This window comes from Clinocottus analis, unplaced genomic scaffold (assembly GCF_023055335.1).
Source record: "Clinocottus analis isolate CAN_PGR_092001 unplaced genomic scaffold, fCliAna1.0.p SCAF_10, whole genome shotgun sequence".
In the NCBI taxonomy this organism is placed as follows: Eukaryota; Metazoa; Chordata; class Actinopteri; order Perciformes; family Cottidae; genus Clinocottus; species Clinocottus analis.
The window spans coordinates 17,324,024-17,395,706 of NW_027175821.1; the positions used below are offsets into that span (position 1 = coordinate 17,324,024).

The window sequence follows — 71,683 nt, forward strand, 5'->3', positions numbered from 1 at the left end:
CTCTGTGGCCTGGCGGCGGGCCAGCAGCAGAGATCTGGGAGCTTCATCGTTGGACGACAGTGAGTTGTCGGGAGAAGAGGAAAAACAGAATGATGTACTTCACCGTGGCAGTATAACAAGGCAAATATGATTCACCGCACACTCATTTAGATTTCCCCTTGTCCTACCGCAACCTTGGGACTCATTTGACGCAATGCTGGAAGATATATCGAGCGAGGCACAAATGTAACAAAACCAGACATAACAACTGCGGTCATCAGAGACGCCATCTTTTGTCGGGCCAAGCACAACAAGTGCAAAAACATTTTTCTCAGCGGCGCGAGGAGACGTTTACGCAGAATTTGATGAGAAACATCTTGAGATCGCGTTCACGTTTCAGCCATTTATGTGTCGCTGTCATCCAAACCAAATTTAAATGAGAGAAGAGAGATAGATTTCACATTTATGCAGCTGTAATCCGCCTAAAATACTCTTGTTAGTAGAAGTGCCAGTAGTAGTAGTAAAATAGAAGGTCTGAGCCTGACCTAAAAAGGTGTTTCCCTTCATTTAATAGCCAATTTGCCACCGTTAGTGCATTTGAACTACCATTCCCTGTCTGCACCGCTGTGAATATATCCCCATTTAACCAGTGCTGTAGCTGAATGTTACTAGAACAGTAGTAACAGCAGTCGAGGACATTCTTCATTGACAGCACCACTAAGCATGCCCCTCTTACGGCACGCTATTACTGTATAGACAAGTGTAGATTGTTCCATATCAGAACAACAACCAGTCATTTTGTACCAATTATGTTCTTACAACCGCACACACACACACACACACGTACGCATACAAAAACCTTCACAAACATTCCCAGGAATCACCCGAGCCCCCATGTGGAGGTGGAAAAGCGGGGAGCGGCAAACGGAGCAGGTTTGGGAGGTAGCTAAAGCCCCCAGTACTTTCCTCATGCTTGTGAACTTCTTCTCTGGGATTAGGGGGGTAAACACACAGGGTCTGAGAGATATATCTCCCTCTACCTTCAGCCCACAACCACATGAAAGGACTGTGTTGGCACCGTGGCACAGCGGATAGGGCAGGGTCCAAGTCTGTTGTGGATGAGTTCTGTAAAGTCCAAACAAAGTCAAACGTTCTCGTATTGTACGTTTTCAAAGAAAAGTATGTTGGATCTTCAATTTATGAAACTCAGGATCAAAGACACATCTACACAGGCACCCAATCCGATTCTGCAAGCCTGCTGTTTGTCGATGAGCGTATGAAGTTGAACCGGCATGTTAAATGTTACACTGTACATTGTCCGGGTTATGGATGCTGTTCTTGGACGGGCTCAGTCACGACTCAAAGGAGCTAAAATAAGTCAAACTGCACTCTCTATCGCAGTGGATGACTCTTTCCCACGCATGCTAGTACTGTCCTCTGTGACCAATGAGGGAGACGCCAAACAAAGGAGTGCCATGATAGCACCTTACAGATAATCTCTCAATAACTACTTTACTGCTGCTGTCAGACAAAACACAACAAAAGCTTAGAGCTGTCACGCATACACACCACCTTATGTGTGTCTGTGTGTGTGTGAGTGTGTGAGTGTGTGTGTGTCTCTTCTGTAATAGCCACATGTGGTCGGTTTAATCCTGTTCTTTGTTGTCTATTTCTGTTGCAACTTAACTGTAAAACACTGACACAATATGATTGACAGGTTGCAAAATAAGAAAACACATGGTGTTGCGTGGCTCGATGAGAACAGCATGATGCAGTTATTGTCAGGGTGTTGTGTTACGATAAGGCCTCTGAAGTGCGGGACCATACCAGATTGTATTAGGTGTGGCAACAAAATGTTTCATTCTCAAGTAAGATTTTGAAAAAATCCACTAAATGTATTTGAAACAGGATTAGTTTCAGGGTTCAACATTTGTTCACTTGCTCAGTTGGGCAAGTGGGTTGGAAATCTAGTTGCTCAAAGTCAATTTAAATTTGCTCCCATATATTTATTAGAAGTTTATTTGAATTGCAGTGATGAACATGTTATTTATGTAAATTAATATGGAGTTTCACCTACATCTTCTCATGCTCTCTTGTGCTTAAGCTCATAAACTTTGTCTCTACCCGCTGCCATTTACGAGTAGTGTGTTTAATTCATTATTTTTTTCACCAAAAAGATTTGTAAGATTAACAAACCCCGCGTGGCATTTTACACCCGGCAAGCCGGCAAATCCTTGTTGCTGAGCCCTGACCTGTTCATCATTGTAAAGGTTTTCAGGCTCGAAAACCATTTAATGTCCTTTAGGATGTAAAAATGCGATGATGTCAAGTGTATAACATTTAAAATGTCTAAAAATGTTCATATGTTGGGGATAAAACAGGCTTTCACTTGATAACAATAGCCCGCTTAGTCAGATGTGTTCCTGCACTTAAACAGCAGAAAAACTCGTCGCCTCTCCACATTACTGAGCCCTGTGCTGTGCTGTCCTCTGGTGAAGCCGGGAAGACTCCACTGACACAAAAGCTCAAGCTAACCGTGTCAGAGAAAGACTCGGGGATGTCACAGGCGATGCCTGGCATTAGCCGTATAATGGCCAGGATTTGCTGATAAAGCAGGGGCCTCACATTGGTAGTCTTTAGTGACTTAAGTGGGCCGTTCTTCCATAGCCGCTGGGGCTATACAGTAGATCCATCCCTCTATCTCTATGTCGAACTGACTGAGTCTTTCAGACATGCTTTCCCCTCTAGCTTATTTCTCAGAGATGCAGAAGTTTGACCGATTAATGTGATTTAAGCAGCCGTTTAGAGGTGAACAAGCAATGTTATTTAACACATTTACCAAATTCAAGCCGTCATGGACGTAAACTGGAAGATGAATAAATATAATTTACCGTGTCACGACCAAAATGTTCAAGCATCTATTTATACCATCGGCTTTGTGCACAAGAGACAATGTGACTCGTCATCGTAGATAAATGTTACAAATTGAATGTCGCACTAAACCACGACAGTGTTAAAGTGTGACGAAGGGCCAGCATGCATCATACCAGCACCCCAAATCAAATGGGAATCAGTCATTATTCATTTTGTTACTTACGCCAGTACTCTTCCAAGTGTGATGTCTTTCTTGTGCAGAGACAGTTTTTTTTTTTCTGTATGTACTTCTAATAAATAATACAAGACACAAAAAAACACAACTAAGCTGATACCAAATAGTATTATTTGTAGTTTCTGGTGGATATGGTGGATGTATTTGCCATGACATGAATTAGTTGAATCAGAGCGACACTATTTCCCATTTACAATGTGTGTAAATGGATTTGGTTGTATTATATTTTGTATTGTTTTTAACAAGAAGACTCCATCTTTGTTCAAATAGGTTGTTCCCACCCACCTTTGTGTATGTCCTCGTCATATTTAATGTGCCATCTGTCACACAGGAATAAAGCTTAGTAAATAAGAGGAAATCTCTTGGAGGCGAGGCGGCACCTTTTGACATTTCTTTCCCCAGACATGCCTTTATTTGTGTGATGGCATTTATCTCATCTGGCATTTCTGCCGTTTGTCAATGATCTCCATGAAGACTCGTGCCTGAAAGAGTTGATGCATGTAATGTGATGCCGGTGAAGGAAAAGCAAATGAACAAAGAAATAGCAATGTAAATATGTTTTATCATTTGCACATTAGCTGTCTCCATTTGTTATGCAACTCCATGCCATTGTTTCTGTTCCACAGAGTATGTGAAACACGACAAGAGGGACATTTAAGACTAGAATATGTGGACGATGCTGTGGTTGTAATTCAGAGAGCCTGCCCTCGCTGTATTAGTTGCACAAAGCTGTGACAATTCCAGAGGTTGTGGAGTTCAGACACAGAGAGGAAGAAAGGTTGGAGACTTATGGCCGTCGCTTTGAATAGTCTTCCCATCTCAGAGGCAGACATTCAGACACATGTCCCTAAGAAAGCTGTATAAATCTGCGAGCATGGCCTACAGATGAGGCTACCCAGTCACAAAACCACCTGTCAGAACTTGTCTTCCTCTGTCTTTTGATCTTCCTCTCTTATCTCCCTCCGCTGCCCCGTCCTCTGCATTATTCTGCTTTCTAATTCTTGAAAACTGTCTTTACTTTGAGATTCTTCGGGAGGAGGACGGTGGGGATGTGTGTGTGTGTGTGTGTGTGTGTGTGTGTGTGTGTGTCTAAGCTGTGTAATCTGTGATTGATGGCCAACAGGCATAGGAGACCAACATAAGAGGACAAGCACCAATTTATTTTCCATTTAAAATAAAGATGGAAAAGCAGAGGGAACTGCCAAAGGTTTTCATTTGATCCGAACGTAACTTCAATAAAACAAATTCCTTCGACAGCTATTTCAGTTCTTCACCGAGAGGCATTCCCCAAACAACCTTTTGTCTTCTGCCTGACAGCCCACGACTGTTATTCTAGCCCCTCTCCCCATTAAATCAATATATAATATTACCAAGGACGAAATTTGGTAAGCCTGACCACATGAAGCAGATACTTCTCCGTGGCTGACGACAGATTCAGTCATTTGTTTCCTGTGTCTTTTACCCCATCTTCTATACAAGGGTATGTAATTCCAACTATCACCTCACATTGATATCTGGAGCAGAATCCCTGAATAGCTGCCAAATGTGACAGTTGTAGAGATAAATTGTCTCTGCGTTACTGCAGATGCTGTATAGATCTATGATTTGCATTCATCATTATTTTTTACAAAGGTTCACTGACATTGCTGTGGCGTTTCTCCCCTTTTAATCAAAAATATGAATATACAAAACACAAGATTTAATAATTTAATCTGAATAAAAACAGAAAATCCTTTGCAGATAGAAAAGCAATGGCTTTGTAAAGTTACTGTTCATGGATTCAAACACAGGAGCTTTTACGTGATATGAGTCTGCCCTCTAGTGGCCAAAGGGCTCTTCTGGTGTAAAGTCAAGTAAGGAAAACATTTCATGTGACCATATCTTTTAAGAAAAATAGCTTAGACAAGTTCCCACAATGTATGCAATGTTAATTTCTTCATTTTTTATGATAGCCGGTGCAGGTGTAGCCTCCTCTCACCACAGACTGATTACAGTACGGACGCTGAAAGGAAAGAAGACATATTGTTAGGATAACTTCCACCAGACATATTGAGTCATTCATTTGAGTCAGAAAAAAACAACAACAATCTTTACAGCTTCTCCAATGTGAATATTTGCATCTTTCGGTTTTAGGTAAAACAATTTGAAGACGTCCCTTTGGACTGTGATGGACACGTCACAGAGTCTAAAGTGACGTCCACAGTCCACATTTGAATGGATAAGCGATCATAAAATAAATAAAGCAATCTGATTAATCAATAGTTAAAATAGTAGTTGCAGCTGACAGAGACAATACATCATCAAGACTAATTGCACAATGTATTTCCACTTGGTAGAATTATTGATATTTTGCAAAGAATTATTCAAGTTATTCCAAGATGTTCCTGTTTGGAAAACAACAATAAATGTCCTTTTTTTTTTTCTAGATACTAAATTACGTATGGGAATACCATTGAATTGTTTCAGCCTTGGGTAGAGTAGTGTTTTGACGGTGTTTTACACACACAGTTTAGTTTTGTCTTCCCGAACACAGCCATAACCAACACATGCTTAACCCCTCACCCTCAACCTTGAGCCGTAGAGCGAGTCTCAGCCGTAAAAATCAATTGGCTACCTAATATTTGTGCGGCCTTATATTATAAATCACGTCTTGCCTTTTCCCGCTCTCCATATACTCAAAGGCCATGTTGATTTGGTCCAGCGGCAGCTTGTGGGTGATGAACTCTTCCAGCTTCAGCGTCTTGTTCATGTAGTCGTCCACCAGTTTCGGCACACCTTCCACACTCTTCCAATCTTTAGGAGAGGAGAAGAAAGCTGAGTCCTCATAGAACACAATAAAGCAGACGTTAATGAGCCTTTTACGAAAGGCAGCTTTTCTCGTCATTTGGTTTTTTTAGCCTGATGCTTGTACACTCTATCGATGTCAGATATGTTAGATGTTCGGTGCACATCAGAAGTTAGTTTGTGATGTGTTTATGTGCAAGTGCATTGAGTGACTTCCTGTGTTTCCTATTTGACGATCGAAATAACGGGGCAGACTTGTGACCTTTGATCAGAAGTGAGCGTTCGGTTTACATCCTGTACCGTGCAAAGTGTGATCTGACAGACGTGAATATTATAACCGAGGCGTCTTGCTTTACTTAAAACGCAACATGTTGTGTGGTTGCATTGCATCCTGTGAGCTCGACAATGCATGCCTGTTGATTAGTGACTCAAGGAAGAAGCATTCACTCTTTGACTGTGAGACTTTCATCAAAACTCCAGCTGAAACCATGAAGATGACCCATTTATTCTTGAGTCATTCAGCAAAAGTGCACAACATTAACCGGCCCACACTGTTTTCTGGTCACCTGACGCTCTGAAAACGTCATTGATTGGCATTTTTTACTCTCCTTTAACCATCAATATTCATATCAATGATGAGCACACATGACTTGAAAATGCAACAGCTGACATTACGGCGTTTTAAATTGAAGCATTATGCAAGGCCTTTAACAAACAAACTTGTTGTTTAACTTCACCTCCAAAATGAGTCCCCTTCAAGGTGCGTCCCATCAGGATCTTTTCCACTATGACGCTCATTGTTTCCGTCTCCGTCCACCCAGCAATGACACAGGTGCCCCAGCCGTCAGTTGTAGACTCCAGCGCAGCCGTCTAAGACAACACAAGGCACCGGTCGTCTTGATCCACACTCCTGTGACAATGTATTCACTAATTGGCTAAATCCAATCAAACTACGAGTGTAAAAAAATGTGTAATTGTGCCATATTTTGCTTGACTTCTTATCACACCTATGTGCTCCTACTGCTCTACAGATCTGCTCTAGTGACACTGCACAGACGACTAGAGGATTCCTACTGGACCGACTCGAGCACCCACCATAACAGCCGGACTTCCGACACACTCCAGAGCGTAGTCCACCCCGCCGCCTGTCATCTCCATCAGGACCTGCTGGATGGGCTTCTCATGAGCGTTGGGGTCGACACAGTCAGTGGCTCCGAAGATTTGGGCTTTCTCAAACCTGTCGGGGTTGACATCGACCGCGATGATCCTTTTGGCCCCGGCAAACTGGCAGCCCATGACGGCGGCCAGCCCGACGACTCCGAGCCCGAACACGGCGCACGAGGAACCTTTTTCAACCTGGACGCACAGGATGGAGTCAGACGACCAAAAGCTGTTCCACGTCTGATGAGATCACTTCATCACGTTCAATGATAACTTTGGTATCGTATATTTCACCTTCATTGAACTCAACAAGATTTTTATCCACCATCTTTGTTTCTTTTTCACCTGCAGTGGAGCGGTTTATGTTGACGTAATCAGATTGTTAAGCATTATTGGCTTTATTGGCTTTCATTGCTATTGAGCAATATTCCTAAAAGCTTCACTCCTTTTCCAGATGTTCTACTTAAGGGCATGTCCTACACATCGTTAGTGTTTCTACACACAGTAAGTCTCTTCCACAAAAGTTTTAGTTGTCTTTTATATGTATCTAAATTAATATGTAATATATAAGAAAATATATGCATGTATAAAAAACTTCATGGGTAGAATATGGAATTATTTTTTTAACTCATTAAATATACTGACAATGGCAAATTACAACCAATATGTTTTCCTTTAGATAGTAAAACAGTTTAGTTATAATATGTTCAGCTGTTTTCTAAAGGGCTGTAATAACAATCGTTGTTAACGTGTTGCGTTTCAAGGAACAGCAGCGTCCACATCAGAGTTCATGAGAATTCACGTATGATTTTGAGTAGCAGGGATCTTACAGATCTTCATCCTCTTACCTTGCATGCATTAACCGCAGCACCGTAACCGGTGGAGACACCACAGCCGAGTAGACACACTCTGTCGAGCGGCGCGTCGCTTCTTATTTTTGCAAGCGAGATATCGGAAACCACAGTGTACTGGGAGAAAGAACCAATGCCGAGGCACTGGTACAGCTGCCGGCCCTTGAAGGAGATCCTGCTTGTGCTGTCAGCCATTACACCCATTTGTGTAGTCTCCCTGAAAGCCACAGATTGGGATGGAATTGGAAACACTGAGTGGTGAAACAAGCATAAAACACAATAGCGATTAGCGTGTGTGAACGGAGTAATGATCACCAGTTCTTCCTGCACTGGTTTGTTTTCGTGCTCAGACATCGCTTGCATTCGCCACACTGTGGCAGGAAAAGAGGAATGACTTTGTCACCTGTGGAAACAACAAGCAGACAAACTACTTGCGTCAGAGTTACATGTCATGTGATGGCAGCTGGTTTTGTCGTGAGCTGTACAATTCACCCGGTGAGAATTTGGTGACTTTGGGGCCGACGCTCTCCACTATCCCTGCTGCTTCATGGCCGAGAACTAACGGGAATGGTCTCAACTTCATGAATTTCCCGGCCTGATACAGGTATTCCCAGTCTGTGTGGCACACGCCTGTGGCAACAACCTGCACAAACAGGTCGACACTTCATTTAGTCAGCGACGAAAGCCAACAAAGGAAGTAAGACAAATTAGACTATTTCCTGTCAAAGTGTGTTGCCCGTGTGATCAAAGTAAAAACTGGAAGTAACATTCATGTGAGTGTCACAAGTATTAATATTGAATGTTGCTAAACTTGTCTCAGTGGACACTTTGTTCCTATTAGTTCTTTTCATTCGGTTACAGTTTAACACCATCAACTTCAAAAATAAATGACTGTAACCCCTGGAAGGTTTGCTGTGTAGGTGCCCACATTAACAGCCAATAATGTACTGCTACAGTCTTGTGATAAGATGATCCTCAGGATGATCAGCTGACCTTGATGCGGACCTCATGGGCCTTCGGTGGGGCCACTTCCACATCCTCAATGGACAGAGGCTTCTTCGGCTCCCATGCAACAGCTGCCTTGCATTTGATCACCTGAGGGAGACAATAAACCCATCATGTGTGTTTCTTGGTTGTGGGTATGTTGTAGGTGACACCCTGCCTAGAAAAGTCTAGGCAGGGTGTGGCCACTGCTTTTATGATGATAAGCAAATGTCCCTGTTTGAGTCACGATTTAGAGGCACACAATGGGTTGAACATCATACCAGTTATCAGAATACACAACAATCCAAACAACAACCTCAGTTTATTTTACCGCTAAAACAAAAAGTTTATGTGTTGCAAATGCAGTGTATGTTCTTACCTGACCACTCGTTGACATCGTTGAGTGATGTGCACTATTCGATTTCCCTTCAATTGAACAAAAAAAAGTAACTTATCGGAAAGTTTATGCATAAATTACGGTGTCTCACAAAAATAACATCGTGACTTATTGTATCAACACTGGAGTCTGGAAAGTCATACTGACGAAGTCTCCTGTCTCCGTCTTTAAGAGTCGATCGGCTGAGCGTCTGTTCCTTTAAATATGACGCGAGAGGCCGTAGAGGTTTTTTTACGACACTTCCCGGTACTGGTGACCGCCTTTACGGCAGCGCTTGTACACACGTGTTGTCATCGCATGGAAGTCCTTCCTCGGAGATAGCTGCAGCTAGCCGGTCGACTTTGTGAGTAATCTACTTTAGTTGTGTGTACATGAAGTTATAGACGCTTACATTTTGAAGGGAATATATATATCGGGTTAGTAGTGAGCGGAAATGCGGCTGAATTGTACATTAAAATTAAGCTAGAACTTTTGCAGTGCTGTTGGATTGCTAAGCTACGTGTAGCCCATTGCTCCGTTAAAACAACCACGAGTTCACGTGTTTGTTTGTTTTGTTTAAAATGCCGTCTTTGACTTTTTCCTTTTCTGTTTTTCGCACACAGGTTTCCGCAGAAGTATGTCTTTCAGAGGGGGAGGTGGACGAGGAGGCAGAGGAGGTGGTGGAGGATTTAGCCGAGGTGGAGGAGGCGGGTATGGCGGCGGCAGAGGAGGTGGTGGTGGATACGGAGGAGGCCGGGGCGGTGGATTCCGCGGAGGCGGCAGAGGAGGAGGCGGTTTCAGACAGCAAGACTACGGTCCTCCAGAATATGTCGTCGGTAAGATCGTAAAAACTGCTCGGAAGATGTCCATGTGTTGGGGCCCAGCTTCACGATCAACGCGGAGCTATGCGCACTGAGCCATGCCAGACTTTAAATAACGTCCCCTGTGATGATACTTATTGGCAATAGAAGTACCCTTTTTAAAAAAAATCGTTTTAAACTTACAAAAAAAAACCTAATTTCAGCATTAAGTAGTACTCGTGACTAGTACACAAGTATTAATGAACAAGCTTGACTCATCAAATGTTAGGCTGATCAAAATGGTAGTGCCTGAAAGTATCTCCCCTGCAGTCTTGGGTTTTCTGCACGTTATTTTGAAGTCAGTAATGCCATCAAATTGCAAACAAGTGTTTATTTGAAACTTGACAAGAGAATTTGTTTTTGGCCAATCCCTTTTAAAGTTTTGTTCACATACGCGTTTTTGTTATTTAGTTGCATCTCTGTTTTAATTTCCCAACAGCATGAATTGTGTATTATGTGCCGAATTGCAAGTGCATTAGCCGTGATGCAAGAACACTGCATACCCAACTAACTGTCCTCCGTTGTTACCACTCAGGACTGGGAGAGTTTGTGCATCCGTGTGAAGATGACATTGTGTGCAAGTGTACGACGGAGGAAAACAAGGTCCCCTACTTCAACGCCCCCGTGTACTTGGAAAACAAGGAGCAGATTGGGAAGGTGGACGAAATATTCGGTCAGCTCCGGGAATTTGTATCTTTTCTGTGATTATTTCAGTCTCTGGAACAACCTGTGGTGTACAAAGTAAACGACAACCTCTGTGGAACGAATGTCGTTGTTGCAGCTCAAAGTCCTGTTAATTCCTTAACCCGTCTTTGCAGTATTTTTCAGTCAAACTTTCTGATAACATGAAGGCGTCTTCATTCAAGAAAATGCAGAAGGTATCTTTTTTTTTTTTTTTTACATTTTAAAGAAGTGTTTTCATACTTTGAACCATCTCAGTGCCCTTGTGTATTGCAGTCCATGTGATTTGCAAAATCTCTTTTAAGTTTTATATAGATCCAATGAAGCTCCTCCCGCTGCAGAGATTCCTCCCAAGGCCGCCAGGAGAGAAGGGTCCACCAAGAGGAGGCCGAGGGGGAAGAGGCGGTGGCCGCGGAGGTGAGTGAACCAGACCGTTTCTCAATTCTCCTACTGTTGATACTTATGCTGAAATCGTCAGTCAGTTTTAGTTATTGTGAATTGAAAGTGCGGTTTCTTTGTGCCCATCTAGAGGACCCCTTGCAAGAGTGGTTTGATTAATTCTACCTTTCCTTATCTTTTGTTTTTGTTTCAGGCGGTTTCCGGGGTGGTGGTGGAGGATTCGGAGGTGGGCGTGGTGGACGAGGTGGAGGATTTAGAGGCGGCAGCCGAGGTGGAGGATTTGGCGGTGGGCGAGGTGGAGGAGGCTTCAGAGGAAGAGGAGATGGAGGAGGACGTGGTTTCAGAGGTTTGTCCTTTTTCAGTGCTCTGTAAATATACTTGTTGTCCTAATTGTAAAGGTAACTTTTTGTTGTTCCTCTTTACTTGTAGGTGGCAGATAATGTGATAGTTGGTGGTCTGTGACGGTCTCATCCTCATTGTGTGCTACACACGCACAACGACAGCGCTCTGTGACGGTGCCTGGCCTGTTGGACTCAGAATATAGACATTGCCTCGATTGAAGAACTTGAATGGATTTTCCCTCGTTTTTATTTTTGTACCGGTTTTGAATATGTGATGGGTGATTCTTATTTAAAAGGTTCATACATATGCTTCTGTGTAACATAACGAGGACCTTTATGCCTGATGGGGAGAGTCATTGGGTCCCTTTTGAACAGGCGTATCAATATCCTGATTTTATTCAGATGTTTGGCCTTGACACACGTTTGTACTTTGACCAAGATTTCAAAAGATACATTCACAAACTTCCATGTATTCATTTCCTCTGATGTGGGAAATATTTGTCTAATGTGACATTTTAATACCCTAGTTTGTAAAGTCCTCAGCAAAATGTTGTCACATTCTTTGTTAAAAGCCTCGATTAAAAGGTGCTTTGTAAATGTGTCTTTGATTTAAATGCTATGATCTTGTTGATAGACGGGCATCCCAGGGTCGGGGATAGGGAGAGAAAAACATGTAAATATTTCTAGAATTTTCTAAACTTCCTGTCCACTCAAAGACAGGTTTTGTGTGTTGGTTCATTTGAAGTTAGTCTATTCTGTAAACAAGTGTTTCTCAACTTTTTTTTTTTAGTGCTGTACCTCCTGTAAAATTGTTTTTCAGCCAAGTACCCTGTAACCAGAGCAAAGCATTTTTGGCTCAGTTTAAGAACTTACACTTATATTATTCCATATTTATTAAAACATACTAATAATGCCTTTAATTTAAATAGTGGTAAGTAACTTTTTTGAAATGTATTCCAATTTCTTTTATATTTTTTAAATCTTAACTACCGTCAAAGGTACTAATACCTATGTTTGAGAACTACTGCTGTAAACTATAACACTGACACCTAAAGGTTTCACATCCAAGACTAGTCAATCATAGTCAACATGCAAAGGTATGTGTGTGCATACATATATGTAGGTTTTTCTAAAAAATATAGGGCATTTTGTGCTTAGTATAACTACTGAGATAAAATATTTGTATGTGCATATATTTAATGAATGCATTTGAGGGAGGAGTTCATTTTAGGATTGTTTTGTTAACTAGGTTATAGGGTGGACTATTATTCATATTTTTAAATCGTTTCTAAGACTTGCTCTCTGCGCGTGCGTGGTGCCTACGCCGCACGTCCTCGTTTCTCATTGGTCCGGACGTGAACTCCTTTACGGCAGCGCTCCGCCCCTCCCTCCCTCTCGCGTTGAATAAAGAAACATGGAGACAGCTGGAAAAGTAAGTACATTTCCCACTAAATGCGCAATGCACATTTTAAATGCATCGTTTCGTTATGTGTATGTCGTTATGGTTGTTGACATTTCACACAAAGCATTATTACAAAAGCAGCGTTCTCTCAACCAGCGCGCGCGGAATGAACAAGTACAAAGACTACTTCCATTACCAAACAGAGATACTTAACCAGTCGCAATTGCTGTGCTGCAAGTTGCTGCAATGCCTGTCCCGAGAGCTTTGTTAGAATCTGACGAGTTAAGAAATCATGAAAACTATTTCACGTGGACTACGAACCCTGGCCACCTCTCACTCATAGTAAAGCAAACAAAATCTGAATGAACACAAACGGCTCTATTGGGTTAATGGCGTTAAAGCAGAACGTTACTCCACCTGTGACCTGAAACTCTGGCTCGGCTTTGCATAAGCCTGGTTATAGTTCAGAGGCAAAGTGCATTGTGCACTTGACACACACACACTCACACACACACACACACACACTATGTCTCAAGGCTGAAGTTTCTCAATCATTTTTGAATCATTGTTTTTTTAAAACCCAAAAACAACATACTGTTTTTTTGCATTCAGGTCATTAAGTGCAAGGCAGCTGTTGCCTGGGAAGCTGGGAAGCCTCTTTCCATTGAGGAGGTGGAGGTCGCTCCACCCAAAGCCCATGAAGTTCGCATCAAGGTAAACCAAACCGTTGCATGCCTGGCATGAATGCTATTGAGATTGTGTCCTGCTTTTGTGTTTTTATTTTTATTTTTTCACACAATTGTAAAAGGCAGGAAAACTGTTCTGGACGAATCACACATGGCCCCGCCTAAGTTATATATATGAGGAATGACTTTGCAGGGACATACATTCATTTAAATGATACTTATTTCTGGTCTGACATATTTAAATTGACACCTTTCCCCTCAGCTCTTCGCCACGGGCGTGTGTCACACTGATGCCTACACCCTGAGTGGCAGTGACCCCGAGGGACTTTTCCCTGCCATCTTAGGCCACGAGGGCGCTGGAACCGTTGAGAGCGTTGGTGATGGCGTGACCAAATTCAAACCAGGTATGGAGCTGCCAAGCATGATACTTACATTTGTTGTAAATCAGTATGTTCTTTTATCTATTTATTTTCTGCTATGATTTCTAATTGGTCCCTATTCTCTTTGACCAAGGTGATACCGTCGTCCCGTTGTATGTGCCACAGTGTGGTGAATGCAAATTCTGCAAGAATCCCAAGACCAACCTCTGCCAGAAAATTAGGTAACGCTGTCCGTCTCGGTAATGCTATCTGGAGCTGGTAAAGACTGGCTTGCTATAAAGAGGAAACTGAACGGTAAGGGGGGTGGAGGGGGGGGACTATAAATATCTATATTTCTTTGTGGCAGAACTTTCAGCCTCAATAGTTGAACTCGCAGCCCCAGGTGCCCCGCTCCAGGGCAACCAAATCAAAGCTCCCTCATCATTAGTTTGAGCCTCCACCTACCCTGCATTGAAGTACAGAGCCATTGGGTTTCATAATACATACAAGCTCTTTTTCCCTGCGTTCCTCACCCCGCAGAGTAACCCAGGGCCGGGGCCTGCTCCCCGACAACACCTCACGCTTCACTTGCAAGGGAAAGCAAGTGTTTCACTTCATGGGAACCAGCACTTTCTCGGAGTACACCGTGGTGGCCGACATCTCTCTGGCCAAGGTGAACGAGAAGGCTCCGCTGGATAAAGTGTGCCTGCTCGGATGTGGCATTTCTACAGGCTACGGTGCTGCTCTGAACACTGCCAAGGTGAGTGCCACAGGCTGCAGGCCAGAGCTGTTCAACTACGAATTCAGACCAGGAGCTGTAGATGGGCCAGACATTGTCAGCGTCATATTTTTTTTTATTTTGGGGCTTTTGGTAATCACACGATATATATATATATATATATATATATATATATATATATATATATATATATATATATATATATATATATATATATATATATATATATATATATATATATATATATATTGTGTGTGTATATGTACATATATATGTATTTGTTTTTATTTTTTTACAAATTCAGTCAAAAAACACTTAATTTATCTCAGTTTAAAAAAAATAGAAATGTATATTTATTTTTACACAACACAAAGTGCAGAAGTGGAATAAAAAACAATGCCATCAATGCAGAGAACAGTAACCAATAACACACTTTGGGCTGTGACCCTCCATCTTAAGAGGAGTGTGTTTCTAAAGTGAGATGGTTTAAAGCTCGTTAAGCAGAATAAGTTCATTGCAAAGTGTTGCCCAAAGGATACAACAAAAAGAGATGCATATTTTGTCATTGTTTGTCAGCTTCACTCTAAAATGGGTCACCCTTATTAATCATGCAGATCTGATGTGAAGAGGAATTGTTGCCAAGGGTGTCTGTTTCTTTTCCCGGTGACATTAGTTTCACCCCTAAAATGGCATTTAAAAATGTTTTCCACAGTTAATTAGAAATGAAACAAAAACATGTATTTACATATGTGATATGATAGGATTCTTGCATCAGATAAAAAGGGAGAGAGTCCAATGTCGTGCAACATAAAATGCATCTCTGGCATCTGTATAATTAAATGTGACAACACCACACCGCCTGAAACAACTTTAAAGTTCCCGCATACAGAACATTTGTGAGATGCAAAATTATGCAGCAGTACTTGCTATTCTCGCTCATGCACTCGCAGGTGGAGCCCGGTTCCACATGCGCCGTATTTGGCCTCGGAGCTGTCGGCTTGGCCGTTGTCATGGGCTGCAAGGTTGCCGGGGCAACCAGGATCATCGGTGTGGACATCAATGCCGAAAAGTTTGAGAAAGCGAAGGAGTTTGGAGCCACAGAGTTTGTGAACCCAAAAGACCACAGCAAGCCCGTCCAGGAGGTTCTGGTGGAGATGACCGACGGCGGCGTGGACTATTCTTTTGAGTGCATTGGAAATGTGCAAATCATGGTGAGACACTTTATACATACAGATATAAAAAAAAAAAACTGTTTTATGAATCCACTTTTTAAACCTGTCGCCTCATTTGTCAGGTGGACAGTCGCAGTGCAGATATTCATAGCGTGCAGCATATAAAACAGTTTTTGTAACTCGAAATTATGGAAATCACCATTTTCTTCATTTCAGAGAGCTGCTCTAGAGGCTTGCCATAAAGGATGGGGCGAAAGCATCATCATCGGCGTAGCCGGAGCCGGACAGGAGATCTCCACCAGACCTTTCCAGCTGGTGACAGGCCGAGTGTGGAAGGGCACAGCCTTCGGAGGTGACTGACTGCGTTAGATAATGACTCCTTATGAATGGCTTAATGTCGTCTGGCTGCAGTTCCAGCTTTCTGTTGCAAATTTCAACTCTGGGTAATTCGTTCTTCAGCATATACTTTTTTAGGAGAAAGTTTCTAAGCAGAGTTTAAGCTAGAGCTTAATATACTAAATTTGATAATTGGACCGAAAGATAGAAAATTGCTTTCTTATGAAAATGTTTGTAGTGGTATTTAATTAGCCCTGAGGGGGTCATGGAACAGCTGCAAAAGGCATGTATTGTTTTTACAATAATGGATGTTATCATTTCTGGTATATTTTTTTTTGCTTGTTCTGCTAAATGAAGTTCAAGCGGCTGTTTTTATATCCCTTTAAGTTGGGGAATAAGTGCCTTGCCCAAGGCCTTTTGGCAAAATCTGAGTTCAGTTTAGTTCCGTCTATATAAAAATGTGAGCCATGTAACCGGTTTTGATATTCACCTCAGGGTGGAAGAGTGTGGAGAGTGTTCCTAAACTGGTGGAGGACTACATGAACAAGAAGCTGAAGGTGGATGAGTTTGTGAGCCACACGCTGCCCTTTGACCAGATCAATGAGGGATTTGACCTCATGCATGCTGGAAAGAGGTGAGAACAGTTCATTTCTGCTGTCAGTAAATTTTAATACTAATACTAGTTTCCTTTGTTTGTAAATTGTTGTTTTTGTCTCATTGCAGTATCCGCACCGTGCTGACCTTCTAAAGTGCCCAAAACCTTGATCTTCACATCCGGCCTTTTAACAATCTCCTTCCAGAATTGAAGCACTTGATACATTTCTCTGCACTTGTTTTGATGACATCACTTTCAATATTAGAACATCATTTCTATCAACAGCAGAATGCATGTTTGAAACTTAAAGTGTCACTAAATCTTTTTGGAATTGAACTGCTTTTCCTTTTGTGGCTCATTAGCTGACTGATGGGGTGTTTTATAAGATAATTTAACATGTATACGTAAAGGCATGTGGCTGCTGCTCTTAGGAAGAACGGTCAACAATGAGCCTCTTTCAGCCCACTTTACTCACTCCTCCAGAGTTCATAGCTTGAAAGGCACATTTAATTGCATAACAGTTACAGTATACAGTACCACATTCATGCCTTATACTCTTTGTCAAACAGTTTAGCCAAAGCACACTTGCAAGACACCAAATATCACAGTAAAATATACACAATGTGATTAATTAGAATGAATATGTTTTACAAAATGCAATATAAAAGAATACCAAATGTTCCAGTTAAACTATTTAGAATAATTCCCTTAAATTAGGAATATATTGTACTTGAGTTTTGGTTAGGTCATCACACTCTGAGAAAGCATACCTCGGCCTGATGGGATCACAAGCTTCATCCTGAATAAAAGCTCGTTGTAATCACACAATCGGGGTATAAGCCTATAACATACTTCAGCAGGGGTGGTATACAGACTTATAATGGCTCTTATTCATTTTATGTTTTTTGCACTAGAACCCCAAAATGCAGCACAGTAATCATCCTGCTCTCTTTTACAAAAATTGTTCTGCTGCCTGCACTCCTCGCTGGCCTCGAACGTACACACCAGAGTATAATCTGCAATTTGAGACAAGCAGTTACACAAATACTAATACTTTTTGCCCAAATATATCACTTTTCATAATGTAATTTTTGTGCCTAGTAGTTTTACCATATAGAATAGACTCTCTGTTTGAGGGAATGTTTGTGTCTACTGAGCAGATCTTTCAGACTTTTCTATGATGGTCACTCACAACTCATTGATATTCAGCAATGTCACCATCAGCAATGTGGCTAAAGGACTGGGATGATTTAGGTAAACTGTGGAAAGACCACATTTCTGGTTGGATGACAACCTTATCATTTACTATGCCACAAAAGAAAGTTCAGGATTATGCATCACACGTACACTTAACTATAATATTTTCACAAAAAAAAATATGTATTGATTTCATCCATAACTTCAAGGATAATCACTAAGTGGTACATGTATGGTTATTTAAAATCTACCCAGGCATATTATTAATAATCAATAATTGTGTCCCACAGACTAGATAAACATGTACTTGTGTTCCTTCTTCTTGCGCATGCGTCATGCAGAGCACCAGATGGTCCAATCAGGTATTTTAACACACGGCAAAAAAAGCTGAATGGGACTTCCAGAAGATGGCGACCGCTCTGGTGGTGAGTGCGCCACACACTTATAGCTCAGGTTAATGCATTCAGTCCTGGCTTCAATTTAAGAAACTGTGATTTGTGGTCACTGCTAAACCCCCGGTGATAAAACGGGGGGCCTGAGACTGTCACGCGGTAACGTTAGTTCTTGAAACTTCCGGTTATCTTTGACAGGTAACGCTAACAACTCGCAAGCTTAACAACAATAAACTAGCAACACTCTAGTTGAAATGACGTCAATTGCTTGATTCCCGAAGTGTAACGTTGACAGCGGGTTGGTTTAACGTCGACGCAGGGGAACGGCGTCCGGTTAAAACACCGGGTCGACCGGCGTGCGCAACTCGGCCGGTACCCTGGCACGAGCTCGGATGAATGAATGAGGGGACGTCACGCACGCGCTGCGACCGTTAACGTCACACGGCCAACAGTTCGATAGGAACGTCAACAACCAGCCACGTGGCTCGAGGAGCAAAGTATCACGTTTTGCATTGTTACAGCTATACATTGGGTCGTTGGGCAGATTGACCGGAATTGAAATACAATTTGAAACTGAACTTGCAAGTTTTGTTGTTTTCGTCATTGAACCTAGATATTCTGAACCAAGGACTCAGCATGGCTGGTGGTTGTAATGTATTTGATGTACCCATTATATTTGGTGGGCGTGGGTAACATTTGTAAATACAATAATGTAATAAGTTTAATAAGCTGCCAACTTATCAATACATGAGGCAAAAATGTTTAATATTTCTCTTATGTACAAGGATTAAAAGGGTTATTTAATATCTAAATGATTGTGTCTGAAGTGCCAATGGAAAATAAACAGCAGCAGTGCAGAAATACAAGAAAAACCAATGAGCTATGAAAAAGTGGAAAAAAAGATTGCATAACTGTCACAGTGTGCTGTGTCCTGTATGTTCTTCCTCCCTGTCTGCTACCTTCTCCTTCCTTACCCATTGCCCTTCTCGTACTATAAATAAAGATATCCTCAGTCTACAATCCACTCACACACATCCCTTGTACACTCTCAATGTATCACCGCTATGACCATAGCAATACTTCATTTTCAATATAGGACTATAAAACTACAGATAAGTTGGATAATTACAAACAACGTTTACGTTTCTTTGGAAGTTTTATTTGATTCTGTATGTTTTGTATTATTTTTGTTTCCTAGTTGTCGACATCTGTTCCTGCTAATCCTGAAAAGGAACACTGTGAAAAAATCATTCAAAAGGTTATGAGTCTTGAATCGGAGATGAAGCATCCCCTACAAAACAAGTAAGGCCACACCTCCTCCCCTTTTTAAACAGACTTTAGCAAGTATATATCTCATCGAAGGCAAGCGTTTAATCTGGAAATTTGGAAAATTTCTCCCAGTGAAACAAGTCGTGAATGAGCAACACGACTATTGAGGGAAAACCATTCAGCTTGTTTGTACCAAGTTGTCTTTGATTTGCAGGTGGGCTCTTTGGTTTTTCAAGAATGACAAGAGCAAAACATGGCAAGCGAACCTCCGCCTAATCTCAAAGTTTGACACTGTGGAAGACTTCTGGGCGTAAGTAAATTATTGCTATATATATGTGTGACATCACTAAAGCTGTCGGGCCTATTCATAATAAAATTGCTTTCACTATTTTGGGGGAAATTGGGTTTGGGGAAAATTGTAATGTGACGGCATCACGTTTTGGATGGAGGCATAATGTGTGAGCTATTTCTCTTTATTGCAATATCTCATGAATTCCTTGAGGGAATTTATTCAGATGTGGCAGAAATATCCAATTGGAGTTTGAATAAATGACCTGATTCAGATTTTGGAGGTCAATTTTGGAAAGACATGAATGTAAACTTAACAGGATACAGATGACCGAATGATTAGTTGTTGACATTTCAATTCATATTTCACCAGATTTCTTTCTGTTGAATATAAAATGTCCCTCTCTAGATTATACAATCACATCCAGCTATCAAGTAACTTAATGTCTGGCTGCGACTATTCGCTGTTTAAGGTAAGCAAGCGTTCATCACCGTGTTTTGATATTTTACATTGCATCCATTTAAAACAGTTAGTCTTCACGTCCACCAGTAATGAATAACCATGTTTACTTCTGTAGTTCAGCTGCTCTAGTTCAGGAGTAGAAATGCACCGACTGATCGTCAGCTGATGGAAACCGGCTGGTTTCCAGCCTATCGGTCGTTTTACATCTGCACACGGCTGCACTTGTCGTTGATGTGGAGGTTTTTCTGCGTGACAAGACATAACATAGCTTGTAATTTGTCCCAAATAAGGCATTGAGGAACAACCTCAAAACATTTGAACCAACTAACTTAATCAGACACTTATTATGTTGTTATTCCTTCCCATGCGCTCCTCTGAGTAATCGGTGGCTGGCTGGCTGCCGGCAGCACATGGTCTCTCTATAACACAGTCCTGCTAACGACGCAGCTCACATTAACAGAGGTTGCATTGTGATGCGTTTAAGCTCTACTTAGAGTATGCGTGAAGGTAAATTATAACGCCATCGTGATGTTCTAAAAATATTACCTTGTACCGTTGTCTAAAGAACATGTTTTCATACAAAAAAGATATTGATGAAGTCTTATTTTATCTCCAGCTCTGAGCAGCTTATAATGTATCATTAGAAGTACTAATGCCAATACATTTCTCATATTTAAAATCAAAGGAAATATTTAATTAGAAATACAATCGTTGATGACAATCTCTCAACGACAATAACAAAATAGGACTGTTTACACTGACTTTGTGACGGGTTAAATTATTTTTGGGATGGTGGTGAAAATCCTAGCTTTTGATATCTGATATTGTATATTATTCGGTCAAAACAAATTCAATCGGTGCATCTCTAGATCAGAGAAAAAATGAGAAAAAAAAGTTATTTTGGTGCATTGTACTTGAAGTCCACCCACAGCACATGCTATCTATTACAAAGGAACCAAGCGTATCAAACATGAAGTCACATGGCCTGATGGCTGATTCATTTATTAGTTTTGCTGACTCTGACCCTCCATCACGAGTGATGCATGGACCCATTGGGCATCAAAACACAGTTTATCTCAGTTAATAGCATCAAGTCAGGCTGCACTTCACTGCACCTCATCTTCTCTGATGACCACAAAAGAGCTCACGAGGAAAGAGTTATTAGTATCGGTCAAGACGGAAACCAGATCTCATCTGTCATAAATACTATCAGACAATTACAAACGGAGGATTGAAAGGTGCCTTCTTACTACAGTATGGTGACATATAGCTCACACAAATTAAACAACGCTGTTGGTGAATAACTTCATCTGGTGCTTCTTTTTGTCCTCGCACATAATTGACAATTGTCCCTTTTTTTTAAGTTGTTACAACATACAAACAAATATATCTTTTATCATAATAAACTGTCTTTTAACACAATTGTTTTTCTTTTGTTGAAATAATTTCTCCAAAGCGTCAATAATTGTCTGCACTCATGAAATGAACGTTTAGTAAATAATGGCGAAACTTGACTGTCTAATTGGTGGTGATGGGATGTATGGTGTTTGCTCCATCCTGGTCTAAAGGGAATCATGATAGATTAAAGCCATTGTTCTTTATGGATGCGTTGGGATATTTATAGTGTTGAGAGCGTTGACCTTTTTTATGTGAATAAAGGATGGGATCGAGCCCATGTGGGAGGATGCACAGAATCGACGAGGTGGCCGCTGGCTGATAACTCTGTCGAAGCAGCAGCGTCGAGCAGACCTGGATCGGTTCTGGTTGGAGACGGTATGTTCAGTCCTGTCCATTATTGGTTCCTTTTTAACTAGTGGATGGCTATATTTTTAGTTGTAACTTTCTGCCTTTTTCAGAGTAGGCATTTTGTCCCGTCAAAGCAGGAAAATCACAGGTGTAAACAATATAACTAGTTCCATTTTGCTGCTCTGGTTTCAGGGTGCTTGTAATTGTGCATGCTGGCTGTCACACGGTAGACGCTCTAATAGAGCGGAGCCATTGTTGATGTTGTTGGTAACACCTGCGCTTCTCCTGCCGTGACGAGTCAAAATGGCTGCTTTTGGAAAGTCCCATCAATATCTACCTGCTCCCCAATAGAGGCGTTTTAAACAACAAAGGTCTCTTTTTCCTACAGCTGTTGTGTCTTGTCGGTGAAGCGTTTGACGAACACAGTGACGACGTGTGCGGAGCGGTCATCAACGTCCGAGCCAAAGGAGACAAAATAGCGATATGGACCACGGACTACGAAAACAAAGACGCCATCACACACATCGGGTGACCTGAAGATGCCACACTTGATTAAGATAATTCTTATGACGTCAAAAAAAGAACATCAACAATGTTTTCAGTCAGAAAAGAAATTATCCACCTGTATGGCCCAATTCTGTTATCTTTTTCTTCATAAGGTTGTGTACGCTTCTTTTGTTCCCTTTTAGCGTAGTAGTAAATTATCCATTAACAACTGGACAGAACGCCTACCTCTATCATGTTTTAGCTTCTCAGACCTGTGGAAGAAAATCCCTCTGGGGCAAAATATGTTTGATACGGCATTATTGGATCCCCTAAAGTAAACTAGTGTGCTGCAGCACTAAGCAGTAATTGCGATGACATTAGTGACAGACATGCACGTTAAGTAATTTAAAGTGTTTTTCACGATGCATCTGCTCAAATGCAATGTTTATTTTTGCCTCTTTTTTTTTTTTAATGTTATTTTCAGGAGCGTGTATAAAGAGAGATTAGGCGTTCCGCAGAAAGTGATCATCGGATACCAGTCGCACGCAGACACGGCCACAAAGAGCGGCTCCAACACCAAGAACAAGTTTGTCGCCTGAGGACGGCTGACCAGAGTCATCAACCACGCCTTTTTTTTTCTGTTACCAGCAAAGATTTACTGTCATTTTTCTGTGAATGCAACTGACGTGTTCATCCACTAACGAGCCGTGGAGGTGGAGATAAAAACTTTCTGCTCACTTTAGCAAAGCTTCTGTTCGTGGTCCGGTTACGTGCAGTTTAACTGTCGCACTATCGTCTGAGAACTTTAGTATTCTTTTTGTGGTGGTGGGCTGAGGTTGATGTTTTGATGCCCACATTTCATTTCCAAATGCAGCTTCATGTTTGTGGAGAATGTATTTAATTGGTTCTCCCGTTTAGTGTCTGTCAATTATTTTCTTAATGTACTCATTAAAGGCAAAAAAAGTTAAACCATTTTGTAATTTGGTATAAACTGAAGTTCTTTGTTCTGTAATGCTTAGTCTATTTAACATATTTATGTACCTTACGTGGTTTGGTGGGACTTTTAACGATACTTTGTGATTTATCCCCCATCTTCCCGAAATGAACAGCGTCGATGTCACAAATTGATGGAAACTTTTGATTTCAGCAGACTCGTAGGTTTGAACCTCTTTGAAGTTGTTTTTCATTTTGAAATATTAATAGGACTTTGTTCGAACTGTTAAGTTTCTCGTTAAGCAGCTTGTGCAAAATGTGATGTGAAGAGTTTGAATTAAGATGTTCACTAAAAGCAAGGAATTTAAGGTGCTTAGTCTTCATATGGAAATATTTAGAAGTTGAGTTATTTGTCATAATTCTCGAGAGTTTTGGGTTTACATGCACATAAAAAGGTGTCAGCAATATATGAAAAAACACATTTTGTATTCCAGCGTGTCTTCAATGAGGGTGTTTTAAAAATATTCACGTTGTTGGTTGTCCATTTCTTTTTCCATGTGAATGCACAAGCCATATTACAGTGTACGACATTTAAGTTCAAAAGTTTACTTGCATTTTTGGCACAAGTTTTGTTGATCTCTGGCTTTGGTTCTTGGCATAAGCCAAAATGTAATTATTTGGCGAGTTGAACTGCGTTGACGGTAACGCCAAAGCCCATATAACTCAGCATTAAATGTACGTGGGAGTGATGTAAACCAAACATGTACAGTGAAGTTCTCTCTAAAAGGTGTTTTAATTCTGAAATGATTCTTTTGATTGTTAAATCAGAGTCATGCCAATTGTCTGTTTTGGAAGAATCCATCTTTGTGGTGATTTAAGAACCAAAAGCATCCTGTAACGCAAATCTGTGAATCTAATTTTAAAATATATTTAAATTTCTTTATACGTACAAAGCTGAGGAAAATAATTGTTGAGATTTAATTACTGTGGGATGTGTATTTTGTTTAAAGAAAAATGCTACAGGATACAAGCAGAAAATCTCATTAAAAGCTGAATACATGAGACCTTTAACCTTCCATCACAGCTTTATGGAAGCGGCGAACATATGCTAATAGGTTTCTAGTAACATATTAAACCTCACATCATCTGTAAGGCACTCAACACTGTTGCGCAATGCAAGGTTGGCATTATGTTTGCCATTATTAACATGTTTTTCTTGAAACAATGATCATTGTACACTTCCTATTGTCTCTCCCTGTTACACTGACAGTGTGTTGGGTTTGTAATCAGATTGTTTTATTCGCCCCTTCCCTCCTATTTAAGGTGTAAGGGATTTCTGCAACAGCTACAGTGATTTATGTCTAAGTTGGTCTTTCCCTTTATTAGGCTATCCAAATTGCAGTTGAACTAATCGGGGCCTAAAGTAATCTATGACATCCATTGACTGCTTACTTGAGAGCAATAGCTACACAACTCCTGCCGCTCCTTTAGAATAAGCCTCCCTGTAATTGACTCAATCAATCAAGGCCCATTGTCACAGGAGAGACAACTAGGAGGAAATTAGAAGAGCGAGCGGGTGGAAGGTTGAGGGTTTTACCTCATGTGGCAAAACACCACAAGTGGCCTTTGTTGAAAGCTTTGGAGTCCTTTTTGTCGCCATTGGACATTTAAACTGCTGTTTGCCACTGTTAAACATTTAGACGTAGAAGTAGATGAAAACATCAAAGATAATAAAACGGTAGATGCTATTATTACCTAAAATCCAGACTCCCAAGATGCTTTCACTGCAGGTTTTACTCTGAGAGGGCTGATATGTGCCAGAGGTGAATATATACTCATGTTCCAGGTTTAAAAATTAAATGAATAGCTTTAGTATTTGATCAACAGAGTACAAAGTATGCCTAATCTCTTACCTTACGCGTGCAAAAACGTGAGAAAAAGCTTCTCAATTATGGCAATGTTCCCAAACTTTGTGATTCATTTCAATTGCAATACATTTTATAAAAACACGTGCATGTGCACACAATGCCTCTTGTTTTTTTAAAGTCCGCACTAATCCACTCTAAATGCCTAATCTTGTTTTCATAATTAGTTCTGTATGTGTAAACACTAATTAGTATTGGCCATTTGTTAAAAAAAAAAAAAATACACGGTTGGTCATTTGTTCACAGATTTGTGAACAAATGGCCAACCATAAAACCAGCCCAACGTGTTTAAGGAGCAGTAAAATGTGCCTGGTGGATTTATTTGCACTGGTATTTCTATTCCCCTCCGTTCAGCACGAACACAAAAGATCAAGTAAATGAACTTACTGCAGGTACAGCCAATCCTCCAGGCCTCAGATGTGTTCAGATGCCCTCCTAGTACACGGCAGTGAGATTATTTGTCCATTTATTGTATGAAAGTATGTGTGTGTTACATAAAGCAATTACGTGTCAGTTTTATAGTCCGTCGACAAGAAGAAAATGTGATAAAATATGTTAATGTAATTAACTGTCCGATAATGTAATAACGTCTTCTAACGGATAACTTAATTTTTTTCTCCCCCCATGATGTCGCTGGTGCAAGCACACATCTCAGTTACTGCATCAAGGAGTTGTAAAAACAGATGCACATCTGATTACTCTGACTAATTATTTCATTATGTAGTTCTTATTTCACAAGCCTTTTCTTTGCCACATGCCTGCCACCTCAAGGCATTAAAAAACGCGATGATGCAGACTGATCCCAATCACATATTGGCAGGGCCATTACGTATTGATTTATGCAAAAGTGTTTCCCTCCTTTCCTTGGCCCTTTTTCACTGATTGGCACCTTTTAGTGCTAACAGCTGACATCCGAGGTTTTGTGGATTTGATGACCCTGATGTCCTGACAGATGGAGGCACTAACCGCAGCTGACACCTGTAATCGACAGAGGCAAAATAAATGTGCACCTTTCCTTTAGGTTGCAAAAGATCAGAGGCAAGAAAAACATGTAGTTCTCGGCCGTGCAGACGTTTTAAGGCCAATGCATTGGGTAAAAAATATTTAGACAATATACATGTTCAGAAATAGATGTCTGTGTTCAGAAGGGGATGGCTGCGGTGAATCCTCTCTGTAAAAAAAATGACTACTAGTCAATACTAAGTTCATACAGTTTGAACAGTTCAACGGGTGTACATGTGCAGCTGAACTGTGGACCTGGTGAGCAGTGTCCGGGTCTTCCACGCCATCGTAGGTGCGGGTTGTCTACTGCTGCAGATGTGAATCCTCTCTGTAAAACGAATGACTACTGGTCAGTACTAAGTTCATTGAAAAAAAGACGTGGTCGTAACGATTGAGCAGCAGCGTGCACGGTGCTCTCTGTAAAACATTACTAAGTTAAATGAAAGAAAGATGACGGTGGTTGTCAGCACTGTGCAGTAACGCAACGTAACCGTGAGCTAAAAAACGTGCTCACTCTGCTCGCGTAAACACGTCTCAGTGGTTAGCATGCCCGTCTTTTAATCAAAGGATCGGCTGTTCGAGCCCTGGCTCAGCTAGTCCATGTCAATGTGTCCGTGAGCAAGACACTTAACCCTGAATTGCTCTGTCTACGGTGTCTAGAAAAAATGTAAGTCACTTTAGATAAAAGCATTGGCTAAATGTAATTTACATTATTCTTTAAGATCAAGCGTGAGTCACAGTAAATTATTACATTTGCACGAAACACCGCGAGACACACGGAGAAGCTGTTCCTGAAACAATAAAGACCCCCAGATATGATGGTACATCCAACTGGGAAGCTTTTCATGCACAATTTGAACTGTTAGCCCATGCCAGTAAATGGTCCATTGAAGTAAAAGCTCTCCAGCTAGCCATGTGCCTCACGGGTGACGCTTCATCAAGCCTGCTGCTGAGTCCCGATAGGAGTGATTATGATGCACTAATTGGGCCTCTAAAGCGACAATTTGGACAATACTCTGCCACTAGCCCGCTCCGCTCTGAACTGTGCAGCAGAGAGCGACGGCCAGAGGAGCCGCTGAGGGAGTTCGCTAATGACAACGAGGGGCTTGCTAACCGCTCCTACGCCCACATGCCTCCTTAAAGCCAGAGCGAGCAAGCTAGGGACCATTTCCTCCAGGCCCTGCTGCCAGCTGACCTGCGCCTCCAGACACTACTGGCTCACTGCGGGTCGCTCCAGAAGGCTTTTGAGTCAGCTACGGAGAGAGAGAGATGCCGTGTGCTGGTGTCTTGGGTAAAGTGCTTACCCAAGAGCCGCCAATTTGAGAGATGAGGGGCAAGACAAGCCACGACCAAGAGTCTGCTGGTGGTGTGGGCAGCATGGCCACCTGGTCCAACACCGCCCCTGTACCGCTGCGAACAAGGGAAACGAGCCGGGCCCCGCATAAACGGGACGATGCGGACCCCCGGCACTCTGTAATATACAGATTATAAGTGTATAATCTGTATATGATATGCTTCAGCAGTCTTCATTTTTGCAGAACCAGAAGTTGCTCTTCCTATCTGTGACAGCGGGCTTTCAGAGCACATTTTGAGTTGCCAGCACTTTCGTCTTCATTTTTTCATTTGAAATACTTCTCTATAACTTTCACTACAAGCTAGCAGCTAGCTGAGTGTCTTCTGCTGTATATTGGAGCTTGTTAACAACTGACTGATGCATTACCGCCACCAAGCTATTGTAACTTAGCATCTCATGTCTTCAATGGATTGATACATGTGTGAAAAACTAAAAGTTTTTAGCGGCCCCCAAGGTGGCGCAATGGTCGGGGCCGCGGTCCTATAGTTAAGAATCACTAGTCTAGAAGGACGGAGTCTGACAGGACTGGGAGCGTATATACATGTTGATATATACGGGAAAATAAGGAATATGTGGTGGCAGAATACTCAGGTCAACATCATCACTAAAAGGATAAGACGCACTTTATAGAAAGCGCCACCGGCACCAACAGAGTCACTGGTCGCTGACCACCAGGACAACTTCCCTCCAGAAATGTCTGTGTGTACGAAAGGAAAATGGTGCTTCTCTCTTCAAAGCAGAAGGATGAGGCACTTGAACCATACATTGTCTCTTCTTACAAATGTCTCGTGCATCCATCAATGAACAAGAGCAACCCCAAATTCTTCTCTTCCGTTGACCGAGCCATCGGCAACTTCCGCAGGCAAAGAAACTGTCGGCGTTGTGTAGTAGACGTAACGTTTAGGGTTCTCGCAGGGTGCTCCGGTTCCTCCCACATTCATTGGCTGTAACCTTTAAAAAAACAACTCTATATTGTGTTTTTTTAATCTTGAAGGGGAAAAAATGGAGGTTTTTTTTTTGCGCTCTAAAATGAATGAACTCCACCCGTCATCTGAGCTGACAGTTTGTGTGTTGACTACATGGGTGACAGGAATGGGTTTTCTCCGGGTGCTCTGGTTCCCACCCATACAGTGCAACACCCATACAGTGCAACACCCATACAGTGAAACATCTTTTTCATTCAATACAATAACAATAAAACATCTAACTGAATTTCCTCATCTCACTTAGTATTTGTTTGTAAGAGCTGTAAGTACTTCAGACCAAAGCTCTGCTGATTCAGAGAACTTAACATTTATTTACAAGTAAATGTGTTGCGTGTAAGTGTTACTGTAAGTCACACTCACTATAACAATAACGGTGATGGATAGTGGGTTCAGTGGCTCACATTTTATCAAACAATACTTTGATGTCTGTTTTTGAGCATGTTGAGCTGTTGCAGGAAACAAAGCCCAGGCTCACAATCATATACTGTATATGACCCCCCCTCCACACACACACACACACGCACTCACACACACACACACACACACACACACACACACACACGTGTATACTAAGTGGATTATGTGAATTACAAGGCGACTATCTATCTATCTATCTATCTATCTATCTATCTATCTATCTATCTATCTATCTATCTATCTATCTATCTATCCACTTACCCATCTACCTCCCTAACTACTCTCCATCTATCCGCCCATCCATCCATCCATCCATCCATCCATCCATCCATCCATCCATCCATCCATCCATCCATCCATCTAGTTGTGCTCCGGTAACAGGGTTCATCTGTTCACTTGTCTGAGGCTGTTGGTGTGTCTGTGGCCCCAGGAGTGCAAAGCTCCTGAGTCCACTCCTCACTGGTTCAGTGTCAGAAGGTGTTGGCATGGGGTGTTTAAGCAGTTTGCAAACAGTAGCCTATAATAATTCAATGTAACAGGGTTATGGTTAGCATTCTTCGTACCTCTGCAAAAGCAAAACAACAACAACAACCCCTTGTCAATAATAAATCCCTGGTTTAAGCTCCACCCAGCGGGCACTAATTGTGAATTAAATCAAACACACCCACAATTGCCCAAAAGGTGCTCAGTGAGGCTCTGGCTCATGTTAAAACGCCACACGGGGGACTCTCACACCTCGACTTACGCGTTCACTGGGGAACCTTCAGAGAGTTGTGCGAGGCTTTCACCCTTCACCTCACAGCGGTGACTACTGGATCTGCATCCAGCTCCAAAAGGTTGACCACTTTTGAGGAGGCGCAGCGGGCCACAGAGGCCGAGTGGACGGGCCGTATGGATTGGGAATGAAAACGAGGGGTTCAGATTGTAAAGGACATCACTGATGCACACGAACTGCGGGAAGGCCTCCAGACGAGAGAGTACACGGACGCACTATGTGACGTGACGTGATCGCTGTGGAGTTGATTTTGTATGGGCTAATGGGTGTCGTATGCTTCAGTGCACCTCGCTTTAAACACATTTTGCTGCCCTTTTTCTCCTCTTTAGGCTATTGATGTAGAATGCAAAATGAGAAAATGCATATATAATTGGTTTGGACATAAGGGCTGTGATGTGATGGGCACCATGACACGTTTATGCACTTTATCTGCCATGTATACTTTCTTTTCTTTAATAAGTCAATATATGACCTACTTTGTACACACATCATGGTACCTGTACTTCAGTAGCATATTATAGTACTCTTTCTATGCCTGCATGGCCCCAATAATAGTAAAGTAAAGGCCCTGATGTTGGGTGACAAGACTCACAGTCTGCATTTGGAATTCCTCCCAAAGGTGTTGGATGGCTGAGGTTTGGCCTCTCTGCTCAGTTTGTTTCACAGTAAACTTTGGAAATCATTTTTTCCCCCTCCAGACTGCAGTCTGTGCATCTATCCATCTAAATATCTCCGCCGCTCACCTTTGTTGCCATAGGTAATAAATCATGAAGCGGAGCATTCACGTGTGATTGTGACAGTGGGGATTTTCTTTTTCTTTTCACAAACCGTCCACAGGGAGGCGGTAGAGCTACACACTTGACATCCGCCTCCAATCTTTCAATCCACCACAAACGTTTTGGTTGAGGAAATTGGGATTTCCACTGAGTGTGTCTGTTGCACACACTAGGGGAAGAAGATATCTGTAAATAGCAGCTGTGTCTCTTATTTATATATTTATTCATATTCCTATCCCACCATCCCCACCCACCAGAAGAAAAAAAAAATGGATGTGCATTACAATTCTCCCCCTATCGCCTTAGGCAACTGTCAACCTCCTGCTCACCAGCGTACAAAAGGGGACAGGGAGACTCAAGCAGTGCACCCTCTACTTGACTGATGTTTTTGTACCACCTCCCATGCACAAGTGAAGAAGTTATACAACCACTGACATGACGCCCCTCTGGACTAAGCTGCGGCAGAAGAGGTTGCAGATGGTTCTTTGCATCTGCGGGAGGTGCTGATTCCCTCTGTGCTCCGTGACAGATGTGTCACTTAACTGTTTCTCCTTCGCAGTACCTCACCGGCAGCGGCCTCAGAGGGATCTTAAGCTCGGCCCAGTAGGTCGGCTATTAACCACGGTGCTGCTGACCGCGGCCGATAGTCAGTAATGATCTGCTCATCTTCCCCGTCTGAAACTAGAGGGAGGGATGAACTCCGTATCACGGAGGGCGCTTCATGTCACGGAGAGACATGCCTCGAGGTCAATTTGTGTATTGTATATTGAAATAGGTTTACATGAACATGGATTACCAATGATTTTCAGTGTCAGGCAATATTTTGAGTGTGTTTTTTTTATAGTTTGATTATTTAATTACTCTCATAAATATCTTTACATACTGTATAATGTATAATAATCACTCTGCTACTTGTCTGTCGAAAGCACCGTGTGTTGCTAATACTACTGGGATATGACATCTGGTGACCTTTTGACATTTGAGTCTGAAAATCCCCAAAGAAAATCTGTATTGCATGCCAATGAACTGAAACAACGATAAGAAGAGTTCTGAATCATACTTTAACAATACTCAAATAGTTATATGTTAAGGATTTTAATTGAGAGAGGATTCGGTTATTTTTTGTGCATGTCAAGATCATTTGTTTTATCTTGCATTTTTACATTGCATTTTTATAATTTGGCATTCGCAGCTGGTTAGCTGAGCACCAATAGCATAGAGGATTGCTGTGCGTAAAAATTTAAAAATTAAAAAAAACACTCTACTGTCGTTCCTGGTGACATGTGAATCTCAAAACTCGACATGGAACAACACATATTTATGATCAAAATCATGTATTTGTCTTTTTTTGCTGTCACTTTGAATTGATTTTTGATATTGAAACAGATCTTTTGAGTGTTAACCCAGCCTGTAATGTGCACTTTGCTCGTCCCCCCCGCGTTGGTCCTGCTTTTTATCAGTACTCGTGTGCTTTGTTCTGCAAACCACTTTGTGACAGACTTGTTTGACAGAAAAGGCTTTGCAAATAAATTGAACTTTTCTTGACTCTTTGGAAACGAAAAGGCTGCAGGGCTAAAAGCAGCCAACACTGGGACGCGTGACTCATATTTACACTCATAATTGCTTCAAACGGAGCCATGTTCAAGTGTGCACGAGGCGTTCTGCTACCCAAACAAGGCCCCGCTTCTGGCGCTGCCTTCGGGGTCGTCCATCAGACACTGAGATCAACCAATGCTTCATGTGTTCATCGATGGCTGCTTTTGCCAAAGAGGTACGGCTTATCCATCAAATACTTCACTTGTTCTTTTGGAATTCAGCAGCATGTTGACAGTTAATCACAGACCCTGTATGTACATATATATATATATATATATATATATATATATATATATATATATATATATATATATATATATTTATATCACAAGTAAATCTAATGTGTAAAATAGGGTAAAAATAGCCATGTTCCTTCACAGATCTCACAGCCTCCTCCGTGAGCGGGCTGCAAAATGGCAAACACAAAGATGTCTTTAATCCCGACTGCCAGGCGTGCGAGCGAGCTGCCCGTGCCCCGCACCACAAAGACGCACTACGTGCGTCTGTGCCTGCAAAATAGCATCGCTCACTGAAGTGAGCAACCACTGTAAGCTAATCTATGTACCAGTTCGCTGGGTTGCGGCGTGAGACTACAGTATTGTCCTCGATGGCCGCCCTTTCATACGGCGCCTACGCCGCTGTCACGGACCAACGAACGGCCGCAATTAAGTGTAATTAAAAATGTTTTTGTGCTTGGATTTGATGATGAGAAACCTACGTCTTTATTAATGTAATGGAAATTGATTGCACGGGCATGGCAAACTATAATGTGGTTGAGCTTAATCATTTTCCTTTCCTGTAATGTGGTTCATAGATGCCTCCTCCTGCACGTTCAACTTGCAAGTGACGTCCTCTGGATTTCCAAAGAACTACTCGTTAAGTTTTCTCTTTTTCTTCTTTTCAGCGCTTTGCCAGACTGCTTTTGAAGCGTCGGCCTTGAGAGCCGGCCAAGAATGCGGCATTATAATCAGTAGGTTGCAGACAAGCATCATGCTACAAACTGGCATGACAAAAGAAAACGAAATGGCATTCTGGAGAAGTGCAAAATAAAGTGCGAAATAGTAGCCAGAAGCCCAGGGCCGAGCCTCCACGGATACAAGCATTTTCTTTATGAAGCCAGTCTCGAGATCCTTTCCTAAATATTTCAAACAATTTGAGATGACACAAATCATCTCAAACGTTCAACAACCTTTCCGTCCGTTTTCTTTGCGGTGCACCGAATTTACTCCACCAAATCGACTTCACGCTTCTTTTTGTCAGCGGTGTACTTGCTTTGGCTTGTCGTCCAGGCTGCACCCATACACGTGATGAACCCTAATGAAATGTGACCGCACTGCTATTTGCATGCCTGCCACCAGTAAGAAGAAGCCTCCCTCTTTATAACGGCAATATTTAACAGTAACATAATCTGATTGGTCTCTGAAGGAAGGAATGCAAAACGGATGAAAAATAGAAAACAAACATCCCCAGGTCTCTTTTTTTTAATACAGGAAGAATAAACAGAGATTCTTCCATATCCAAGCAATGTTTCCATCCGTGCTGATGTGTCCTTGAGCAGGGCCGTGAACTTCTACCTGCTGCTGCCAGCTTTGCGCTCTGACCCGTCCGGTCAAAGGGCAATGTGGTAAAACATAGCGAAAGGAAGTTGGGGAAAAAAATAAGAAATGAATAAAAAAAGCAGCTCGTTCCCCCAGCGTCAGTTTTATTACACGTGTTCATGTTTGGGGAGGAAAAAGATCCCCTGGCAGTTACTTAGTTAAATGAGCTTTCCCTCTTGCCGGTTCAGCGGTAATCACCGGTGTCACAGCTCCAGAAGCCGGTCTATGTTAAATCTACTCCCCAAAGCTTTGGGTATCATCCATCTCTGAGCCTGCTTCCCTGGACAAGTTGAGTTTTCTGACCCAGTTTAAAAACACAACAACGTCTGCAGCACATTTCCATCGGGTGATATCGAAGCAGAGTGAGCCGCTGAAGTATGCTTTTGATGCCGAGTTGGATCTTGACTCTGAGGTCAGCTCGTCGTGCGTAAATGGTGTTACCCTGGCAACATATTCCATAAGAGAAAGACTGAAGAACGCAGCAGAGTGGAGGGCTCAAAAAAAATAATGTAAAATAAATAAATAAATTAGAACAAGAATCATTCACTGGTTGCATAAGGCTTTTGGAGTTGAGCGCAGAGCACTAATGTTTCAGAATGGAGGACGCAATTGACGCAACGAATTGTAGTTGGAGACACCGTGAATATGAAGAGGGGGGGGGGGGGGGGGCGTAGTAGCAATGTAGGGGGTCGATATCAAACATCCACTGATCGTTTTATGAAGCGGATACAGAGTTACTGTCCTGAAAGTAATGAACAAATAAAGCGAACAAACCTCACACATTAACCTACAGTGCTGCCAGTGGAAAAGCAACCCCCCCCTCCCCCCCCTACACACACACACACACACACACACACACACACACACACACACACACACACACACACACACACACACACATACACACTCTCCATCCCTCCCCCCCAAAAAACTGCTTGTACTCTAATTCGTGTGGTCACACCGCAGTGACTCTTTGTGTTCTGCTCTAAATATTCAGGCCGCATCAGATATTGATATTCCATTAAACGTTCGCAATTGCATTTTTGTGATGGATAACAAAAGGCACAACAGCGTGCAACCGAACGGCGACTCCGCTCAGCCGCCCTGTTCTTCGGGACGGAGGTTAATGCAACAAAATCCTGCATGTTCGACATTTGTAACCATACAAAACTGCCGCTAATCCAAGTCTCCAGTGTTTAGGGGAGCGTGTGTGTTTCCTGTGTCAGTGCATGTGTGTGTGTGGGTGTGTGTGTGTGCGCATCGATTTGTTGGCTGTGTAATCCTCGATTGTGACAATGGTCAGCGAGATTAGGAGCCGGAGCCACAGTGTCGGCCCTTTTAGGCGGGTAATGGGCAAAAAAGCGTGTTAATTGCCCTTGACTGTTGAAAGTAAATTAATTATTGATCGCTCTCTCGACTCCTCTTCTGTACTTACATACCCTTACAAATCCTTTTATCTTCTGCTCGGAGTAAGAACGTTTCCTCTTTCCTCATCATTATGCAGGCCGGGCGAGCGGGAGGACCACTCGCCAACCTCTTGAACCAAAGCCTTCCTGGCTGTGTATCGCGCTAAAAAGGTCTGTTCGAAAACCTCACCTCCATAAGACGCTTTATCGCTCTCTGTGATCCCTCGCTGTCTCTCTCCCTCCCTCCTTCCTCCTCCACTCTAATTTACTTCTAATTATATATTCCCATCTCCCGCTTTCTCACTCACAAACACGCGTATCTATATGTGTATTTATTTATATATAATACACACACAGACACACACACATTTTCTCTCGACCTCACACCCACAGCTGGTACAAATAAATAAGAGAGCCCATGAATAAAACCTGAGGTTAAAGGCGGTGTCGTAAATTGATGACAGTGAATGTAAAGGCGTGGAAGCAGCACAGACAACAGCATCATTATTCTGCCTATTGATTTCCTCCCTGTGCTGCTAAAAGGAAAAAGCCACCTTGTATTTGAAATGAGATATAAACAAAGTCCAACATGATATAACTGCATTTTTTTCCTTCTCTCCCCCTGCTGCCGCAGATGTGGAAACCCTTTTTGGATTAAAGCGTCGGCATGTGTGGTGTCTGTTACAGTGCGTGTGTCTGAGAGTCACAGATCCCTGTCTTTGTGATTTCTTATCATCTCCACCACCAGGAGAGTGTGAGTGTGAGTGTGTGAACATGTGGTAGTGAGAGTGTTGTGTTTATGTGCGCGTCGCTGTCTGTCCATGGCTAATCTTGAACACTGCTCCGCCAAACTGCATACTATTTTGGGTGCTCATTTACGGCTCCGTGCTCAAGGATTTCTCGCGGTTGCTGTGACGCACACTTTCTTAAAAGACCTTTCATCGCCTGCTTGGCAATGCCACCGACTGTTGACTCCTCTTTTACAACCCGGTGAAGTAATAAAGAAGAATAATTGAAACTTACGTGGCGCTTTTCCAGATACTCAAAGACGCTGTTCACTGGGGACAAGAGACAGAGACAGACAGAAGAAAACAACAAATGAAAGGACAAAGCAGACAAAACAAACAAACACGACATTTTTTTGTGAATAAAAATCAAACTGGAAAACGAGTCATGTGGTGGAGGCTGCAGGGGTTTAGCGGGTGAAGGCGAGTTTGAAGAGATGGGGTTTGAGGGCTTGCTTAAATGAAGATAGGGTAATAACACCGCTAAGTGCATTGGTGCCACTCAGACGCTGCTTTGTGGCCGCGATTTCTTTTCGTCCGCGTACTCCCATTGGCTAGCTCATGGGCGCGGATGTTTACTCTCCTCAGGTAAAGCACTTTTGACGTAGTTCAAGCTGTGCAATTAGCGACGTTGGCTGCGAGTGGCATGTTGAGAGCCGTCGATAGGCAACACAAATGCCCCCTAATCTCGTACGCAGCACCTTTTTGATATATAACATATAAATATATGAGCCGTGCGGTCAGTGATAATAATACTGCTTTCACACCAGAAGTTTGCATTTAATAAAATTGCAGTTAACTTTCCTTCTCTGCTGTTGTTGCTTTCCAAGATATAGCTTGTGGGTAAGTCATGTGACATATGCCTGACTACAGGGGGAAGGAAAAAGCACAACACAACAATAAAATAGACCCCAGACATGCAGCAGCTGTTGCTTTGCAATAAACTGAACCAGGAATACAGAAGCCCGCCACGAGAAGGGCAGAGCCGTCGCTCTTTTTCCGAGGAGGCCGAGGTCTCTCAACATCTGTCGGGCAACAGCGAGGATGTTTTATTGGTCTGCGCTGGCCAATGCCATCCTGCTATAGTCGGCTATTGTGCGCTGAGGGAAGCAGGTCGAGGGCAGCGGACGCCAACAGGCTCAACAAAGTGATCTGCGAGGCCAGCGACGTTGCGGAGGCGGCGCTGGAGTCTTTGGCGGCGGTGCCGGAGCGGAGGATGCTGTCCAAGCGTAGCGCTGTTGCTGCTCGCAGATTTAATACACACAAATTCAAAATTGAGATCTGCAAGGACTATAATTAAATTACGACTTGTAAACCCACACATTGGTATGAAAGAATGACGGCACTCAGCCTACATCACAAGCCAGCATTAGTTTCACAGAATTTAACAAAATATTACATTTTGGATGCCGCCCAATTTCGGGACCCATTAACCCATTAGGTCTTAATCTCCGGGTTGTTACGGAGTTCTCCTCAAGGTGTACAGGGACCTGTTATTTCACATGCACACACATCAAATGATCAAGTGCTTTATAAATGAACTACTTATTTGACTGACTAATGAATAAACAATAGGATGAATAATACAGTGAATAACGATGGACCACAGCTGAATGAAGCAGGTAGAAGCAGTGACTCATGTCATCGTCCTTCAGCATCAATGTTCGGGGTCGAAGTCCGTGAAGAAGAGAAGTGGAGAGCGGACGTCGTCTTGCTTTCTCTTCCTGAGAAAGAGGGTGCAGCAAAACCACCACTTCACAGAATTACTAGCTACTTACAGATGAGTTTGAATTCTTCCTTATTTGAACTCGGTGCGAAACCTGATACATTTTTACTTTTCATCCCTCTCCACTCGACCATGCTGTTGGTCTGGGAGAGGTTGAGCGACAACTTGCAGGAAGAGTAATTAACCTTTTGAACACCATCCTATTTTTAGGCCTCTGATGAAAAATTGCATACCCAAACTAAAAAAGGGTGTTTCTCTGCAACCACTCGGGCTATTTGAATGAGTTTGGTGTTATAACACAAGAGTATAATGTGACTCGTGTGTTCGGATGTAAATATCAGTCGATATGTTACTGGTTATGAGGAATTGAAGATGACATCACAGCTAAAATTAAGCTAAGTCATGTGGCGGAAAACTGTAAACAGAGTTGGCTATGAGGAAATGAACTATACATAACTTTTATTAGTCAGACGTGGTAAACTGTGAGTCTGACCACGCGGTGCCCTTTGGGTCGAGGAAGCCGCTCCTGAAAGAAGTAAGTAAGTCAGTTCCTGCCTGTGGCCATCGAACCTTTAACTCCTCCCTCAGCGTCACACTCTGGTTCAATGCCCCTATTTCACCCTGTCAGCGGCTACAACCCCATCATTTATTTAGGTTATATCTTTAATTGTGCAATACTGACTTAACAGTAGAATCGTTTGTGCAATAATTCAACTGTGCAACTATCTGGTTTGCTGTTCATTTGAACTCATATTTGCATTTAAGCTATTTTTGCACATTAACACTCCATCATAGATCTCATTTTTTAAGGATTATTATTTCACGCTTATATATTTAAATCTATTCAAATTGACATATTTATTGTCATATAATGCAGTATAATGCACATCATTTTGAGTTGTTCTTATTTCTCTATGTCTCTGTTGCGTCGTAATGACTGTCCTCCTCGGCCTGACTGAGGTTGTGTTGTATTTGCAGTTATTCCTGAACGTGTGTACTTACATGGCTGTGAAATACTTTTACTGTACCTTGCAGCACCAATACAATACATTAAATTCAGTTCACATTCATCGCTCGTGGTGACTTGAGCTACTCGTACTGTGACGTCTTTATCATCCAGGGACCTTGAATCCTGCTGTAGCATTTCTATGATAATTGAGGGGGCGATTTGGACAGATCACAGGCTTTTCTGTGTCGCCAGTGTTGGCAGGGAGGTGTTCATCTTTTTTTTTCTTCAGGGTGGGATCTTCATGGTGATCTAATCCTTTGCATTTAGGCTTTTGGTCAGCTGAATTATATCCTTTCAGTTTCTGAACAAGAAAGCAATTTCTTCATGGCTGAGGTTTACGCACTGGACCATTTCAGTGACTCGCTTTGAAGAAAGTTAGAGGGAGAAAGTTATCTATTTAATGACCAATCTTCTACTTGACTTTTTTTCATATCAAGTGCAATTTATTTGAATAGCTTTTCGAAAGAAAGAAAAATGGATGAAATCAAGGGATGGTACAAAACATACCAAATAATGCAGAAAATCTGAAATATATTGACAATGCTGTAGAAGGCATGTGGGAAATCCCCCCCAAAAATACACAAATATCCCAGCAATGCTGTAATCAGAGCCGTTGCATTTTTGCATTGAAAGATGTTTTATTTAAAGGGCCAGTGTCCAGGGTTTGGCGCCACGTAGTGGTGAGGTTGCAGATTGCAACGGTGAAACATCCCCGTGTGCCGAGCATGTAGAAGACCGATGGTGGCCAAACCAAAAATGGCAAATGGACTCCTCCCGAGCCAGTAGTTGTAGGAGTGGTCAATATGCAATGTGGTAGAGCGAGTGTGTGTCTAAAGTAGGAAGTGAGTGGTGGAGCAAGAGAGCGGTGGGAATTTTGCGCGGACAAACGGGGAAGAAGACAATTCCTTTAGCAGTTCAGATGAATGTTCTTTGGAAGTGTTTTACTGCAGCCCGTTTGTCTTCGGGCCCCGCAGAGCAAAACCACGCGGCCCCTGTGTTTCCTGGCCACGGTTGCGAAGCCGAAGCGAAGTCGATTTGGCGTTCTGCGTTGCTGTAGAAACATGGCGAATGAAAACACACTTATTTATATTATATTCCTTTCCTGACAGAAGATCTGCCTAAATGTTTAACACGGAGTCTTAAAATACTGTTCTGTGAAGTCACTATCTATCACCGAAGGATGTAAAAAACAACGGGGATTGATGGGGATTTCACTGATGAAAGTATTGCAGCATTTATAAATTGTTACGAACTGGGCGTCAGTGTTGACATTACTGGGGAGGAAAATGCTGTATTACAGTTTTTCTTCATTTTACATAGATGATGTTTAAGATAGATGGATGAATGCTCATTATTATGGAAATAAAAAAGCATGTTCGTGTGGATTTTCAGATGCCTCATCAAACTTCCGACTGCTCAACATAATTCCACGGTTTTCACTCCAATAAATATACGGACTGAAATCTTCGGGATTGCCACCTTGAGAGACGAATCCATCCTCCGAACAGACGCTAAAGTCCACAGCAACATCTGTTTGTGTGTGCTTGTGTGTACGTTACAGTGTAGTGAACATAAAGCAGGACTTTGAAGAGTGACAGTTTAAGACACTCTGGCATTAATCGTACGCGAGAGGAGCACAATCTAATTCCAGTGAGAATATGAGCACCTCTGTTTTCTCTCTCACCATAACGAGGGTGTACACATTGACAATCTTTTCTTTCCTCTTTGGCAGTTGAGTTTTAATCAGTATTAATTGTAATTTGCACACAACACATTGACATTTGTGCTCTTAATAAAAGCATTGTACAGGAATACAGTAGGCTCACTGTTGATCACGGCCATTTTGATTTGGATCCTGTGTTGCTAATCTTGTCTTTCAATAATCCAGCCCACCGGCATATTATACCTATACCTATATACATGTGAGTGAGAGGTCTCGCTAAGACTCAATGACATTTGTCCCCTTAATGCTGTTGTTGCATAGACGTTTGTTTAGGTAAAGGGTTTCCTCTCTCATGCATTCCTTTTCCATTACATGACCCATGAATGATTCAGGAGCCACTGTGTTTGTTGCAAATAGTCATTTATTTTTTATAGCAGCTTTATCTTGAAAAGCCCTCTTCTGTCCTGAACCCCCCTGCAGGATCACGGTTGGATTTTCATCAGTGGTGGATGAAGTGCCACACTGGCATTTTTTCTTTTTTTTTCTGACCTGCCAAGATGCATGAATTCATAAATTGTGGATGTGGTACTGATGGAGTCCCTTGTTTTCTCTGATGACATTTCCATACATGGCTCGCTGTGCAAAATGTCATTTTGGCTCACGAGCATCACACCTTTTCCCGTTATGGTAAATTTGATACTATAACTGTTATTCACAACTGCACAAAAAACACATTTGCATATCTTCTGCACCAAGCCCACATGGTTTATTCTGCCCCAACCACACAGCAAATGCTTTTTCAGTGCGAATACAAACGCTTGCATCACTAATTGGCTGTGCGTGGTTATATATGCTCTTGTCGGTTGAGTCAGCCTCATTTGAAGCCACTTCCTGTATGGCTGCCCTGGATAAGTAGTTGTTTACTGGGTGACCAAAATATCAAATGAGATAAATGCCTTATATAACAGGTACTCTGTTAGAGAGAGGAGGAGGGGAAAAAAGAAGAAAAAGTTGATCTTCAGACCCCGAGCTATTAGTCAAGGTGTATTACAACCACACATCAACTTTTCATGGCTGTGGCTTATCGCAAAATAAACACTATGTTGAATTGAGGCATGTGATGTAATTGAATTTTGACCTTGATAATAGATATAGAGCTGCAGTGTGGCGGCAACCAGAGTAAGAGGTCGGATTGGTTGCGCTGGGGCCATCCAAATTCTCTCTTGGGGCAGAAAAAAGAAAAAAAACAGCCGGTCATGTTTCTGCCGGTGTGTGTGAGTGTGATTGTGTCTGAGAAAGCACCGGTGTGTGCGTGTGTGTGTGTGTGTGTGTGTGTGTGTCCCTGGCTGCTGTGATTTCCCACCAGGCTTGAGGGGAGAGTCATCTCCTCAACTTCTCTTTACCTCGAGCGAGTGGCAGACTCTCCTCCCACCTAAAGCTGCAGCTGTGCCAGGTGAGAGTGGCAACCTCATTTAGCTAAATGTTGTTCTTCTTTTTTTATCCAGGAGCTTCTGCTAGTAAAAACAGTTCAAAGGTAAATTATCTTGTCCTCTTCTCACACCACGTCGCTCTCTCAATTCAATTCTCCCTACTGCCTCCGTTTTCTTTCTCTCCCTTTCTTTCTTTCCCTCCACATCTCAAGATTAATAATGCAGCATAACAGATCCCCCCCTCCCTCCGGTTTATTTGATCTCCACCAGATAGTGCTCAGCCAGCATAAGCTAATTTTAGAGGATGACACTGCTGAGTGCTCGCGATAAGCAGCTCACAATGAGCAGAACATTATTTTCTTTCTCTCTCAGGTTCCAGTTCTTCTCAGGTGGAAATCACAGTAAACACAGTGTGTCCCAGAGCTTGCAGATTGCAGGAATTGCAGAACATATTTTGCATCATTACCCAAAGTTTGGGAGTTGGCATCTTGTGTCTATTTCCTTTCTACTATTTTAAAGGTGCAGGCGTAAAGGTGCAGTGTCTGACACAATTTATACTTGGCTGTGAAGTCTGCACTGATTCACAGCCAGCACTTTACTGCTGTTAGCTTTGGGGAAAAACTGCCTGTAAAGAGTGTGTTGCAGTTGAAAATGTTTGGGGGGGGGGGGAGGACACACTACAGACTCGGAGGAAATCATTGATATTGCAAATTCAAATCACATTATGCCCTTTTTCTAGGGATAACAAGTGCTGGAAGAGGCATATTTTCAGCACTTAACAAAGAGGGTGAATCAATAACAGCAGGGGGCCCCAGATCCTCGGCTGGCACAACAACCAAACTGTTTAGCATTCCATGCTTGGAGCCCACGGTGCTAGTGTTTATCATACCAAATGTATTATTAATTTCCAAACCTTCAAAAATATTGAGCTCAGTATTTGTTTAACCTAATCATGTTTATTTCATCTCGCCCATAGCGTGTAAATCATGCTAAATCAGCTTTAATTACACTAGTGCGGAATTTGTCTCCAGTTGAGGTAGTCGAGATTAGATTCAAGGACAGGATTACTTTATTGCCGTCACTGAGTTTTTGTAGCCTCCTGCTCTGTCTGTGTATTGCTCTGCTGACATGGGGGCGTATGTGCTCGTGTGATCTTATCTGACGAGGAAGATAATTGGAATTTATAGGAGGTAATAGATAACATGGCCCGAGTATCCAGCCAAACTGACAACAGCGGGAGTAGCAATATATATCCCATCATGGCCGTTCATTTTCCATGAGTGGTTTAAAATGGGAAGCCAGTGGCTGAATGATACAGTGGAATCTGACTGAAGCCGCTGCCCCCGGGATTTCTTCTTCTGTCTTTTAATGCCTGTTAACCGCATGCATATTCGTAAACTGGGGATTTCACTGTATGCGACAACACATTATCTTGAATAAAGTATCGTAGATTCTCAGAGGACATTTCAGCAGCTGTTGTCTGCTCTCTCGTGTCTCTGTTTGAACATCTGCAACCTTGTTCCACACCCTCAGCCCTTGTGCTGATTACAGAAGAGAAAATGCTTCATTAATGTCAGCAGCATATAAAGGCCCATTCAAAAGGTATACATGTTGTGGTTCAAGTGGAATAGACCTATTCTATAAACAGATGGCCGGGGTCCGGGCCGGGGTCTGGTCTTCTTCAAGTCGGGTTGTTTGTGAATGCAGCCCAAAGTGGGAGATAAACTCAATCTAGTGCAGTGAACTACTACAGTGAACTCAACAGACACTCGGATCATCTGCTCATTACAAAGCTAACATGCAGGCAATCCTTCTGCATTGGCAATGAAAGCAAATGATTTGGTCCAAGAACTGTTGAATCCTCTGTTCTCCTCAGCTAACTTTCTCTTTTTCCCTTTGGGATCCATGGCCCATCACACATCCGCCGGTTTGTTTGCAACAGCCACCTGCCTGGCACCGCGCCAAGCCGAAAGAAACGTGTCGCAGGCTATGACGCAAATCTGCGTTGACAGAAGTGTTGAAATTGTGTATTTTTCTACACATTTCTACAGCATTGGAAAACGTTAAGAATGTTTGTCCTCCTACAGAAACCATATTAAAACCAAAAATATATTTTTTCCCCGCAACTTTTTCCATTTTCATACATTTTTGAAAAGCTCCGGGGAGCCACAAGGGCGGCGCTAAAGAGCCGCATGCAGCCCTAGAGCCGCAGGTTGCCGACCCCCGGGCTAAGTCTTTGCTCACTCTGGCCTCTATGCTGTCCTTTCATGAATCTCAACAAGTAAGATAACGTCTCACAGCTTTCCTTACCTCGGTACAGCACATCCTGAAAACAAAATGAGGTGCCAGTGGAAGGAAACTCTTCAGGACATGGGAAGAAGTTTGGAATGTTGTGGCTAGCATAGCTTTTGTTTTCGGTCATAGTTCTTACTTTCAGTCATAGTTCTTGCTTTAGGCATAGTTCATAGTTGTTGCTCTTTTAGCATAGTTCTTGCTTTAAGGCATAATTCTTACTTTTAACCATAGTTCTTGCTTTAAGGCATAGTTCTTGTTTTCAGTCATAGTTCTTACTTTTAACCATAGTTTTTGCTTTAGGCATAGTTCATAGTTGTTGCTCTTTTAGCATAGTTCTTACTTTCAGTCATAGTTCTGGCTTTAGGCATAGTTCATAGTTTTTGCTCTTTTAGCATAGTTCTTGCTTAAAGGCATAGTTCTTGTTTTTAACCATAGTTCTTGCTTTCAGGCATAGTTCATAGTTCTTGCTCTTTTAGCCTAGTTCTTGCTTCTTTTTTTTTTTTAGCATACTTCTTGCTTTCTAGCATATTAGCTGTTAGCTTGGCAGCTATAAGTCACATTTAACACAGCCTGCAAATTTGCGGCTACACGTTACTGTGACATTTTCTTCTGTGATCATGCCCTACAAGAGTAATTTAATAGAAACAAAACATACTTTTAAATTTCTCTTTTCACAAATGTGTCACACCTGTCATCAATCACAACACGTTTGCTCAACTTAGAATCCAAAAGGCCGAAGGAAGTGGTCTGGTTACTATTCTTTATGGGGCTCTCATGTGTTCAAACCACCATCAATATAAATGCCATTTGAGGAGCACACGAGGCAGAGCACCCTTTCAGAAACATGAGAATAAAAAGTGTCTTTATCCTTTACACCAGATGTGTGATTGCCTTAAGTCGTAATCTATGTCGTTGAGAAAGGTGAGAGAAATGCCGAGAAATGCAGAGATTCTTGTATTATTCAAATGAATGTTTGACAAATTAGTTTCCTTTGAAGACATATGATACATTATTATCATTTTATTATAACTAATGATGTGGGTGATTAGGATTATGTAGAGCAGATAAATCATTTCCCCTTCCTCTCATTTCGAGAATGACAACGCTCGAAGGCTTTTTGCTGGGCATTAGACCGGGGTCAGAAATCATTTCTTGACTTGATCATAAAGGGATTTTTTTCAACTTGGGACTTATTTTCATAGTTTTTGCAACCATGTGAATGAACTTGTGATGAAAATTTGATCACCAACTTTTCAGTGGCGCTTCAGTGTAACTCTCAGCTGATAGCACGACAAAAACCAAGAGGGGATTAAATCACAACCATATACGGGCTTAATTATCTATTTTCAGTGTCAGGAAACTGATATAAATCCTCTATCCTGAATCTATATTGCATTAATACTATAGAGGTAACCATGATAGTGGTCTGAGCTCGTACATCTATATTGCATTTCCACTGCAGTGATAAGTCCTCCTCGGACATCTTTATTGCATTAATACTGTAATGATAGTAAAGGTAAAGGTCTTCCCACAATGCATCTGTTTTACATCCGTCTTGCAGAAGTCTCTGCAACCTATTCTTTTAACAAATGTGATAAAGTGGAGTTGAAGACTTGCAGTATATTGCGACAGTGACCTCATATTTCATACAACTGGGCGCACAGTTATTTCCTTTGCCGCCTCGCGGCTGAAAAGCGAGTACATTTGAATTTCTTTGACCGCCCCTTCTGAGGGCAGAGCAACACTATAAAAAAGTGGAGCTGGGACGCGGAGTGAAAAATGGTTTGTGTGACAGACAGGGCCTTGGCCAGTTTTACAAGCCTGGTTTTGAGACAGACTAATAAACATACAATACGAGTGAGGGAGACGCTGTGAATACACCGACTCCTCTGTCATTCTCAGCTCTTGGCAGTCCCGGCTGTCTGAAGGCTTTATCTTGGAGTTGTCTATGCAGGACTAATGCTCTCTAAAACTGTTCGGAGAAACAATTCGGGTTAAGAGCTGTTGGTTTGCAGAGGCACAGAGCGGCCTCTGTTCGGGTTTCAATCTGCATGCAAGACTCCGCTTCCCTTCCTCGCCCACTTCCGTCTGTCCTGCGGCGACCAGAAGACAGAGTAAGCACACGGACTTGCTTAATTGAAAAAAGGAGATTTGTGTAATTGGTATTTGTTGAAGTGTTTCTTTGCAACAAGTTTGTTGCTTGGTATTCACTGATCAGTACGATAGCAATGCTATTCCATCCCTGAATTGTCTCCGTTCTGTACGCACACAGTGAGCACCTCTTGCAAGATGTTCTTGATGTTTCTTCATATGAAAGATTAAACCACTGTTTGCAGTGAAGCATGCATAATATGTACTTGTGTATTCATTTAAGACTACAAGCTTCTGGCATACATATTTTTACTTACTTGAATTAAAATGGTCTAAACCCTTGAGCCCCCAAAACCTGTTATCAACCAACTGTTTAATTTAAAATATCCATGGTCAATAAAAAATAAACAATACCTACCCCTCGTCGCACCGCTAAGCAGCTGCACACCAATTATTGTATATAGGCCGTCCAGCTTTAAGGACAGACAACAAAAAAAGAACATCTGTATTTGAGTGTCTTTTACGTGGGTTTGAGACGTATGATGATCTGTCGTTCCATTTTAATGTACACACTGTTGTTTCTTCGCAACCTAAACTACTATAAACCGCAAAATCAACTTGAAAATGTGTGCACATGGATCAGCCTCATACCCCATCACCATCACCCGCATTTAACCATACACTGGCAACCCAAAGCACCTCATGAATGTTGATGCCTGCTAATCAGTGGTTCTTTACAGCAACTACTGAGAGGAAGACCAAAATAATATTGTTTTTGGAAACAGAAACCAAGGTGCTCGGGGTGTGAGGTGATCCCCGAACACTCGTTCCTTCCTAATTCTTCCACTAATGTAGTCTCTGGCAGTAGCATTGCATCTATCATGCAGCATTATGAAGTATTTATATGTTTACCGCAATCAGACTGATTGCTTCGAAAATGGTCGCGACAATCAGTGGCATCCCAGTCTCTGGGATATTGTTTGGAAATGGACGTTTTTATAGGTGTACACAATAGAATTTATTAGTTGAAGTTTAGTTATGGCGAGCGTGGCCAACACGATTAGGACTCCTAATGAGGATTTGTAAGTGTAGCGATTCTATGATCGCGGTCCCTGACTTCATTTTCAGACTTTGCCTATATTTACACAATCCATATGTGCAGGTGGTGAAGATGTGCTGCGTGAGGTTACTGGAGCGCGTGTGACGGTCTCTTGCGGCTACAGTACAGCGTATCTGTTCCTATCGAACAAACCGTAAACAAAGTTGCGTGCACTGCAGCGATTTTACACACACAGACGCTATATGAAAACTATTGTTCTTTGTGATTCATGCACAGAAAACGACTGATGCTCTGTTCCTCAAGTCTCTCATAATGCTATGTGGTATCTTGGATTTTCACAACCCATGATGATGATTTCATTATTAACTGCCGTGCGCTCGGCAGCTGACCATGAGTGTCAGTAATCCGGCCCTCTCCTCTGCGCTCTGGGTTGTAGACCGTGCTGATTAAATATTGAGTGGAATTCGATTTAAGCTTTGAATTGGTTATTATGTTTTACAATTGAGAGGTGCTTATGGAATAGTTATTGCTCACAAGCACACACAGAAATGTCACTGCTAGTTTGAACGTTCATGATAAAGTAGAAGTAACATGTGAAGTGAAATTGAGTGTGTATCTTTAATGCGTGTACCTGGATCTTCTCTCATTTCTCCCAACAAATATGAGTTTTTAAACATTATCATTGCGATGGAGTTGGATTTTTTCTCCAACTCAAGGTCAGCACCAATGACACAACTATTTTTTTTTTTTTTTACATTTATTTCATGCGGCCAAATATTCTTTTGTTCCATTTTTCCGAATAGAAAGCAGCATCAGACTCCAGTGATGGATGCAAAAGGTCATGCCAGCCCTCTTTACAGCGCTGACAGACTGCACAGAGCTGTGGAGCTGGTTGAACGGGGCTAAGCCTCAAAGCAAATCATGCCAGCTGCTAAAATTCAGAAGCACACAGCAGTGGAAACAAAGGTGCCCCGTACCTGAACTCAAACACATTTTGATTTATTAATTCCCTCAGAATACAGTGGTTATCATTTGTTTTTTTTCTGAGACGTTCACTACTGTATATGTGTATTTTCATCCTGAAGGGGGAACATTTCTGCAAATTATGGGGCATATTACATGCCCTCACAATCTTAATTGTGTTTGATAAAAATGCTGCCTGGGCTGATGATACACATGGAGCTGGGGAGGCTTTTGATTGAAAGATAAGCTGAGAGTGCTGATTCCCTATTTGTTCCACTAACAATGGTCTAATCACGCCATCGAGCCCTTCATTCTGTCAATTTTATTTTTCAAAAAACTAGCGTTTGCAAAGAGGTCAAAAGAACAAAGGATGAAATCACGACACATCAAAGCGAACTGGCTCCATAGTGTAGGTTTGAAATCATCACCCTCTTCCAATAACATCGGCCTTAAGGCCGGATGAACACCAGTTGGTCCTTGTAATCCGCTTCCAGATCCAGAGTTGGCATTTAAAGATGTTACGGTGCAGATTTAACCCCACCGCAACTCGATAAAGCATTACGTCTGGCTGCCCAACAATCAAAAACTGCAGACATCGTGGGTTTTCCAGGATTGATGTGGAATACCATTGCTCGTGGGGTTAAAGAGTGCCTCCGTTCCATCATGCTGACACCCGGGCACATAGCCCACACGAGACATTTTAATTGAGCATTGTCGATTTTAAAAGCCCGCAACCTCGTCAGGCCTTTGCAGTGCTGACGAGGGTGTTTTGCGTGTCTGGTCCGTATGTAACAATGTTGTGAACAATTGTGTGACATGGAGTTGAACGTCAAGTTGACTTCAGTGATGGGATCAACACGAAGGGTTTGCCTGATTAGTGTAGTATTTATGTTTGGCGACACAGAAATGAAATCTAAATGAATCCAAATGCCATGTTATTGATGACCGGATGGTCAGCCATTACAGAAAACAAGCTATTAAGATGTCTCTGACCGAACAATCCTCTACTTTATAGCAGTTGAGAGAAGCTCATCCTCCCCCCATCCTTCCCCCCACATTTATTTTTCCGTAACAGCGTGTCACAGTCGTGTAAGACTGTCAGGAGAGTTGTCCATGTTTTCACACCTTTTTGATGTTGCCCTGCGCTGTGGTATGCAGCCAAGACCGGTAGCTTAACAAGCCTCCCCACAGTGGTCATCACTGAAGTCTGGGAGAGAAGTTGGCGGTGGACTCCCGAGGGAAGCGGATGTACCAGGAGGCTGATGAGATGTCATCATCTGCAGTCGCCAATGTCTCAGCGGGGATGACCCGAGGCAGCGGAACGTTTACACGGCTGGAGCGGGGACTTTGAAGGTGTCCATTTCATTTTTTCTTCTTCTTTTCTTCAGTCGTGGCTTGTTGTGATTGAAGGAGAGTAGTGCACATAGAGTCCAGTAGAGGGTGAAACCTGTGTGAATTCAAACTGAAAGAGGTGCTGCTGAAGGGCCTTATATAAAGTAGCCCCCGGAAATGTCAAACACCAAAGGCTACTTGTTGATTTAGAAAAACTTTGATTGAGCTATATGTGTTTTATTTATTTATTTATTTTTGTAATCAGTTTTACAAGACTTAACTTCATTTGGCTATAAACAACACTCCTCCTCCTGGTGTACAAAGGCTAGGACATGAAAGTACTGTACAGATGCTAATATGGAAACTGCGGGTTCGCAGTTTCCATGTGAAACTTTAGATAATAACTATTGGTGATCTAGCTCCATTTGTAGCAATGCTTTTTCTGTATTTTACTTTAACTTTATTGTAATTCTGTGTGCAGGGATGACATAGCAACATACGTTTTGCATTGTACAAATTAACTGTCTGTTATCTGTGCAAATGAAAATAAAAATATCGTAAAAAATATCTTCGTGGCAGTTTTTAGCAAAAGGGTTATGAGACGACACTGAGCCCAGTATAAGCTCGGTCACCTCACCCAGGTGACACATTTGTAAGGTTCCAGGCCTGACACATGTAAGTGCCAAGTGTAACTGTACCCTTTTTTTTTCAGAGCATGTCCTCAGCAAACTCAACACGGAGGTGTCTTACCTTGTGTTCCTGTCTGAAGTAAGCCTCTGTGTGGTTTTCGGTTCATGCTCATGACTTTCTGTATTCCTGAGAGCTTATCTCAATCCGACTGCATTCAGTATATCCTGCTCCACAGAAGCCTTTTGATCTGGGGTTGTGCTTTCGCTGTGAGATGTTATGGTGTGTAGTGGAGCTGTCGAAGATAACATACTGGTAAAATACTGATAATCTAAAAGGAACATCAGTTTAATGATGATTGTAAATATGTATTCCTCCCTTGTTGGTGCTTAATCAATGGCTACAGTTGGGATTGCAGATCAAACCTCAAGGCTACAATAAATACTTACATGCAGTAAATACCCCCCCCCCCAAAAAAAAACATGGCTGACCCTTACGAACTGTGTTTTGGCGAGTGTACACACAATTGAGCTCTCAATAGTGCAGCCTGTTTTCATCTAACAAACGAAACAGAGGAGGAAAAAAGACTTTCAACAATTATTTACCATAAGCACCTTTCTAGTCTTCCGACCACTCAAAGCACTTTTACACTACGAGACATCATTCACCCATTCACACACTGATGGGAGGAGCCACCATGCAAGGTGCCACATCAGTATAGTCAACCATTCATGCTCCGTAGGCGCAGCTACGGGAGCAATTTAGGGTTAGGTGTCTTGCTCAAGGACACATCGACATGGGCTAGCGGAGCCGGGGATTGAACCACCGATCCTCTGATTGAAAGACGACCCCGCTCACCACTGAGCCGCAGTCGCCCACCTGCCTGATGACTTTGACGAAATGTGTTGCCATCGATTTACATGCAGAAGACGTGTCGCTATATGATAGTATGCATTTCATTTAATAAGTTACAGCCAACTATTTTTACCATTTATATTGTGTGCTTCCGTGAGTGTTGCCGTTGTTGTGACTGCTCTTCATGTAGTACGACTACGGCTGTGTCTACATTTGTCTTTTCAATGTGGCTTTTGTCATCTGATCCTGCCACGGTGTATTAACAGTCAAGTCTGTACGCTTCGAGATCAGATCTTGCACACATTGGGGCTCCGATCAGCCAGACCACATGCCGAGGTATCCAACAGCATGTGGGCCCAATCTTCCTCCCCCATCATCTTCCCTCCACACGGGAGGTCCTCTCCAAAGCCAGAACAACGGAAGAGAGGAGGGAAACCGGGGCTGGAGCCCAGCTGAGACCTGCTGTCTGAGTCTTGTTAAGTCACTGCTGATGAAAGCCCAGCAAATCCTGATTTTGTTGATTTCAAAATAAAAGCTTTGGAAGCTTTTGTTAGCGGCTGTTCTTCAATACAACAAGTAAATGAATACTGCAGGGAGGATGTAAGCAGCAACACTGTAGGAGTATTCTTATTGTGCAGAATGTGTAGGAAAGGAAGTGTGTATCCACTGTTTTATAGCCACTTCTTCTGACCACACAATAGATGTAATCATCGTCCAATTGAAGTGTTAAGTGTGGACACAGCTGAGTCCATCCCATCACCGAAGCCCTTTGTGTAGTGGAGCGTTGTCCTTTGGTCAGGAGGTGAAACACTTTTGAGTTGCGAGTTCTTGGAAACTCTAAATCTCAGCGTTTAATCGGAAGAAGCGCTCCGAGCGTTTTTGTTAACGTTTGAGCTTCTTGCTGTCTGTTCGGGCCTCTATTAGTTTTTTCACCATGAGCACCGACCGGAGGACGCTTGTCCTCATACTGTGTATGGATGTACTGTGTATGGATGTACTTGGTATGGATGTACTTTGTATGGATGTACTGTGTATGGATGTACTTTGTATCGATGGTATGGATGTACTTTGTATGGATGTACTTGGTATGGATGTACTGTACATGGATGTACTTTGTATGGATGGTATAAATGTACTTGGTATGGATGTACTGTATATGGATGTACTTTGTATGGTTGTACTTGGTATGGATGTACTGTATATGGATGTACTTTGTATGGTTGTACTTGGTATGGATGTACTGTATATGGATGTACTTTGTATGGATGTACTTGGTATGGATGTACTTTGTATGGTTGCACTTGGTATGGATGTACTGTATATGGATGTACTTTGTATGGATGTACTTGGTATGGATGTACTGTATATGGATGTACTTTGTATGGTTGTACTTGGTATGGATTGTATGGATGTACTTGGTATGGATGTACTTTGTATGGTTGTACTTGGTATGGATGTACTGTATATGGATGTACTTTGTATGGATGTACTTGGTATGGATGTACTGTATATGGATGTACTTGGTATGGATGTACTTTGTATGGTTGTACTTGGTATGGATGGTATGGATGTACTTGGTATGGATGTACTTTGTATGGATGTACTTTGTATGGATGGTATGGATGTACTTGGTATGGATGTACTTTGTATGGATGTACTTTGTATGGATGCACCTGTCACCGCTCAACCTGACGGCCGTAACGTTGGAACGAGGATGATCGGTCGGAGTCTCCGTGACACTTTCCATTAATATTTTGTGTCGGCTTCCACAAATCAGCTTTTCGGTCTCTGTTTTGAGAGTGATAGTCTGAAGCACCTCCCACATTTTCAACTGTAACGTCTCCATCTTCTCTTGGCGGTCGCATAGGCGCTCCCTTAATTGAGATACTGGCCCTTAGAAAAAAACACTATGCTAGACTCTATATACAGAGGTCCAAACTACAACATTAAACTGCTGACATTACAGGGCCATCACCTGTGATGTCATCAGGAACAGTGTTGTGGTGGACTGCGACGAGAGCAGCTACTGACGTTCACCTTGAGATAAAGGTCACACTCCTGCCCCATAATCCATAAAGGAGCCGTAACAACCTCTCCTTCTGTCAGATTAGAACCCTTTTACACCAAAGTAGAACAACACTGTCTGTCAGCAAAGAACTTTTATGCTCTCGCAACCGAATTGGACACAAACGGACATGCAGGACAGCAGACGAGAGCAGCGTCAAATGAAGAGAGGCAACATATGATCTTCTGTGTTTCCCCTCATATATTTGTATGCATATCACAAGCTGTATGAACACAACGTAAAAAAAAAGAGTTAATGTGGTTAATGGATATTGATGCGCCTCTGGCAACGTATAGAGAACATTTAACTCACATTGTTTCTGCAGTCGCCCTCCCCAGATATGTCCATACCGTGTGTGTGTTAATGTTAATTCCTTTTCTTTTCTTCTCTGCACAACAGGAGGCTAACACGCTCTACAAGGACTAATGTTTACTGACTTACAATATTGAATTAGTGGTATATTGTTATTTTTAAACCAATGCTCTGAGTATTGCCGAAAATATTGTTTTTATTCCCGCTGAACGCTTTTTGAACTGAGAGTTGAGTAGAACAGCGACGGAGACAGCGACGGAGGCAGCGATGGAAACGGAGAAAGACAGATTTTCTCGGTGGTTTGTGTTTTTTTGCTCCTCTCCGAGAGGGTTCAGGTCCTTGACAGAAGTAATTATGGCTGCTTCTTAGCTGCTGGTAAAAAAAAAAACACACTCATTTGGTTGAAGCATAGCCTGAAAATGGATTCACTTTGATTCAGAGCAGAGTTTTATTCCATAATTTGCAGTAAGGGGAATGATTAAGTTGAATAAATTAAAAATGAGGTTGAGTCTGATATTTGACTGGATATATTACATTGATGATGGAAAAAAGGTGCCATTACATAATGTTAATTAATGAACCCTTATAATAGAGAGTACAAACTCAGCTATTACTCCATCAACTAGTGACCGACTCTCCTTGAAAATTATAATTTTTTGTCTGCCCGGCCACTTAGTCTGCAAGAGCAGGTGTGTTGTTTTCAGAGTGGTGCATATATCAAATTCATCGGCATTTATTCAAATTCTCTTTCTGTCAATCATTCTCCGAGAGCAGGTGTCATGTTTCCTAAATGACAGATACGGTGTCTCGCTTTGGCACCAAACTTTGTGAGCCCCACTCCAAATGTATGACCTCTAAAAAATGTTCCATCGCCTGCAGCTATTTTTTGACCGTTAATGAATTGTAATGTTGTTTTTGTCGTTAGTATGAGTTCCGCTCGGCCACTGAAAATCTATAGCTGGGTTCACAGCTGTGATGGACACCGCAGGTCGGACTAAGACGGCTATTAGAGAGAGAGAGAGAGAGAGAGAGAGAGAGAGAGAGAGAGAGAGAGAGAGAGAGAGAGAGTAAAATTGGACAAAGTGAGCAGCCTAATGCCTCCACCAGCAGCTGTCAAGCCATCTCACAGCCCCAGTGCTAAACGAACTCCACGGCATTACTGTTAACACCCCGCCCACCTCCTCCACCCATCTCTGTCTTCCTCCCCCTCCCCCCGCCCCTTCCCCCCACACCGTTCCCCTCTCCTCTCCCAGAAAATGGCCACTGAGAATCCATTCTAACCCCTCAAATCAAATCACATTATATTGTCATTTTCCACCTCCACTTTGTCACTTTGTCTCTCCCTCTACGTCCTCCTCACTCCATCATTCTCCTATTCCTCCCCCTTTTCCTCCCTATGCTTCACACTCTCTCTCTCTCTCTCTCTCTCTCTCTCTCTCTCTCAATCCCCCCCCCCCACTCCCCCACTCTCCTCCAACAAAGGGCATCCGATGTGATGAAAGATGCAAGTCATGGGGTGGAGAATTTTCCCATTCCATCGGTGTAATCCCATCAGATCAGCTGGAGATGTTGAGCTCAAAAGACACAGGCGACGTGGCCGCTCCTCGGTCCGGTTTGAGCATTTCTTATCTCTGCGGTCCCTTTTGTGGCCGGAATCATGCGTGAGATGAAAACCCATGTAATGCCGGCAGCGTTTGGTAGTGTTTGAGCACGGACACCCCATCCCCACTCCCACCCTCGAGTGGAATGACATTTCAATGTCATCAAAGGAAAAGTTTCACCAATCGCTCGGCTCACGGTGACCTCCCATTTGTGATGTGCCATCATGTGCACCTCCGGACGTAATGGCTTCCATCTTTTAAAGGGACCTGAAAGACACATGTTGGAGGAGAGGTGTAGTATGAACACACACGCGCATCGATGTACTCACAGAAAAAAAACAGAACCACATTTCTCTTCCTTGGGCAGAGTGATCATCTTTCTCGGAGAGGCTATTTCAGATGCTTCAGGCTGCGCGCTGTGGTCAGTCTATTTAATAGAGGAGCTCTAAATAAAAAGCTAGACTTCCAATGAGGGAATTGTCTCGCTCATCAGAAATACCTGCCTCTGACCTCGCTGAGATTAGCGCTTTAACACGGGTGGCCAACACAATGAAATAACTATTCCATGCCTCTCACAAATCCACCTATCCACTCCACTTCTGGGCTCTTTACGAGTGGAGGCCTCTCTGAATGCCTCCCCCCGGGGCAGGGCTATGCACATATATCAGGGACTCCAAACACAGGAAAACAAGTGGATGAAGCGGGTCCCCGAGGGAATCATGACCACAGCCTGATTGTGTTAGATCCTGTGTCCATCACCAACTAGTGTCCTCGTCTCACTGGGGGAAGACCTGTGAACTGACTCGATGGAAGAGATTGTGAGGTGAGGATTAAGTCCTACGGCTTTTCGAAGTCACACAGTACATCACATGGACGGATGGCTCCGGCAGGTGGAGAATGGATTATTTCACAACCCAAAACCAGCACTACAGTAATGATGTAAAAACAAGTGGTGGTTAGATTCTGAAAAATACAAAAATATGATATAAAAGAGAACAAAATGATTGACATACTGTAAATATATCCAAGCATTGTTAAATTATAGCAATTAAATGTATCAAAGTCCTGTAACAATCGGTATATACTGTAATCTTTCAAAAAAAAACGGGCAAGAAAGTACAAAATACTCTCAGTAAGTTATTCATTCAGTTTTATGTGGATTAAAAACGAATAAAGCAGACAAACATGATAAGAATAAAAACAATTACAGAAAACCTTGTCTTCAAAAACATGTTTCAAAAGACAATTTTCAAGGATTATGTTGCTTTCAGGAGCAGTTCCTCAGGAGGGATTTAGCAGGTGGCTCTGGCGCTAGTGCTGCGCAGGTCATTATAGTAGCAGGACCCACCACCAGAATTGGGTGGTGGGTCGACGGGCTCATCACTAGCCTCCGGCGTTCAGTCTAGACCTCGCAATTGCCAATTAGTCCCTGCTTTTTTAATTCCCTCATTACCCATGGGAGAAATTAGTCAACTGCCTGCTCGGCCCATAACGAGGTCAAAGCACATGGTCAGCAGCAAAATGTCGCTTGCAGCCGGGAAAGATCCAATATTTTCAGCAGAGAAGACCCTTGCACTTATTGTCCCTGAACCCGAGCTTTATATTCAAGGATAGACTGTGCAATGTCGTCCTGTGCCAACTTGTGTTCCATGCAGCATAAAGCAGTATGAAGTATTGAATTGTGAATAAAAGCAGGCAGTGGATTAAAAAAACATGAATCTTTATCTCCGAGCTATCAGGGCCGCTGAGGCTCGTACTCAGCGTCCTTTTATTGAAGCGACGTCTAGATTATGGGAAGAATACATTATGTTTGCTGTACAGTCCAGTATTTATAGGGATGTGTGGCTGTAAGTAAGTATGATTTCAACCTTGAACTGAACCACTAACTAAGAAGACACTGAAGTTACACAGCGAACTCAATGTGCTTTGCAGGAAGACAAATGAGATTTTAAAAAACACACACACATAAAAATACTTCACACAATACACACATATGGCGTAGTTGTTTTTTTTAAATTTTACAACACCCATCCTTCCTTTTGTAAGTTTCCCATACTCGCTATCTGCAGGTCATTGCTGTGGTTCCTCATGAGCAGGGTTCACTGTAATGCTAAGTCGCCTGTATGTTACCTGTTGGTTATGATGCTGTTGCCTGATACTCGAGGTGCTGCCCACGGACCCGCTGAAGTCAGAAAGCCATTGACATAGTTTGAGGAAAGTTACTTTGAGTAAAATGTTTTGTTTTAATTTACTTAGTTTTCTGTTGGTATTGATTTTTGACCCATAGTCGCATGTCCAAAGAGACTTTCCGAGAAGGATTGAGTATCGAGGCACTACAAACTGTGCTGCCCGGGACAGAAATGGTTTTAACGATTTTATAATCAATGCAATTTCTGAACATTTTATACTTTTGAGGTTTTACCATTATGGCTGTGTACAAATACACCCCAGGATGCACAAACAGAGAACAACTTCCTCATTGCTAATGGAATTTAGAGTTGTATAAACTTAATATAGCAATTTAATTTCTGCAAAAATAATTTTTGGGATTATAAAGATTGTTTTCTGTTGCTTTGGGATATTTGAAATCCTTTTTGGGATTAGAGGATTTTTTTTTTTGTCCAATTCCCTTGGTCTCAGAGGAGCAGCATTAAGTCAGCTGCATCGAGGCAACCAATAATATCATTTCAATATGCAAATATCCTCACTGGCGCAGTTTCTCTTGCAATGACCACGGGGAAATCCAAGTTCACTCTGCAGATGGGTACAAATGTCCTAAAATAGTATCTGTCAAATACATGGCTATGTTCACGAGAATTGTAATTAAAAATGATGAAAAAATAAGGTGTTCTACTTTATTAACAGTAATAATTAGCCAAAAACATGCCCAGAGTTGACCGTTTCCATGGTGTACTTGTTCCTGCAGAGCAAAGACAATGTGCAGACAGTATATCTCTGTGTAATGTTCTGTGTCTTTTCTTTCTTTAAGGAACGAGTATTATCGGGTCATACAAGATACTCAGCCAGCTCTGCTAACCAGTCGCAATAACTCTCCAAACAAACCAGCTTGCTTGTTGGTTAAGTGTTGCTTTGCAGCCTGGCGAGCTAGATCGCTCACTAGCGATGGATATGGTGAGGGGTCGATCAATACCCGTAATCGATGATGCTTAGCCGTCTGGTTCCTTATTAATGCTCTTATCGGTTCTTTTTGATTATTTTGTATAGACAATTCATTGAGAAAGTAATCAACATTGGTTGTTCCGAAATCTTTAAAATACATTTGCAGCTCCACATTAGCTAACCAATTAGCTTTGATTTATTTGCCTATTTGTATTATACAATACAGAACAAATACATGCGGTGGAGTGTGATGGGCGGCTGCTCGACAAAAACTATTTTATTTAACAGATTCATGGTGTGCTTGTTTGCTAAATGATTTGATCAATTGGTGGTATTACTTCCCTTACTTGGAAGAGTTTTATTGCATTTGGGACAACACGAGTTATCAGCGTCAACTCAAAGTGAAATGTAGCCACACTTTCGGTCTTTTTCTCTCTGCCATGATGTGTGTCTCACACCGCTCTGAGCCTGAATGTGTGTGTGTGTGTGTGTGTGTGTGTGTGTGTGTGTGTGTGTGTGTGTGTGTGTGTGTGTGTGTGTGCATGCATGTGTGCATGTGGAAGGAAGTAAACACAACTCCGCCCCTCCCGCAAAGACAGGCACAGAGAGGCTTTTGTGACGTCGATAGCAGATCCATTAACTCCAAACTTAATCAATACTCACAAGTTTTTCGGACAATATAAGTTTATCCAATTCATCAAGTCGTGTCCTATAACTGTCCTCAAACCTAGAGCCTCTTTTGCTGATCAGCTTGTTCTGTGGAAGGTGGAGTAAAACGCAGGTAAGGCGAGAACTGGCCAGACGGCATACATTTGCATCTGATATTTGCACACAACACATAAGTGTACACCTGAAATCGTGCTGTTTCATATGTTTGTCTGACCCACCTTAGAAATGCTTGCTGGTGCGTTTTTCCACCACCCCAAAAGAAATGTTCACACCTCCAAACTGATGTCGTATGATAAGTCAACTTGAGCCGACTCACTCAATATTAACACATCACCTCCCAAGCAGAAAAGCGTTTCAGCCCTAAAAGATTGAGTAATGTCATTTTTTTTCTTTTTCCAACATTTGATGTTGCATATTTGTGGTAAACGGTTCATCAAACTAACCTTTCAGCTGCCCTGAATAAGCTTAGAAGAAAGGCTGATCACACCATTCCTCAGTGACCTTCACCCTTCACCTTGCCTATAAGCAATAAATATGCTATTTTAAGTCATGATGGGAAAATCAATCTGAGTTTTTATTCATTTTTTTCTCCCACCATCGCCCTCTACCAAGCCTTCTCCCTCCTCATCTCCCGCTACGTTTCTTGCTGGGCCTCCAAGGACCGGTTGTGAAAGTGGAAAGTGTTTTCAAGGACTGCAGTGGATGCGATTGAATGGGGAGATTAATGAAGCTTGACAAACGTAAGAAATGTGTTGCACAGGGGAGCAATGGATGCCGTTTGACTTATTTTTGACAAATCTCACTCACCGTAAAAAAAAAAAACTGCCTTTACATTGACAATGATTAATTGACCCTCACTTTACAAGAAGAAAATGGGAAAGAAATTCATTTAAAAAAATGGAATTTGTTGTATACAAAATCCAAAAATCATCTTTTATGAATATACAAGATGCACATAAAAAAATCTGCTTATTACTTCTGGACCAAAGTCCTTTTGAAGCAAATTCCAATCAGTCAGTCATGAATGAGATGCTCCTCCTTTACCCGTGAAGTTGAAGGCTGCATATTGAAAATCATTTTCTATAACATGTCTGTGAATGAACTCAAATTAGAAACCTCTCATGAGGTGAGTTGTCTGTTTCCTGTTTTATTTTGTCGTCCTTGTCTTGTGTGTCCTCTGTGTTTCCTGCACTTCCTGTGATTGCCTGCTGATTGTCCTTGATTGTTCCCAGCTGCGTCTAATCAGCTGCCCCGCCCACTGTATTTAAAACCTGTCAGTCACCTCCCTCAGTGTGGGGTTGAATGTGAGTTTTTGTCACACCTTTAGCTTTATATAGTGGTTTTTTGAAGCCTTTCCTTGTTTTTGTTGAAATGAATTTACTTGTTTCAACTGTTGCTCTGGCTTTCGGGTCCTCTCCTTAACCATCACATAACAAAACCACGTTTAATGTTCTGCAGCGCTCTTTGCACACACTTCTGGCTTTTTAAACTTTGTCAATATGGAGCGAAGTCAGTACAACGGTAATACTATGTGAATACATGTAGGCCTTATTTTTTTTAATAAAAATATTACTGTATTGTGTTCGCTGAGAGACAAAGAGCAGCTGGGTAGAGCTGCAATGGCATTCAAACATGAACTGAGACTGTTCACATCATATGAACTCCGATGGGTGAGACTTGCATATAACAAGGACCCAAACTAATGTGTGATGTACATTTACGTCATTGGACTTTGTACAGACGACCTCGTACAGTAATTAGTTGGGACCGCCATGTCCGCAGCTGTCCGTGTATATGCGTTCGGCGTAGCCGCCGCTCTGCCTTTTGGCCCTTTCTCGTCAACACCTGGCCGTCATTTAACCAAAGCAACAAATAACCTTTGAGACTGTTGTGTTCATTTGAAAGACTGTCGCGCTAATTTGATGTTTGCGGCAATGCACACGACGCCTGTAGTGCAGTCGCGCGATGAGGCTGGACATGAGTCACGTCTAAATGGAAAAAATGGAACGATGAGATTAAAAAACTGGAATAAAAGGTCTTGAAAGTAAATGCCTGGCTTTGACTCTCCAGGTGATATTATGTAATTTAAAAACATAATGTATTACTTACATAGAATCTACTGCAGACTTCTAACAGTTTAGGTGACATGTTTTTAACAGTTAGCCACTAAACAATCGGGGCGATACCTTTTGATATAAAAAACTAATTAAAATAGATCTCGATCAGGAGCGTTGACATTTTCACCACATGAATGTATGTCAAGCCGTGAATTCACCTTAATGCCTCGACTACATTATTTAGCAGCCAAGTCATACACTGTACTAAATTATTCAGTTAAATAGGTTACATCAGAACATAGTTTCAGCTCTATGGCCATCATCTCTTTGCAGAACAACGGTGACAGTAGGCTGCAACTATACAGTACGGGGAAAATATAAAATGTCATCACATTTCTATAATGTTCATGATACAATGAAGGCATCGCAAGGAAGTCATTAGATCAAGTTCTTTCCGACAAGGCTTTTTGTAATTTGTTTTTCATGTGCTTCCAGCCATGACGTAAAATACCTTTTGAAACACATCTTGATTTCTTAAATAACCTAATTCAGTGCCTGTTGGATGATTTGGCACTGGCCCGGCTACCTCAATACAGTATGTTCAGTCTGCACACATTTGAAATCATTTTCAAGCAGAGATGCTCAACATTTAGACGCTCTTGTAGGAGGTTCCTACTTTTTCTTTTCATAAATAATACACTGTAACAAGTTTCTGTAGTGTTCTCAGTAATATTACTGTGTACTGCTGCTGTGACTTCATGTCATGTACTTGGACGTTTTAGTAATGCATAGTGCACTTTATAAACTGAGCAATACTATTATTTGTTTGTGCAATACTGTTATATATTTTATATTTTGTGCCTTATTTATGTTTATTTTATCATTATTTTATTTTATTGTAAGATATGTACTTTATTAACCCCCGAGGTGTTTTTTTAAACTTTTTTTTATATGACAAAATTTCCCAAAATGTAAAATGTGTATTTAAAATGTCAAAATAAAATAAATAACTTGTGTCTTAATTTTACTGTATTCATTTACAGTATTAAAATAAGTACAGTGATGCATGTTACAGTAAATGTAATTTGCTGTAAACTGTATAGTTACTGTGATGACAGTACAGTATTTTAAAAACTACTGTAATGATGGTACTGGGATTATTACTGTAAAAATCATTTATTCCAAGGGTACTGTGATTTATTTTACAGTAAGCATACTGTGAAATATAATACAGCTAATTGCTGCAAACAAGTTGTAACAATTGTAAATTCTACAGAAATCTTGTCAGTGTGGTTAATAAATATATCTAGTTTTTGGTTTGGTTGTTTTGATTTGTTGGTCAATATTTTCTAATATTTGATAGACAAAAGAATGTATTGTTTTTCTTATTAATAAAATACATCTTAATGATCGACTCATTCACACAATGTCGTATCTGAGTTGAAGTTGTAACAAACACTGAGTTTGTGCGTTTGAGTCGAGCTTGACACAACACACAATCTCTTTCAAGACAATGCACACCATCTCTAAAGTTTCTGAAGTGTTAATACATAATCATGCGTCTGATGATGCTATTTTCTTTGTCTCCATCAAGTCCTACGTTGTTTTTAATGCTGTGTGCTGAAGCCAAAGTCAATTTTCCACACTGTGCACAATGAAGTACCTAACAGACAAAACAAACACACTTCCAATATTTGAGTGTTTCACATTGTGTACAGAGAGAGAGAGAGAGAGAGAGAGAGAGAGAGAGAGAGAGAGAGAGAGAGAGAGAGAGAGAGACTCCATCTACTTACTTCTTCACTCTTTCGACTGAATGAACTCACAAGTTGACTCACTTGAAGCATGTGGACCAGCGTTTAATCACAGTACTGTCTATTCAAACACAAATGTACAAAAGAGAGATTAAAAGTTTTGAACAATCTGTATTTCAGTGAGAGCTATGTTCCTTTATTTTAATGGGGTAGAATAAATATAGCTGACCTTAACCAGTAGGACTTCCACTTTCTGTAGCAGTATCCGGTAAATGAACATTTCAAATGGCCAACAGTCCACAGTGCAAGGGTCAAAGGACCTGTGTGAAACAGTAGCTGAAGGGGGGATAACACACTGGCAGCACGAGAATAGTTGAGTGTTGTTAAGACTTTGCCTCTGGGATGTTTCATGCAAGACAGTCAGTTAGCCAGATCACTGGGAAAAAGAACAATGCTTTTGTACATAGATGTATATTTCTACATTGTCCATCACTTATGCTGTGGACAATCGACTGTGTTTTTCTCTCTTTCTCAAAGAGCGACTACTTGCGGTCATGCAAATAATGACTTGTCCTCTCTGAGTAGCAAAGGCAGAAAGAGCCTGACATATTGCCTTTCAAACCTCTCCGGGAAGAGGATTGAACCCGTGGTTTTGTGTCCTGTCTCCCACAACCTGCCAATGTTTGCGAGTGAGCATGTTTCTACACAGCTAATTTGTACCGTCGAATAGGTTTTGAAAGACACAATGCCGGCCGGATTGCATTGTTATGCCTTCCCGGGGCCGGTGGGATTATTTTTTCCGGACGTCTGTCTGTCTGTGAACTTGAGGGAATTTCTTTCAACGTTGCATAAACGTTCACTTGGACTCGAGGCATAACGGATTCGATTTTGGTGGTCAAAAGACAAGGTCAGTAGTGTTAACGCAACACAAACTGAACAGTCCCAGACTCCTTGAAAGGTCACTGTTTTTTTTTTTTCTGGGAAAGCACATCAAAGAACGTCATCGTCCTTTGATCCACGCTGCGTCCGTGTGCTGCTCTGCTTCTTCCTCTTCTCCGAGTTTAACAGCAGATTGAAAACCCACTTTTAAAGGTGCATTGCGCCACACTATATCCTCACTGTACCGGGGTGTGTAGACTCTGCGCTTGTTAAGTCAATGAAAATCATTCAGCTGATAATTTATCGGCTATAATCTAACAATCGTAATAATCATGCCTCGAAACCGGGCAGTAAGAAAAATAGCTTTTGTGACCAAGTGAACTGACACTTTCATCTCATGACGTCCATCATCCTGAGCTGCCGTCTGACTTCCAAAAGGAAACAGGACTCTTTGTTGTGTCGTGCTTGTTTGCGTCGGGGGCTGCAACAAGCTGCCGAGGTCTATTGCCTTTTTGCGTCGGTCTTTTGTGCGTCACGTGTCTCTGTGAGTCTCCTGTGCTGCGTGGCCCTCTAATGACGACGCTTTAACGCTGCCAGAGTCCTCACAGAGTGAATATCCTCAAGCCAGGCAAAGCTGTCATTGACAAAGAGTGTGTGTGAGTGTGTGTGTGTGTGTACTCACACATCTCGCCTCTCGCCGTCTGTAACCATGTTGCCTTGACAACCACACCTCTGTGTTCTTTGTCCTTTGTCACCGTACGGAGCGGCAACGCGGGTGAAATCATTTGTCTGATCAAGGTTGCCCACAAGCTTCAGACAAGATGCAAAGTTTCGAGTAAAGTAGGCGACGACTCAAAGTGTTACCTCCAATTGAACACATGTTTTTGATCATATCTGCTGCGATCCCTTTTCTGACATTTATGAACGTGTCACTTATAAGGCTCCCCGGTGCGTCTGTTTTGCAATCTCGCGGTTGTGTATTCATTAGGGGAGGACATCTTCAGGCCCCTCTAATCCACGAGAACAGAAGAAGCACGATGGTAGCGGGTGCCTCAAGCAATTAACAGAAGAGAAAATAGCCAGAAGTGGCCACTGGCAAATTTAAAGGGTGACATATGTCAGTTACTGAGAGCGTCCCGGTGAGACGATCTGACATTTCGCTGCAGCAGACAGAGGTTTGTTTGCACAGGGCGATCAGCTCAGTGTGGCATTCAAGCTGTGTGTGCATCTACTGTATAACCATCCAGTTTGTGTGTTTCTGGATGCGCGTATGGGTTGTTTGTTGTGTCTTCAATATTAGCATCTGAAACTATTTGGCATCCCACCAATTAAAAGGTGAATTCTGCTCACTTGATATGTTAGGAAATGTGATCTTTACTGTACTGCAGCTGTCTGTGCATTTTATGTTTAAATACGTTTTTCAAAAGCAAAATACATTTTGGGATATATTTGTGGCAACTGCATCCGAGCATCAGGCCTGTGTGTGTGTGTGTGTGTGTGTGTGTGTGGAGGGTATTTCCCTTTACATTTAAACGGCGGGTGTTGCTAGGAGACGAGCCGTCGACTTCTGTGGTGCGTTCAGTGGAGCGTGTCATAGTAAAGCACACAAATGCTTCGGCAAGCACACACAGGAAGTAACGTCAGTGATTTCACCCGCCGACGGCGTGCAAAGCACTCGCTCACCGAAGTTACTTTTTGCTCGTGTTTTTTTCGAAACCTGCCATGTCGAAAAGCCAAAATCTTCTTTCCTGGTCAATACACTGAGTGCAACCGTCAAGACAAACACAAAGGACATATGACGCTGAATTTGTTTGCGATAAACACTTCACGTTCAAGCAGCGGCGGGCCGCGAAACAGCTGAGGCACTGGAGGCGCAGGTAGATAATCCACAGCGCGCCAGCCGTTAGGTAGCATTCGCCATTGCTTTGGATGGAGCGCAGACACTTTTCACTTGTGTGTCGGCATCCTGGTCTTGTTGTGATCTTGTGAATAATACATTTGTTATGACATCTCTCGCAAAAGAGATCTTGATCTCCTGAATAAATAAAGATTCACTAACTAACTAAGCAAGAAAGCATGTAGCATGCATTTATTCATAGCGGCTTGCTGTTACAGGCGAGCAGGCTGTACGAGTTCAGATGTCATCATGGTTTTTCTTTTTCCTGTGACAAAGTTACAAACATTTATTTGCCAGTGGTACTTTACAAAGAAAAAAAGGAAAAGAAAAACAAAACAGTGCTTAAATGTTGAAGAGTTGTTTTGTTCAATTGACTGAACAAATGGATTCAGAAGCAAGTGGGGCTTAAGTTTTTACAGACTGCCGAAGGCCAAGGAGAAGTGTAGCAAATGAGCCACTGCAGTTCAGGGAGACTGTTGTTGAAACATTAACGCCTAGTTACTGTTTGGCTAGTTGTCTTTAAGGGTACAATTGTAGCTGGTTGTCTGAACTTGTCATACCTTTGATGAAATGCATATTTCAACATCCAGACCGTTGACTGTCCGCGCTGATGTTCAGGAGACTGTTTTCCATTCAAACAGACTTGAGCATCTCAATATATTTTTGTTTTCCTCCACATATCACGCATCAGCCCGTTGGCAGCTGCCATAGCACGTTTGTTTGCCGTTGGTGAAGAGTCTTTCAGTAGTACGTGCAGAAGTAACGTCAATGCATACCTCTTCTCGCCTTAGCCGCAGCGGGTTTCTTGCAGAACCTTGTGTGGGTTGTGTTGCTGCAGAGTGTTGGCTGTGTGGAATGTAAAATGTTATTATATGGCATAATTTAATAGCACATTGATGTGGCATACAGTTCATATAGAAGGATCATGAGTAAATCCATAGGATATAAGGAACAGAGGGGCTGAAGTTGGAAAAACAATAACTATAAGCCGGGATGCCATGAGGTAATTATTGAGTCTATGGTTTCCATGAAATTTACAGTAATATTACTTTTGCCTGCGGCAATCCGGCTAAAAAGGGTTAACAGTCGATGTATTGATAAATAACAGTGCATCCTTTACGTTCTTAATATATCAAATGTCCTGTGGCACATTCCTGCAGCTTTATTGTTCTTGGTGGTTTTTTTCACGACACGTTCAAGCGCGTATTTCCAATCAATAAGGAACACACACGTAGTGGAGAAGCAATAAAGGGCGATGTGATGCTGACGTTCAATGCCGCTCAATGCTCGGGCCCGGTGTATGACAGGAGGTCTCACACATGTAATCACTGACAACAGCATAGCGCTACACCACCATCACCTAGCTTAATTAATCACGAGCCCATTACACACATCCAGCCACAATAAATAACTTTCACATCATTGCCTAGCTGCCCGGGGAGCAATCAAGACGTCATAAATAACTCCAACAACACAACCTGTCATGACGCACGCTGCATTTTCCCCCCCTCAGCGACAGACACCGAAGTAAACTGTTTACCGAACAATGTTGTGCATTACAAAGATCACTCCTTTTGTTCTTTTACACAATCATAACTTAGCGAAAGCAACACAAAAACAAGCACACGTGTAATCCTAGTGGGGCTTAAACCCCAGACCCTGGCGATGTTGGCGATGTTGGCGATGTTGGCGCTGTGCGCCGCTGCCCGAGCTGCTCCACAACTAAAGCGAATGTGTTGTTGCATTAATGTGGCAGGCGGGAGACTGTGAGGTTCAACGTAGGAAATCCAGAGGCCGGTGCAACCACACACAGCCAGTCGCTTCCTCCTGCCAGGTTTCTGAGCTTCTTGTCTGTCGGATTTCTCGAGGCAGTTTCATCCATCAGGATTAATTGAATACTCCCCGCATGAGAGGTGTTGCGTTGCACAGAAATATAATGAGTAGGTTTGTCACAGTCATGTATGTTTTCATCGCTCCCGTTCCCAATTTTAAAACGGCATCTCCATCTCAGTGACTTCAATCACGTGTGCACATGTTGATAACCTCAAATTGAGTGAGTCAAAAACAAATTAAGCCAACGTATTGGATGCACAATAGGATGACAATCGTTTTAGTGACACCCAACGCCGTCTTATGAATGAACGGATAAAAGCATTCAGCTGCAAAAGAATGACGCCGAGACGTTAAACATGTTTTTATGTTTCTGATAAAGTGGAGAGAAAGTTCACAACGGTGCTCCAGGAGGGCCATTAGGGAGCCTGATGGCAACGTGGGAGGAGGGCCTGGTGGCATTATCATCATTTAAAACCCTTGGGAAGATGGATGGATGGAGGGAAAAGAGGATCATTCTCACTCTACGGCCAAATAGGCAGAGACAGCCGCGGAATATCCAGGACAAATCATGAACCGACTAAAGAGCCACCGGGAGTGAATTGCAGTGCGCTGAACGACGAGCCTCTTGACATGAACAGCGAACGTGGAAACTGTTGTCCTTTGTTAAGGAACGAGAGAGAGAGAGAACAGTGACCTGTTCGAAGTTGTGCCATTGATGGTGAATGGTTTATTTTTAGCTTCTCTTGAAGCAGAATCATAAAGCCAAGGACTCACTCCTCCCCCAATTTGTACTAAAAATATTTAAGATATGTAACATGACTATCTCAGCTTTTTCTTGTAAAAACTTAAATAATGAATGATGCTCTCTGAAGTAAATTCCACCTCCGACCAACAAAGAAATAACAGTTTTGTATTCCTCTCATTGGAGTTGTGTGCAGAACTGTGGTAAATCAATAGCACTCCAAATAACTGTGTGAATAAAGTAACAACAGCAGGAGTCAGGAGACGATCTCCTTCAGGTCTCTAAAAGCATACAAGCGTTGAGTCTATTGTCAAAGAAGCAGCATGACGTTGTGTCTGCAGAGAGGAGTCTTAAGATGCTGCAGAAACGCTTCACACTGGGAGCTGACCTATGAGCTGTCTCGGTTTGTTATGTCTCTCATTGTGCTGTTTTGTTCTGTAATGTGTGTTTACGTGATTCATTTGTATATTTTAATGTATTTGTGAAGCATAGGAAACATTTTTTTTCTATAAATAAATCTTTACTTGCGTTCCCTGTTACCTCCTCGTCTCCTGTCATTGCGACTGAAACTCTGCCTGCAAAAAGATCGATTTATGCAGACACATTATTTTGTCAGATTTATAATGTTTTTTTTAATTTGCTTGACGTTATGCTGTCCCTGGTTTTCTACAAAAGGAATAATTCTGAATTTCAAAATGTACTAGCTACTTAGTAGTTGGAACATTAATGATTAAGGTCAATGGTCCTCCAATACTTTATGATTATAATCTTTAGCAATGCAAGTAATGTAATGTAGTAATGAAGTTCAAGTTTTTTTCATCCCTAATTTATGTGTCTAAACATAGAAATATATGCACCGCTGCAGGTAAAGATGAGGCTCCACTAACGTTGTTAGTTTTAAACTATTAAAACCAGTTTGTACACGGTTAGTATTTGAAGAATAAGATCACAGTGCTGCCGTGAAATGGTTTTCAACTCACATGATAAAACATTTCCAGAGCATTGTAAAGTCAAAACCTATTGAAAGGGAAGGATTTATTCGTTTCCAAAGATTCACGACATGTTTTGATCTGATGAAATATTCTGTTTGTAATTGAAATCATCCACTCATTGATTAGTTTTGTGTCCCTCGGGGTTTGGTTCAGAGTTGCCGTTCATTATGTGGATTCACAGATAATTATGAACTAATTGTTATCTAATGATTCATTAACATAGTGTCTCCCAGTCTGTTGTCCTGTAGCTACTCTCACCCGTGTGTTCTCAATGGTGAATGCCACCTAATTGAAAAATAAGAGGGACGTGGCCAATAGCATATTATCAGCAAAGGTAATGCCCCTCAGACAGTTTATTAGGGGGTCATCATATCAATAATGTGCTGGAGAGACGCCGCCAAAAAAAGTCTGGAAGAACAAAAAGGACAACCTAAGCGGTAGTAAAAAAGAGGCGCTGCTCCATAAACTTAAGACCATTCATTCATTCAAATAGATGTGTGATCTCTAAAGATGCACCAACTATCCAGTCACTAGAATTACTCTGGAATGAACCATAAATAAACATCTACATTTCGATACATGGTATTGATGCATTTTTCACGTTCCTCTAATTTAAAAGTTGTTTTTCCTTTGCAGCGGACAGACAATGTATTGACTATTTGTTGGAAAACGAGATTTGTTTTTCCTATCATGTTGATAAGAGTTGCTCTCAAATCCAAAGAAATTGTGGATAGGAACAAAAATAAGTTTGTGGCTCACTGATTGAAACACAAGCTTATGTGAGAGTGCCACTTTGGAGGTGTAAAAGCTTGCACCCGCATCACAGGAATAGCAGCCCCATTGTGTGCATGTTGTTCCACTTCCAAAAAACATGCCATTTATCTTTCGGCACGCTGTAAATTTGAAATAACTGAATGAACAGCTTTCTTTAATTGCAACAAAAAGCCCAATACACTATTGTACTACAGCAGTACTGTCAGCATTCAAAGCACAGAACAAATATAACACAAGTTCTGCTATCTTATCACCACGAGACAACTTTGTGGCTTTTGGGGTATCGGAACTACACACATAAGATATGTACAATGCCTGCACATTGAATATATAGCCGTAGCCATTTTGTCCTTTCCGCAATAGTAGATATGTATGTTTTCTTGAATACCAAACACACAAAGAACAAATCACTGTGAAAACTGAGTGCACATTTCCCACTATGTTTGTAGTTGAATGCATCACAATAAATAGCATCGTAAACAATCCGTTGTATGACAGTTTACTCGCTGTGGCATTATTAAAGTTGTTCGGCAGGTGAGTCATATACCAAGCGGCGCTCTCAACAACTACTCCACCATCTTTGCTGTGCAGCTGCCGCTGCGTCAAAGGTGACAGCGCGTACAGGATATTGGATTTCTTTTTTCAAGTCTTGTGTTGCCCAAGCATGTCCAATAAATGCCTGTAACGTAAAACAGCAACAAAAAACACTCACACTCGCCTGACATTGAAATTGGGATAAGCATCTTTGAAGGTCGCGGAGGAGAGCAGGCGTGTTCTGTTGTTGGGGAAATGCTGTTACTTGAAGCGAGCGCGCCCTGCCATGTCTCAGTGTTTCCTCTGCAGCGTGACGGAAGTGGACCGTGTGGACTTTCATCTAAAATAATCAGCCTCTCCTCTTCCTCGGGCGTTTTTCATATTGTGATGGAGATTGGTGAATGATTTGTCATTACATTGTAATGGAAATCACCTTGTTGTTGTTTATGCTCTCTTTTCAGACCAAAGGAGCCTCCTGAGAAACTCATTGCCACTGAGGAAATACTAGCGACCAAGAGCTATTATTTCCCCCCCAAAAATAACTGTCTACGTTAATGTTGCACACTGCAGACAAAGTGGATGATTCCTTGCCCCCATTAAAATTATTGTGTGTGTGTTTGCATCCATGAATCTATCCATTGGGAGAGCGCAAAATCATTGTGAAACATTAATATGTGGAATGGACCTCCAAGCGTCCTGGACACGGCGTTGTCCTTCAGAGAAGTGATAATATGATAAATTCATGGCCAAGTGTCTGTCAGGGGGCCTCCACAGTTCTGATAACACAGTTACAAGTGACACGGTATAACATTCACAGCACGTGGCGATCAACCAATGACATTGGCTGCATGTAAATGGCCAGAAAATGATATTCACAACCCAGTTACTCAAGAAAACCTGCTTTGGGTTGACACGCGTAAACACAATCACTCAAAACCGTCTATTTCAGATGCCATGATGTCACCGTGGCATTGAAACACCCTACCCCTCTAACAGCATCGTGGGTACGTTTAGTCTTCCATGACAACATTATGGGAGAGAAACTCAAGATGTCAAATTTAAGTCATTTTCTCACCGGCGTGCTCTTTTTTATTAAACACGTGATCCAACGTTAAGTGCACAGACCGACGAGATGGATTGCCAGAAGATGTTGTAGTTGTACAGACCAGCAATGTTTCGTCACTGAACTAGCTCAGTA

General features: G+C 42.0%; 4 protein-coding genes across 4 annotated transcripts; 3 read left to right on the forward strand and 1 right to left on the reverse strand.

Moving 5' to 3' along the window:
* Positions 1-4,830: 4,830 nt before the first annotated feature.
* On the reverse strand, positions 4,831-9,433 carry LOC137788563 (alcohol dehydrogenase class-3-like). The gene is made up of 9 exons (XM_068581427.1): positions 9,248-9,433; positions 8,878-8,979; positions 8,377-8,527; positions 8,200-8,287; positions 7,882-8,101; positions 6,968-7,228; positions 6,610-6,742; positions 5,743-5,881; positions 4,831-5,090 (listed from the first exon to the last, which is right to left on the reverse strand). The coding sequence occupies exons 1-9, from the start codon at positions 9,263-9,265 to the stop codon at positions 5,063-5,065; spliced, it is 1,140 nt and encodes a 379-aa protein (XP_068437528.1). The 5' UTR covers positions 9,266-9,433; the 3' UTR covers positions 4,831-5,062.
* A 97-nt stretch (positions 9,434-9,530) lies between these two features.
* On the forward strand, positions 9,531-12,122 carry gar1 (GAR1 homolog, ribonucleoprotein). Its single transcript, XM_068588666.1, has 7 exons — positions 9,531-9,608; positions 9,868-10,080; positions 10,640-10,794; positions 10,923-10,982; positions 11,091-11,202; positions 11,378-11,530; positions 11,614-12,122. The coding sequence occupies exons 2-7, from the start codon at positions 9,882-9,884 to the stop codon at positions 11,622-11,624; spliced, it is 690 nt and encodes a 229-aa protein (XP_068444767.1). The 5' UTR covers positions 9,531-9,608; positions 9,868-9,881; the 3' UTR covers positions 11,625-12,122.
* Positions 12,123-12,899: 777 nt separating this feature from the next.
* LOC137795929 (alcohol dehydrogenase class-3) lies at positions 12,900-17,150 on the forward strand. Its single transcript, XM_068593512.1, has 9 exons — positions 12,900-12,957; positions 13,540-13,641; positions 13,876-14,017; positions 14,127-14,214; positions 14,513-14,732; positions 15,662-15,922; positions 16,100-16,235; positions 16,715-16,853; positions 16,943-17,150. Exons 1-9 carry the CDS (start codon positions 12,940-12,942, stop codon positions 16,965-16,967), a joined length of 1,131 nt encoding a protein of 376 aa, XP_068449613.1. The 5' UTR covers positions 12,900-12,939; the 3' UTR covers positions 16,968-17,150.
* A 1,187-nt stretch (positions 17,151-18,337) lies between these two features.
* Positions 18,338-24,348, forward strand: LOC137795932 (eukaryotic translation initiation factor 4E-1A-like). Its single transcript, XM_068593526.1, has 7 exons — positions 18,338-18,436; positions 19,602-19,705; positions 19,887-19,982; positions 20,370-20,433; positions 22,083-22,196; positions 22,558-22,697; positions 23,140-24,348. The coding sequence occupies exons 1-7, from the start codon at positions 18,419-18,421 to the stop codon at positions 23,252-23,254; spliced, it is 651 nt and encodes a 216-aa protein (XP_068449627.1). The 5' UTR covers positions 18,338-18,418; the 3' UTR covers positions 23,255-24,348.
* The last annotated feature ends 47,335 nt before the right edge of the window (positions 24,349-71,683 follow it).

What these genes read in the sequence shown, in the direction of transcription:
- LOC137788563 (XM_068581427.1), bottom strand. An exon ending in AACCAGTGCAGGAAGAACTG is followed by an intron (nt 8,102 to 8,199) that starts GTGATCATTACT and finishes TGTGGCTTTCAG; the next exon opens with GGAGACTACACAAATGGGTG. An exon ending in TATATGGAGAGCGGGAAAAG is followed by an intron (nt 5,091 to 5,742) that starts GCAAGACGTGAT and finishes CTTTCCTTTCAG; the next exon opens with CGTCCGTACTGTAATCAGTC.
- gar1 (XM_068588666.1), top strand. Translation starts at nt 9,882, where the DNA reads ATGTCTTTCAGAGGGGGAGGTGGACGAGGAGGCAGAGGAGGTGGTGGA. An exon ending in TCCTCCAGAATATGTCGTCG is followed by an intron (nt 10,081 to 10,639) that starts GTAAGATCGTAA and finishes GTTACCACTCAG; the next exon opens with GACTGGGAGAGTTTGTGCAT. An exon ending in CATTCAAGAAAATGCAGAAG is followed by an intron (nt 10,983 to 11,090) that starts GTATCTTTTTTT and finishes ATCTCTTTTAAG; the next exon opens with TTTTATATAGATCCAATGAA.
- LOC137795929 (XM_068593512.1), top strand. An exon ending in CTGCTCTGAACACTGCCAAG is followed by an intron (nt 14,733 to 15,661) that starts GTGAGTGCCACA and finishes ATGCACTCGCAG; the next exon opens with GTGGAGCCCGGTTCCACATG. An exon ending in CTCATGCATGCTGGAAAGAG is followed by an intron (nt 16,854 to 16,942) that starts GTGAGAACAGTT and finishes GTCTCATTGCAG; the next exon opens with TATCCGCACCGTGCTGACCT.
- LOC137795932 (XM_068593526.1), top strand. An exon ending in AAGCATCCCCTACAAAACAA is followed by an intron (nt 19,706 to 19,886) that starts GTAAGGCCACAC and finishes TTTGATTTGCAG; the next exon opens with GTGGGCTCTTTGGTTTTTCA. An exon ending in GCGACTATTCGCTGTTTAAG is followed by an intron (nt 20,434 to 22,082) that starts GTAAGCAAGCGT and finishes ATGTGAATAAAG; the next exon opens with GATGGGATCGAGCCCATGTG.